General features: G+C 42.7%; 2 pseudogenes; both read right to left on the reverse strand.

Annotated features, from left to right (window-relative positions):
- Positions 1-22216: 22216 nt before the first annotated feature.
- On the reverse strand, positions 22217-44614 carry LOC136388318 (tubulin alpha-1B chain pseudogene; annotated as a pseudogene).
- Positions 39792-39861, reverse strand: LOC136390308 (U6 spliceosomal RNA; annotated as a pseudogene).
- Positions 44615-72089: the final 27475 nt, after the last annotated feature.

Genomic DNA, 72089 nt, shown 5'->3' on the forward strand with positions numbered 1-72089 from the left:
CGCTCTGTTCTAGCCCCCCCCCCCCCTTCAAGGCACATGTAAGAAAGCAATCAGTGAACAACTAAGGTGCCGCAACGAAGAATTGATGCTTCTCATCTCTTTCCCTTCCTGTCTCTGTCCCTATCTATCCCTCACTCTGCCTCTCTCTGTCTCTGTCACAAAAAAATATATGTATATATATAAGGTCTACTGGAAAGTTCTGTCTGTTTCTATCACAACAAGTTTCGACACGTAAGTACATGTTTATTTGGCGCATGTGTGCCTCTCTATTTTTATCACTTAATGTATACATACTGATGTAGCAAATTAACTAAAACAAAGTTGATTCACATTAGTCTTATGTGTGAAGCGATAGTGTACCCCTGGCTACTGATAAAGTTCATTTACGCCACTGTAATTTTTACGAATTTCAACAAGGAAGAAATGCTACAGAAGCATGTCTGTCGCATCCACCATATTCCCCGGACTTAGCACCCTCCGACTATCACTTCTTTTTGTCCTTACAAAATTTTTTGAAGGGCAAAAAATTCAAAAATGAAGAAGATATCAAACAAGCACTGGTTCAATTTTTCGCATCAAAAGATAAAACATTTTTCAAAAATGAGATATACAAATTGCCCTCACGCTGGCAAGAAATTATTAATTAAAATGGCAATTATATTATTTAATGAAGTTTATTGACAGTAAGAAAAATTTGTATAAATATATATATATATTAAAGAGGATAATATGTACATTTGATGCTTTAGTTTTTTTGTGGTCATCTTTTTCTACTCTTACTGGCCATTTGCATTTCTCTTTTTGTGAAGTGTCTGTTCAAATCTTCTGCCCATTTCTTGGAGTCTTGTTTGTCATTCTACTTTTGAAGGATTAGAGTTCTATTTTATATTATAGACACAATTTTGTTGTCAGATATGTGTATTATGAACATTATCTTCCAGCCTGTGGCTTGTTTTTTTAATTTCTTAATGGAATTTTTAGTTTTACAATTTTTGAAAATGCCAGTGGTGTTATACTTTGTTAGTATTTTGATTTAACAAATTCTACTGTTTGTGGAGTTTTGTTGACAAAATAAAGGTAGAGGAGGAAGAGAGAAAGGAACAAATAGCCTGAGCACAGGGAATTTTAAGGTTGGTTAAGTTATTCTGTATAATATGGTATGGTGGATACATGTCGTTATGCATTTGTCAAAACTCATAGGATGTACACAAGTATGGACAATGGGTTCATGAATTGTAACAAATGCACTACTCTGGTGAAAGATACTGATAGTAGGCTGTGAGGAGGGCAAGGGGGGTGTTCAGGAGCTCTCTGTACTTTCAAATTCTTTTTATTGATTGATTTAGAGAGAGAAGAAGAGAGACAGACAGACAGACAGAAACATTCATCTGTTCCTGTGTGCAACCCTTGCGAATCAGGACAATGCTTTAACCAACTGAGTTATGTGGCCAGGGCTCTCTGTACTTTCAGCTCAGCTTTGCTGTGCACCTAAGAGTGCCCTAGAAATAAAGTCTACACAGAAAAAATAAATAAAGGAAGCTATTACCTTTTGTAACCACCTATTTATGTAAATCTAGATTTTTATAGCTATTCTCATTTACTGACTTTATAAGTGTTAAACATTTTCCCAATAAAGTAACACTTCCATTTGTTTTACCTATAACTCCCTATTACACTTTATTTCTATGAAAGCTTATGCTATTAAAACAAAAAAAAATTTAAGAAATTCAAAAAATATAGGTAAGCATAGGCTACAGCACCATTTGGTATGCTCTGATTTATGATAACACATGTATTCATTCTCTTAACACTTGCAATCTCTGATCTACCATTAACAAAACAAAAATACTGTTATGTTTACACACAAGACCCCCTCATCATGTAACTCAATTACACAGCACGAAGGGTAAGGGCTCTGAGAAGGTCTGGAGTCCCGAACAGTTGGATGGTTCTTGAACCTTACAGTAAGACACTCAATACCAGTCATTTCCAGCCTCAGGGTCCCTTCATGCCTCCATGTGGGTCAGCACTGGGTCCCAAGGGTCCAGAACTTCTCACAGGACAGGCTGACTCTCCCAACTGGGAAGCCCCTGTCAGCATGAACTTGGTGTATTGGGGGGTGCACTGATCAAGGATCAAAGGGGGCTAGGAGCATGCCTCAACGATCCTGGGGTCTCCTGTCTCAGAAATTTTTCTGTGTCCCACCATCAGATGAATTTCCCAAATAGAAGAGCTGCTGTTTTATGTAAGAAGCATATTCTAAAATCAAAGGCAAAAAAGGAAATTGAATATGGACAATATTACTCTTGCAAATTCCTTAAATTTTTCATATACAAACTATACTTAGATAATTTTTTTTAATTTTTCATAAAGTGTATTGTGGAATGTTTGAAGAATACAGCTCTGTTTATTATTATATAAGTACAAATGGATAATATAAACACATTGTTTTACATACATATACTATATATACACATTATATGCATGCATATAGGTTATATATAATATACACACATAAAAATTATTTATGGATACATAAACAACAAAATACATGTATAAATTTCAAAAACACACAAGACCAAGCAAAATAATATTGTATTTAGGAATATGTAAATATATGGGAAAACTACACAGAAAAGCAAGAGAGTTGTATGGCAAAAGTCAAGATAGGGTTTGCTCCTGGGGGTGAGAAGGGAACATTGTGGGAGGGAATGTAGGAGGCTTGAAAGTGTAGGCACTCTTCTGATTCTTAACCTGGGTGGAGGCTTCCAGAGTCAATTTTCTTCTTCTTTTAAGTGTGTGCGTGCGTGCATGCATGCATGCATGCGTGTGTGTATCTTTGACATAGTTTACAAGGTAACACATATTGCAGTACACAGTGATGTGCAGTATGTGATGAGATGCTTCCAGGGAAACCACAGCTTGCCAGGACTGTGTATGCCAGCAACATCCACCGCCAAAGGAATGCTCATCCTCCAGGGTGTATCGGGAAGGGAACCGAGAAACAACAGTTCAAGTCTCCCATCTCAGCTTTGCTCTGGAAATACACTCCTGGTGTAGGATGGCTGCTGTAATCAGTGATATTAAAATGGTTTTCCCATGAAAGCATGTTGGCCAAATCCCTGTAAGTTTAATGTGCACATGAGAAAACCTCACAGGGACAGGGATCTGGTCCTCATAGCTACTTACACAGCTGCTTATTTGCCATAGTCCCCAAGGTCTACATGTGTCTCCAGTCGGGCACAGATGCAGGGCCTCTCAGCGACCTTATCCTTCCAGTGACGGGTTCAGCTGGCTTAAGCCAGTCGTACCTATATGCATAATAAATCAATTTTCTGTTCTGCTCTTTCTTGTGTTTCTACGTATTCTCTTAGCAATAAGATACTCATAGCCAGCCAGAACACTGTCCTGGGGGTATAGGTTCTTGAGGGCAGGTGCTCCCTTCTTTATGTTCATTCCCACAGAAGGCAAGCGCTTCGTCTCCCGGCTCTCTGCACTCCTCTCCATGCACAGCAATCCCTTCGGCCCTATTTCTGCTACCATCACATGTTCTCCATTCCCTCAGATGCCTTTCTCTCATCCCCGCCTGTTTCTCCCTCCCTTGCTGCCCCCAGTTCCATTTCCCACTTCCAGTGAGCTCACTGCAATCTTCTGACTGCGCATTGGCCTGTGCCAGTTGACTCTGGGCCAGTCTGCATTAAGTTCTGCCCATGCCTTAAAATTAAATCTTCATCAACCTACAGAGCGAGTGTTATCGTCACATCTTACATGGGAGGATATTGATGTGCAAAGGAATTGTGTACTTTACCAACCCAGGTGTACTGCAATCCAGGGCAGACTGATCATTTGTATAGAAAGCTCTGCTGTGCCCCCGGGACCTCTGCCCTCTGCCCCTGGCCAGCCCTCCACCACTATCCTCTCTGCCAGCAAGAGCTACCTGGCTCACCCTCAGAAGCACCAGGTGAGTGGCCAGTAACTGCCTCTCCTGCCACAGCCCCGTCTCACAATGACACACACCAGTCCAAACCAAACCTCAAGTTGACCTGCATCTTTTCTCAGGACTGTCAACACTGTGCAGTGTCTTTCTAAGGCAGACACAGAGTCTCCTACAACCAGTGTTTTGTTTCTCACAGAGAATGAACACAGCCTTTAGCCTTGGACGGATCTAGTCAATCACCTCAATTTCTCCCAGTGAGTCTGGTCCTTTCCCTTCTGATACAATGTCCAAAATAAATCCAATTTCTCTGCTGACCCTGAAGCTCACAGCGAACTCTTTTCTCCCAGGCATGTGAATTACTGCCAATACGTCCCTTGGGCTCATCCCATTGAGCTGCCGGACTGACTCACACACAGTGCTGACAATTTTGTCTCTCCAAAGGAGAAGGATGCAAGAATGAAGCTGCTACTGTGGACTTAATTCTGACCAACAAGGAAGAACAAATAGGCAAAGTAGGAGTGACGGGAACCTTGGGAGAAAAGGACTGTGTCATATCGGAGGCTGTTACTGTGAATGAAAGAGACATTGGATACAGTCAGACACGTCGCTTTTGAAAAGCCAGTTTGGAAACATTCAGATCAATCTGTGCCATGGACGGACTTCAAATGAACAGGGACCATATATGCAAACCCCAATCAGAAGATGTCATAGGCCATCAGATTTTATCTGGTAGCTGGTGCAGGTGCAGGGGGCACGCAGAGGACAGGATGGCCAAAACGACTCTAGAACGCATGTCAACAGTCTGTGAGAATAACAGGACAGGTGATCTAAAATTTGGAAGTCTCAGATTTCATAACACCAGAATACTGAAAAATACATATGTTGGGAAGCCCTAAAACAAATTCTCAGGATGTAACTTTAATTGATACCAATTAAAAATTCTTAGAGACAGCTAAAGAAACCATGATGCCTGCACAGGGAGCTCTTTATGAACGTTGATTTCAAAAGGATGTAAGGAAAAAAGTAGATGGAAGGTGTAAGAGAAAAGATTACTTTGGAAAACAGAGACCGCACCAACTCACATTAACTTGCAGGAAGGAAACCTAGTATAACATCGGAATTCACTAGGTGGGTGGGCTCCACGCCTGGTGGGAGAAGGCCACTCCTTGTGACTTCCTCAGTCCTCCCCTCACCTGTGTGCTGCCTTCACCTTGAGGCTGGATGAAATTGGATAATACGATCACTCCTAACCCCATCACTGACAAGAACAGTTTCATAGAATCAGAGTAGAATAATCATCCAGGATGTAATACTCGTTGAGGCATCAGCCAGAATTATCATCCAAACTGGGCACATTGCAAAACAAAAATGCCAGTGTGGTATATACTGATAAGAGAAGCATCTAGAGGTCACCGCTAATAACGAGTGGGGTAACACTGGAAAAGACAGCACATGTGTTCTCTCGTATACATTTGTATTAATGAGACAAAGAAACACCGTGCTTGGGGCAGACAGTGCAATGTCGGCCAAAGACACAGGACAGGCTCTGCCACTTGCTTCTCTGCTGTCTGCCTTGGAAACAGCATAGCCATCAGGCAGAGCGCGTTGGTCGGAAGGGATCCTGTGACAATGAAAAGCTCCCCAGACAGGCTCGGTGAGTTCTGGGTTTAAACTCAGACTGGTTTTACCACAGAGCCCTGAAAGAACCTGTGATTGGGAATAGAGTACCTCTAATTATATAATACTTAAATATTCAAAGAATAGAGAGACAGATAACCTAACTTTCTAAAAGACTTTGGGAAAAGATATGACTTATTAACATGGACCACCAACTTCACTCTTCCTCCCCATCAAACGCTCCCTCTCCCCTGGGTCTCCTCCAGCGCTTACAATGCCCAGGGCCTCCCATTCTACAGAAACCTCATCCAGCTCGTCTCTCTCCAGCTAATGCTCTGCTTGTTTCTGTGCTCTTCTTAGACTCCTCACAGGACTTTTCCATACATCCTGCTCCTGTTCTTTTTCCCTCTGTTGACAGCTTACCAACCCACCTCAAGTGGTCCTTCCTCCCTGCACTGAAACTGCTACTGTCAAAGTCTCTATCATCTACATTTCCTGTTCCTCTGTCTCATCTTCCCCGAGTCTCGCTGGTATTGCATGTGGCTGTCCAGAACTTTCTTCCCAAACACTCTTTGCTCTTGATGGCCACAAAGCTCCAGCTTCTGGGAACTTCCTCTTACTTGACAGTGTCTGTCTTCTCTCTTCTCTGCTGTCCTCTCCTCTCTCCCTCCCTTCTTCTTTCCTCTGTCCCTCTCCTCTATCTGACATCTTATATGACATGCTCAAAAATTCTGTAGGTGTCTCTTCTTTTTTCTCTCGCTCTATTCTCCTTAATCCCGTGGCTCAATCTAATGTGTACAATATATATGCCAACATTTATAGCTCCAGCCTAAATCCATCTTTTTGACTCCAGATGAATACATTCAACAACCCAGGTGACATCTGGCATCTCCATGTAAAAGTCCCACAGATATCTCAAATTTCTCATTTCTTCCCAATTCTATCTTGAGTTTCATTGACTTCTCTCTACTCCCAATGCAAATACTCATTCCTGGGTCAGTTTCCTTCACCTGGGTTAATCCAGTAGCCTTCCAACTGGCTCTCCTGATTTGACTCATGTCCTCATACAATCCATTCCCCACCTGGCAAACAGAGCAAAAATTTTAAAACATGAATCATATTGTATTACTTCTTTGTTCAAAACCATTCAATGTTTCCTTTTGCACCTTGAATAAAATCCAAGCCCCTGACTGTGGCTTAGCAAGCCCCATCTTCTCTAACCTCAGCCAACTTCTTGGTACCAGGCAGGGCTCAGGCAAACCACATGGCGCAAGCCTGGCTCATGGACAGATGTTCTGCAGCTGGGCCACAGGGGACTCTGGTCCAGCAGTGTCCTAGGCTGCACACCATCCCCTGCTCTATCCCTTTCCTTTGGGCTTCTGTAAAAGTGGCTTTGAAGAGGCAAGATGCTCAGGGGAGATGCATGCTACTTTCGGGAAGGCCAGCAGCCTGACACCGACCTCACCCTGAGGTCCTGCGGTATGCTGAGGTCACGCACAGCCTTTCACTGAGGGGAACAGTCATCCTAAATGGTTGCAGGCGATACGACCTGTGTCCTGGCATCACTCAGAGCTAACCCCGATGTCTCCCACACTCTGCAGCCTTTAGCCCAGGGTGCCCCTCCTCGCTCACTGGGCTCCAGTTCCACTGGTCCCTCTCAGGCCACAAACATACCAAGTCTCCAATCAGGAATTCCCACATGCTCTCCTCTCTCAGTCCTTCCTGGTGACCAGGCCTTTCGTGGTCCATCACGAGTAAGCTAAAGTGTCCCTTCCTAGAAAGGCCTTTCCTGGCTACTTCTACTAGTCTCTGCTCTGGGCTCAGTTCATTTCCTTCGTGACAAGTATCACAATGTGCCCCTTGATATTCCTCCCTTTGTTTACAGGTTCAGATCCGGCTCTCACTAGACTCTAAACTCCATGAGGGCAGGGATCGTGCCTTTAATATTATAAAATAATAGTGTTATTAGAGAAGACTTTTAAAGATAATATCCTTATTTTGTAAAATTACCAGTTGAAAAAAAAGCCCTATTTGTAACCCCCCTTATTTTTATTATTTGTATTAAGATTTTTACTGAGCCATTAAATTAAAATTTCTGAAAACCACTGGCTAGATAATTGTATATTTTGGTGTCTTTATAGCCTAGCTGAATATCCAAGCACGAAAAGAATAAATAAATTGATGTCTGTGAGCCTGTATGAAGAGTCGCAGGAGCTCCTGGTTAGTCACAGACACTGCTTATTCACTGTTATATTCCCAAGGCCCAGGGGAGGGTAGGTATTCAATACATATTACTTGCTAAATTAGTGAGACTAACGAGGCATGCGTGCTAATGGCATGTCTCAAGGACCTATCTCTACCCTTGTTCTCGTCAACATTTTTATCAACATTGACCCAGTCCTGTTCAACATTTTTGTCAATAAACTGAATCAAAATGATAAAATACTGAGAGGCTAATACAGTGAATGAGAAATCAAGATTCAATATGTTGTCAGGTTGGAATAATGGGCCAAAATCAGCATAATAAGATTTACAGCCTTTTCTTAAGATCAGAAGATAAGTTATACAGAACAATATGTCAGGGACGTGGTTAAATGGGCTACATGAGAAAATGACAGTGGTGGATGAACACGTGGGCATGAGTGGACAGCTATTGTGAGTCCCGTCGAGTGCAGAAGAGCAAGGATTGGCTCAGTATGATCCACACCCAGTTCAAGACAAAATGCAAAAGCCAGACAGGTTTCCTTGGCAGCCCTTATCTACTGCAGCCACTAGGCACAGAGTGGACAACTAGGTTCAGCTGCTCAGAAGAAATTGGGAGAAAAGTTGAATCCCTGGCCCCAGTAGGTCTTCTGTGCAAAAGTCAGGACCATAGGAAAGGAGTGGGACCCTGAGACTTGGGATAGGGTACTTAAACATTGACATTAGAGAATCTTGAACCCTCAGATTCCCCAGAACTTGCTAGACATGCAGAAGTGGCCCCCTCTGTTAGAAGACAGTGAATCTCCCTTGCTTGAAGATCATGCAGGAGCCTCAAATGAGACCAAGATAATGCTCATCACTCTGAGAATCTCCCCCACCTCTGCTCCTACCAACCAGACCAATTACAAAGATCAGCTCACAGAACTAGACCAACAAGACATCCATTCTGTTGACTTCAGTGGATGGGCAGTAAGTGTCAACTACATTGGCAGCCTTAGTAAGGTACATGCATTCTACAGAGAGATAAACCATTTTAAGATTCAGTGAAGATTTTAACGTCCAGAGATTTGGGACATCCTTGACCTCTTGAAAGTAAAGGACAAATTGTTGCATTCCATGACATCCCTGAGAAAGAAGCACCACACTTAACACAGACATCTTTGAGTTCAGGAGACCACATGTTCGACCCACTTATGGGGTAACACAGAAGGCTGCCAGCTCTGGGTGATGCCCAGGGCAGGGAGGAACTCAGCAGCAGGTCAAGGCTGCAGTGCCCACAGCCTTGGTTGCTTGGGGCATGTGACTCAAGAGAAGCAAGACCTGCAGGAGCAAAAACAATGAGAATCCTGAAGAAATGATTCCCAGAGTGGGAAAACGTACTAAGAGAAGCAAGTGGATCTGACAGGTGCAAGAGGTGAACTCTGTGGCTATGAGGGTGCTCACTCCACCAGCTTCCTTCTTCGGCCAAGTAACCTAGCCCTCAGCTGCTAGACAGATCAGTGGCTGAGGGCTCACACCTGGGTGTCTTTCTGGGACTAGCCCTCTGCCAGCGGAAACTGACTCCCATAGAGACCAGTCCATGGACAATAGTGGACTGGAATAAAGAGGAGAAGGAAACAAATCTTAGCCCTCTGTCCCCCATTCAGAACAACTTTGAAGGGCCATCTTTCTTCAGAGCTCCATCTGGCATCTGCTTACATCTCAGTTGCAACCTTATCACAGGTCAACTTTCCCTCCACCCAGGTCTGCCTTTCTCACTTCCTTAGAGGCATTGCCCTGATGACACTCTTCAATAAAAACCTTTGCTTGCAACTCTTCACTCAGAGCCTGTCATTAGGAAATCCATCAAAGAAATAGTATCCATCACCTTCTCTATCATCACGATTACAACATCGCACTATTCTACTTCGTATGAGTTCTGCAAGCCACATGCCATTGTTTCCCATTAGTTTCATTATTTTTATTGCTTTTAATGTAGCTTTCATCTCTGTTAGCTTTTTGTTTTATCTTCCATTTTTCTTCAGGAATACTAACTTCTATGCTATTCCTTTCTCCTTTTTTCTTCAAACCATCCCTTTCTTTTTTTAGCTTTTAGAGGGATTAAATTTTCGGTAACTTCTGTAAGAATTTGGAAAACTGCTCAAACTGGACCAGATGGAATTGCCTTTTTGTGAGTCAAAAGTGGTCAAACTTTGACAATTTCACTTGCTTCAATCTAATATTTATCTGACGTTTTCCTGTGGTTTTTGAGCTCATTCCTTTTGACATGTATGGTCCTCATCTGCTTTGGGCTCCTAGTGTTTTTATATTTCTCTGCCCTACCCCATGTTTATTCAACATTCCTGTACAAAGAGCTTATGCTGTTTCCTTTTATAAAATAATAAAGTATATGTGAGTGAGGTTAATTGCCTGCTGACGAATAAGTCTGAGGAGGTGGGGAAAAGAGTGGGGACCATCCTGATATGCCTTTGGGTATATTGTGAATGATTTCTTTTCACAAACCTGGCCCCTCTTCCCTTCGAGTAGGTTCACCCTGCCTCTCAGGCATTGAGCAGATCACTGTAGCTCACACACATCAGGTTCCCCAAAAGCACAGACTAAGAGGCAAATTCTTACAAGGAAACTGCAGGGGGATGAGAAAGTTGGACCGAGAAGAGGAAGCTCAGCAAAAACATGGTTTCTGTTGAAATCGAATCTCAGCCGCATGGTTGGGGAGCTCTGGCGCATGAACTCTGTCACAGAATGTCCAGTGTGAGTTACCCTTTGGGTCCTAACCCCAGCACAGGGAGTGGGTGGAGCCTGTCAGGCATCTCAGAATGGGACAACTCTGTTCAGGATGTGGACCACAGCACCCCACTCCCCACTGCTGCAGAATGAAAGCCCTGGCTGTGACAGCTGTCTGGACGTCCTGTGTGCCTCCTTTCCGTCCCTCTTGCGACTCACTGTATTTTAAGTAGTCATCCTGGGATAGTTGGTCAGGACATCAGTAACTTGGTCATACAAATGACCTTCCATTCTCATCTCCTCTGCTCCCCTAGCCTTCCCTTTCTGCAGAATCAGTACATTATACAGGCTGCCCCACAGGGACATTTCTATCCCTCCTGGAACTGGGCCATCCCCTGGATCTCAGAGATTCCACAAAGTGTCGCTGTGTTTTCAGGATGAAAACACTTGACTTCAGGGAAGTCTGCACTGGCTCCCAGCCCAAGGTGGCGAGGTCAGCTTCGACATGCCTCCTCTGCTTCATCCAGTGTCCCTTGCGACACTTCATATTTGGCTGTGAGCAGTCAGGCAGTTTCCTTGCTGTATGAAAATGTGGTGGGGGATTTTTCTATTTTCTTTTTTGTGCTGTTCTCAGGAATCGGTGGAAGGTGATTGCAACACTCCACAATCTGAAATGGAAACTCTCTTCAAAGACTCTTTTTCTCTTTCTCATTGGAAAGATACCATCCACACAAAGCAGTATACATAAATTATATATAACGTCTGAAGTATAAAAATAATCAGATAACAAAATATAACAGCCTGCGCCCATTACTCAGATTAGGAAATCGAACATAAGCAATTTTATTGAAAGCCCATGTGTACGCCTCCTGCATCACGTTCTCCTACCTCTGCTCCGGAGGGAGCCACTGCTCTGATTTACTGGCATGTTTACCATTACCTTGCTTTGCTTTATAACTTTACTACATATCTGTAATTTCTCAACAAAATAATGCTTAGTTTTTTTCTGATTTTACTCCATATAAATAGAATTATATCCTATTTTTTCTTCTGCAAGTGCTTCCTAAGCTCAATATTGCACTTCTGAGATTTCTGCATAGGGGAGCATGGAGCCATAATTCACTCATTTCCTTCACTGTATCGTATTCCTATGTAAGAATAAATCAAAAATCTGTTTATTCATCTGCCATTGATGCACATTTGGGTTGTTTCCAGTTTTCTAATATTAAGAAAGTGCTGCTGTTAGAGTTCTTGTACCATTGTCCTGGCGCACATCTGCAGAAATCTTTTGAGACATAGATGGATAAGCAGGGTTCTCGTATCACAGAGTATTCACATTTTCAACATTTGACAATAGCAATGACTGTTACTTCCCAAAGTGAGGCGTCAGTTTATACTCCTACCAATAGTGTTGACAATTTCCATGGCCCTATAGCTTCACTAACTTCACTTGGCATTATCAGGCTTTCTGATTATTGTTTATCTAGACGTGAAGAAATTATATCACAATATGATTTTAACGTGCACCATGTGATTCCTATAGGAGCTAAGCAGCTTTTCATATGTTCACTGGCCATTAATGTTCTCTACTGTGAGAATTCTGCTTAGATCTCTCGTTTTACTTTCTTCTGAGCTGTTAGTCCTATTCTCATTTAGGCACAGAAGTTCTTTATTATATTCTAGACTATGAGCCAGTGTCAGTTATGTGTGTTGTAAATCTCTTCCTTCGGTTTGTGACTGGTCTTTCTAGTGCCTGTTGTTTTCTAATAAATTAGAGTTATAAGTTTTAATGTATCCTGCTTTTGTAATCTTTTTATTCATCCTTAGGGATGTTGTGCTGTGTTTAAGAAATAACTACCCTAAGATCATAAAGATATTCTTTCTTATTTTCTTCTAAAAGTCTTCAATTTGTGCCCTTCACCTTTAAGCCCTTAACCCACCTGGAATTAATTTCTGTGCATGGTGTAAAGCAGGCATCCATTTTCACTGCGCCCCATCTGGATAAATAGTGCCACACACTGAAAAGCTCACCTATCAGTTTCCACACATGCTCAGATCAAGTTATAAGCTCTTTGTTATGTTCCATTGGTCTATTTGTGTATCCCTGTGCCAAACCACAGCCTCTATTTTTATAGTTGTAACATTTAATGTTGTGCTCTGACAGGGTAAGTATTCTTCCCTCCCTTGTTCTTAGTTTTCAGGAATGCATAGACTTTTCTTGACCTTTTGTCATCCATTTAAATTTTATTATTAAGTGGCCAAGATCCAAAAAAATCCTATTGGGATTTTGATTGGAGTTACATTGAATACATAGACCAATTTGAGGAGAATTGATGTCTTTATGATATTTAATCATCCTATTCATAGGCATGGTATCTCTTTCTATTTGTTTGAAACTTCTAAGATGTGTTTCAATAAAGTTTTATAATTTTCTCCAAAAAGGAAATTGTACAATAGTGGTTAAGAGTGCATATTCTGGAAACAGATGGTGCATTTGAATTCCTACCCTATAATTTACTAACTGTACGATATGCACAACTTACACAATCGCTTTGGCACACTTTTTTTTAAATATTTATTCATTATAGAGAGGGGAGAGAGAGAGAGAGAGGGAGAGAAGGTGGGGAGGAGCAACTCTCATATGTGCCTTGACCAGGCAAGCCCAGGGTTTTGAACTGGCAACCTCAGCGTTTCCAGGTTGACACTTTATCCACTGCGCCACCACAGGTCAGGCGCTTTGGCACACTTTTTAAAGCTGTAAAATAGGACTAGAATTGTCATGAGAATTACATGGGTTAACATCCAAACAGTACTTACAACAGTGCCTGGCCCATGATAAGCACCATATAAGTCTTTGCTTTGATTATCCCTGGGCACATTATATTTTACTTTCCTACCATAAATAGCATTTTCATTGCATTTTCTGATTCTCTCCAATGTCTATAGATATAATTGACATTTGTATTAATCAAAACTTGAAAACTTGCCAAAATCTCTTGTTAATCTTAATCATGTTTTGCAGATTATTTTTAGCTTCTTAAATTATCTTCTAATAATACTGCTTCTTCCTGTCTAGTCCTTGGGCATTTTCTTCTTGATTTATTGCACTGGCAAGGACTTCCAGTACACTGTAGAAGTAGTGGTGGCAAGAATTCTTCCTTGTTCCTAACTTTAAAGGAAATACTTTTAACTCAGTAAAATGTAGACTAGAGATTTCAGATAAACGTAGTTCACCGGCTAAGAAAATGTTCCTTCTATTCTGAGTGTGCTAAGGCTTCTTACAATAAGAAATCGATGATTTTACCAGAGGTTTTAATTTGCTAATACGGTAAATCACATCTATGTATATTTTTAATGTTGAATTAATCTTCTATTTCTGAAATAATACAAATTTGGTCCTAATGTGTTATCTTTGGCTTTAAATTCCATTTTCTAATATTTTGTTAAGGATGTTCACAGCAATAGGCAGGAGTGAAACTGGCCTTTAATTTCCATTCTTGTACTCGGTTCATCAATATTTCACATGGAGGATAAGCTGGGCTCTTTCTGACTCTCTTAAATGTGATGTAAATATGGAATTATCTGTTCTTTGAAAGTCCTGTAGAGCTTATATAACTCATAGAACTGTCTGTGAATGGTAACTTCTTTGAGGAGATGTTTTTTGGGTTTTTTTTAATTTATTTTAATGGGGTGACATTGATAAATCAGGGTACATATGTTCAGAGAAAACATCTCTAGGTTGTTTTGACATTTGATTATGCTGCATTCCCATCATCCAAAGTCCAATTGTCTTCCGTCACCTTTTAACTAGTTTTCTTTGTGCCCCGCCCCTCCCTCTACTCCCTCCCTCTCCTCCACCCCTCCCATAACCCCTACACTCTTGTCCATGTCTCTGAGTCTCATTTTTATGTCCCACCTATGTATGGAATCACATAGTTCTTAGTTTTTTCTGATTTACTTATTTTATTCAGTATAATGTTATCAAGGTCCATTCATGTTGTTGTAAATGATCCAATGTCATCATTTCTTATGGCTGAGTACTATTCCATAGTATATATGTACCAAAGCTTTTTAATCCACTCATCCACTTGCGGACACTTGGGCTGTTTCCAGATCTTCGTTATTGTGAACAATGCTGCCATAAACATGGGGGTGCATTTCTTCTTTTCAAACACTGCTATGGTGTTCTTGGGGTATATTACTAAAAGTGGTAGAGCTGGGTCAAAAGGCAGTTCAATTTTTAATTTCTTGAGGAATCTCCATACTGGTTTCCACAGTGGCTGCACCAGTCTACATTCCCACCAGCAGTGCAGGAGGGTTCCCTTTTCTCCACATCCTCACTAGCACTTATTCTGTATTGTTTTGTTGATGAGCGTCATTCTGACTGGTGTGAGGTGATATCTCATTGTGGTTTTAATTTGCATTTCTCTAATGATTAGTGATGTTGAGCATTTTTTCATATGCCTATTGGCCATCTGTATGTTCTCTTTGGAGAAGTGTCTATTCATTTCTTTCGCCCATTTTTTGATTGGATTGTTTGTCTTTCTGGTGTTGAGATTTACAAGTTCTTTATAAATTTTGGTTATTAACCCCTTATCAGACATACTGTCAAATATGTTCTCCCATTGTGTAGTTTGCTTTTTAATTCTGTTCTTATTGTCTTTAGCTGTGCAAAAGCCTTTTAGTTTGATATAGTTCCATTTGTTTATCCTGTCTTTTATTTCACTTGCCCGTGGAGATAAATCGGCAAATATATTGCTGCGAGAGATGTCAGAGAGCTTACTGCCTATGTTTTCTTCTAAGATGCTTATGGTTTTACGACTTACATTTAAGTCTTTTATCCATTTTGAGTTTATTTTGGTGAATGGTGTAAGTTGGTGGACTAGCTTCATTTTTTTGCAGGTAGCTGTCCAATTTTCCCAACACCATTTGTTGAAGAGGCTGTCTTTACTCCAATGTATGCTCTTACCTCCTTTGTCAAATATCAGTTGTCCATAAAAGTGTGGGTTTATTTCTGTTATTCTCAGTTCTGTTCCATTGATCTGTGTGCCTGTTCTTATGCCAGTACCAGGCTAACTTGATATCAGAAAGTGTGATACCTCCCACTTTATTCTTCCTTTTCAAAATTGCTGAGGCTATTCGTGTTCTCTTTTGGTTCCATATAAATTTTTTGAATATGTGTTCTATATCTTTGAAGTAAGTCATTGGTATTTTAATCGGTATTGCATTGAATTTATAAATTGCTTGAGTAATATAGACATTTTAATGATGTTTATTCTTCCTAACCATGAACATGGTATATGCTTCCACTTGTTTGTATCTTCCCTAATTTATTTTATCAATGTTTTATAATTTTCTGAGTACAAGTCTTTAATCTCCCCGGTAAAATTTATTCCTAGGTACTTTATTTTTTTGGTTACATTAGTAAAGGGGATTGCTTCCTTAATTTCTCTTTCTGACAGTTCATTGTTAGTGTATAAAAATGCCTCTGACTTCTGAGTATTAATTTTATATCCTGCCACCTTGCTGAATTCATTTATCAGCTCTAGTAGTTTTTTGACTGAGACTTTAGGGTTTTCTATATACAATATCGTATCATTTGCAAATAATGATAGTTTTACTTCTTTTCTAATATGGATGCCTTTTATTTCTTTTTGTGACTGATTGCTGTGGCTAGAACTTCCACGACTATGAATAAGAGTGGTGAAAGGAGGCCTTGTTCCTGATCTTAAGGAAATTGCTTTTAATTTTTGCCCATTGAGTATGATGTTGGCTGTGGGTTTGTCATAGATGGCTGTTATCATGTTGAAGTATGTTCTCTGTATTCCCACTTTGCTGAGAGTTTTGATCATGAATGGGTGCTGGATTTTATCAAATGCTTTTTCTGCATCTATTGAAATTATCATGTGGATTTTCTCCTTCCTTTAGTTTATGTGATGAATCACATTGATTGATTTGTGAATATTGTACTAGCCTTGTCTCACCAGAATAAATCCCACTTGATCATGGTGTATGATTTTTTTCATATATTGCTGGATCCGGTTTGCTAATATTTTGTTGAGGATTTTATTATCTAAATTCATCAGAGATATTGGCCTATAATTTTGTTTCTTTGTGTTGTCTGCCTGGTTTTGGAATCAGAATTATGCTCCCCTCATAAAAGGAGCTTGGAAGTCTTCCTTCCTTTTGAATTTTTTGAAATAGCTTGAGAAGGATAGGAGTTAGTTCTTCTTTGAATATTTGGTAGAATTCACTTGTGAAGCCATCAGGCCCAGGACTTTTCTTTGTTGGGAGTTTTTTGATAACTGTTTCAATCTCATTTGTTGTAATCAGTCTGTTTAGGTTTTCTGATTCTTTCAGATTAATTTTTGAAAGATTATATGTTTCAAAAAATTAGTCCATTTCATCTAGTTGTCTAGTTTTTTGGCATACAGTTCTTTGTAATATTTTCTTACAATATTTTGTATTTCTGTTGTGTCAGTTGTTATTTCTCCACTCTCATTTCTGATTTTATTTATCTGAGTCATCTCTCTTTTTTCTTGGTGAGTCTGGTTAAAGGTTCATCGATCATGTTTACCTTTTCAAAGAACCAGCTCCTGGTTTCATTGATCCTGTGTATTGTTTCTTTTGCCTCTTTGTCATTTATTTCTGCTCTGATATTTATTATTTCCTTCCTACTACTAGCTCTGGGCTTTACTTGCTGTTTTTTTTCTAGTTCTTTTAGATGCAGGGCCAAGTTGTTAATTTGAGCTTTTTCTAGCTTCTTGAGGTATGCCTGTAATCCTATGAACTTCCCTCTCAGGACTGCTTTTGCTGTGTCCCATAAATTTTGAGTTGATGTATGCTTGTTATCCTTCATTTCTAGGAATTTTTTAATTTCTTCTTTGATCTCATTGTTAACCCATTCATTATTTAGTAACATGCTATTTAGTTTCCAAGTGTTTGAGTATTTTTCACTTTTTCTGTTGTAGTTGATTTCTAGTTTCATGCCATTGTGATAAGAGAAAGTGCTTGATATTATTTCAATCTTCTTAAATTTGTTGAGACCACTTTTGTGCCATAACATGTGGTCTATTCTAGAGAATGTACCATGAGCACTCGAAAAGAATGTATAGTCTGCTGCTTTAGGGTGAAAGGTTCTGAAGATATCTATTAAATCAAGTTGAGCTAGTATGTCCTTTAAGTCTGCTATTTCTTTGTTAATTTTCTTTCTTGAGGATCTATCTAGTGTTGTTAGTTGGGTATTGAAATCCCCTACTATTATAGTATTGCTGTTGATCTCGCCCTTTAAATCCATCAAAGTCTGCTTTGTATATTTAGGTGCTCCTATATTAGGTGTGTAGATATTTATAACGGTTATATCTTCCTGTTGGATTACTCCCTTTATCATTATGTAGTGGCCTTCTTAATCTCTTACTATAGTCTTTGTTTTAAAGTCCATTTTGTCTGATATAAGTATTGCTACCCCAGCTTTTTCTTCATTTCCATTTGCATGAAATATTTTTTTCCAACATTTTATCTTCAGTCTACGTGCATCTTTTGTTTTAAGGTATATCTCTTGTAGACAGCATATGTATGGGTCCTGTTTTCTTATACACGTAGCTACCCTATGTCTTTTGATTGGATCATTTAACCGATTTACATTTAAAGTTATTATTGATAGTAATTGTTTACTGCCATTTTATTCTTTAAAACTGTATTCCTCTTTTGCTATATTCTTTTTCTCCTTTGATATGTTTACAACAGGCCCCTTAGCATTTCTTGCAGCCTTGGTTTGGTTGTAATGAATTTCTTGAGGGGTTTGTTTTTTGTTTTTTGTTGTTTTTTGTTTTTTTTTGTCTGGAAAGCTTTTTATTTCTCCTTCAATTTTAAATGATAGCCTTGCTGGATAAAGTAGTCTTGGTTGTAGGCTCTTGTTCTGCAGTACTTTGAATATTTCTTGCCATTCCCTTCTGGTCTCAAGTGTTTCTGTTGAGAAGTTGGAAGTCATCCTTATGGGGGTTCCTTTGTAGGTGATAGTCTTTTTTTCTCTAGCAGCTTTTAATATTTTCTCTTTATCACTTAGCTTTGGTGTTTTAATTATGATGTGACTTGGTGCAGATTTCTTTGGATTTCTCATTAATGGTGTTCTCTGCTTCTTGAACTTGTGAGATGTTTTCCTTCCTTAATTGAGTGAAGTTTTCAGGTATGATATGTTTGAACAAAGTCTCTATCCCTTGTTCTTTCTCTTCTTCAGGAACCCCTATGATGTGGATGTTATTTCTATTCATGTTGTCACAGAGCTCTCTTACAGTTTCCTCAGACTTTTTGAGTCTCTTTTCTTTTTTCTGCTCTGCTTCCGTGTCTTCATTTATCTTGTCCTCTAACTCGCTGATTCGATTCTCAGCTTCATCCATCCTGCTTTTAATTCCTTCCAATAACATTTCTGATATTGTATTTGTCATTTCTGACTGATTCTCTTTTATTATTTCAATGTCTTTTTTTATATTTGCTATCTCTTTGTTTAGGTGTTCGTAATGACCATCTATTGTTCTAATATTTTTGAGCATTCTAACAATCACTATTTTAAACTCTGCATCTGGTAATTTGGTTATATCTGACTCATTCAGGTCCTATTCTGGAGATTTCTCTTGATTCATTTGTGTTGCATTTCTCTGCCTTCTCATTCTGTCTGTGTAAAAAAGGTTTTGGCCACTGGAGTCCACTGGGTGTGGCCTCTGTGTTCCCTAGGTGTGGTCTGTCTGCAGGCCAGCCACTCCCTTTGCTGCTGCTGCCTAGGGCATTTGGGTATGGGTGTTGCTGGTGCCTGCCCACCTGGGCTGTTGTTGTGGTCTCCACCTCTCCTTCATGGGAGTGGCTGTGATCACGTGCTCGGGTGTACAAGCCTCTGTAGCCTTGTCCTTCGCCCCACCTCCATGGGTGGCATTATGCTCGGCCCTGAGGGCAAGGGTGAGGACTTTGCTCAGCTGCGGGTATCCACTTCATTCTGGGCTTTTGCCCCGCCCTTGCAGGAAGAGCCCACTTGTGAAACGGCTGCAAGCCTTGGCTCCACAGGCTAGGTGGGACTGCATACCCTCACTCAGTAGCAGGACTCCACCTGTTCTGGGATTTTGGCTCCACCCCCGCTGGAGGAGCTGGCTCCCAAGTCAGGCCATAAGCCTCAATTCCGTGGGCAGGGCAAGGCTGTGCTCCTGCGCCCTTGCTCATGGGTGGGTCTCCACTCCTTCTGGGGCTTCTGCCCTTCCCCTGCAGGCTGGATTGCAGACGGCCCACAGCTGGGTTTGACCACTTTTGCACATTCCCTCCTCCCCAGCCAGGCAAGACTGAGGTCACACCTGGGCCTCAGTGGTGGTCAGCTGCCTTCCACCCTTGCCAACAGGACTGCTCTTCCATGTCCCACTGCTGCCCGCCCTCCGGCGAGCCCTCAGCAGTGTGGGTGGGGGCACTGCAGCTCAGACCCTAACACTCACGACTGTAGTCCCGAAAGCTCCCTCCTTCTAAGCGACTCTGCTCTGAGTGCCACGGGAGAGCTTGTTTGGCTGGTGTTCTGCTTCCCTTTGCTGGTATTGCTGTTTCCAGGGAAAATATTCGCTTCAGATTTGAGGAGTGACTCATCCCAGAGGTTACGGTGGCTGTCTCTCAAAATGTTTTTCCCTGTGCCTCCTGGATTACACTCGCTTCCTGCTACTCCAGTCCTCTCCTCTCTCCCCATCCCCTGGAGCCCCGGGTGAGTAGTTGTGAGAGAGATGTTCTGCGCAGTCCCTTTAAGAAGAATCCTGGGTCTGTGAAATCAGTCTCTTTCTCACAAACAGTATTCTGACTTGTTTCCAGCTAAATATTGTCCATATGCCTCTTCTAGGCTCTGGGGTTTCAGGCTAGGGCTTTGTTCCTGGGACTCAGAACCCTCCCCTGTCTGCTAAACTCACTTCCCGCCACGCAAGTCTCTCCCGGCTGCCATTCCTCCAGGGAGCTAGGCAGCCCTCTCCATGTTTCCACTTTTCCTACCAGTCTCAGTGTGGCTTCTTCAGTGTTCCTTGGTTTAAGAGTCCTCTTAGTTTAGTCCAAAGTTGGTTTTTCTTGTGGTTTTGTGTTTTTTTTTGTTGTTCTTTGTATCTGATTGGAGAACCCCCTTTAGTAATTCCTGGAGTGGGGGTTTTCTGATGATAAATTCCCTCATCTTTTCTGTATCTGTGAATGTTTTTATTTCTCCTTCATATTTGAAGGATAGCTTTGATGGGTATAGTATTCATGGCTGAAAGTTCCTCTCTTTCAGGACTTTAAATATTGGGGTCCACTCTCTTCTAGCTTGTAGAGTTTCTTCTGAGAAATCTGATGATAATCTAATGGGCCTTCCTTTATATGTTGTATTCTTCTTTTCCCTGGCTGCCTTGAGAATTTTTTCTTTGCCATTGGTTTGTGCCAATTTCATTATGATGTGCCTTGGAGTAGGTTTGTTGGGGAAGTAAAAGTTCCAAGAAGAACATAATAAAACCAAATTTAAACTGTGACAACAACAAAAAGAAAGGGAGGGAGAGGATGGAGATTAACAGTAGCAAAGGATGATGGAGTGCAAAAGTACTCACAAAATAGTGCACTACAATGAACAGGGTAGGAACCCTTTTCATTACTTAAAGGTAACCACCATTGAAAAAAACACCACAGAAGCATATGAGATAAAAAGGATAGCAACAGACGAAAGATGTATGGAATACAACCAATTAAAAACAAAAGATAGAAAAACGAAAGAGAAGGATCAAACAAGACACAAAACTAACAGAAAGCAATACATAAAATGGCAACAGGGAACTCACAAGTGTCAATAATTACACTAAATGTAAACGGATTAAACTCACCAATAAAAAGGCACAGAGTAACAGAATGGATTAAAAAAGAAAATCCAACTGTATGCTGCCTACAGGAAACTCATCTAAGTAACAAGGATAAAAACAAATTCAAAGTGAAAGGCTGGAAAACAATACTCCAACAAATAACATCCAAAAGTAGCAATACTCATATTTGATAATGCTGACTACAAGACAGCAAAAGTACTCAGAGACAAAGTTGGTTTTTCCAGATGATGGTTCTTAAGATTAGTTTGTAATCCAATCCACTTTGGTTCTGGGAGGTGGAAGTTGGTACGTCCGCCTACTCCATCGCCATCTTGTCTCTGAAGAGATGTTCTTAAACATTGTAGCAATGTCATTCATGGCTATAGAACCCTTTCTTCTTGTGTCAGTTTTAATGATTTTTATTTTCCTAGGAATTAATGCATGTTGTATAAGTTTTAAAATTATTGGTATGATTTTTTATGATCTTCTTTTCTGACTTTTTAATCTCTGATGTTTTGGTGCATAGTTCTGGACCCTTTTCATTTTTAATGTTGTTTACTTGTTTCTTTTTACTTTTATACTTGATCAGTCTTGCAGATGGGTGTCAATTTAATTAGGAGTTTCAGAGGAGTGATGTATATACCCTGTTGCTCTTTTTTGTTAAACATTTGCTTTCTATTGCCTTCATTATTTTCTTCACTTAAGACAAGGAATGCTTTATTCAAACCCATCAGAGAAATGGACAGGTTGGGTCTGTAACAAAGCATCATGTTTGAAAGCATAGGCCAGTACTTGTATATGTGAGTACATACTACTACATACAAATTAACTGTCAGACCACAACTTCTCAAAGTTCAAAACAAAATAAGATTCCCTATAATAGCAGCACTGTTGTGACATTTTAACTTTAGTATTCCTTTCCTTTTTCCTCACCCTCTCCTTCAACAGAATCCTCACCAAGCTCCTCGTAATTCTTCTCAAGGGCAGCCATGTCCTCCTGAGTCTCAGAGAGCTCTCCTTTCTCCATGCCCTCAGTCACATACCAGTGGACAAATGCATGCTTGGCATACATCAGAGTCAAACCTGTGGTTCAGGCGAGCCCAGGCCTTAGCAATGGCTGTGGTGTTGTTCAGTATGCACTCAGTTCACTGTACTTTAGCCAGGTCTTCATCAGGTACCATAGAGGGAAGCTGGTAATTAATACCAACTTTGAAGCCAGTAGAGCACCAGTCCAGAAGCTGGATGGTACACTTGGTCTTGATGGTAGCAATGGCTGCATTGACATCTTTAGGAATCACATCACCTGGTATATCAGGCAGCAAGCCATGTATTTACCATGGTGACAGTCACAGTTCACCATCTGGTTGGGTGGCTCAAAGCATGCACTGATGATCTCTGCTACAGAAAGCTGTTCGTGGTAGGCTTTCTCAGCAAGGATGACAAGGGCATATGTGGCCAGAGGGAAGTGGACATGAAGATGAGGCACCTGGTTGGTCTGGAATTCAGTCAGATCAACATTCAGTGCTCCACCAAACCTGAGGAAAGCAGTGCTGGTGGACACAACCCAGCTAATAAGGTGGTTAAGGTAAGCATGGGTTAGGCATTCAGTATTCAAGTTTCTATGACAGATCTTGTAGATGGCCTCACTGTCAACCACGAAGACACAATCAGAGTGGTCCTGAGTTGTGTGAGTGGTGAGGATGGATTTGTAGGGCTCTACTACAGCTGTGGAAACCAGTGTGCTAGGTAATTGGAGAAATTCAGCTTGGACTTTTTGCCATAATTGACAGAGACATTTTATCAGTGGGGAGGTGAACCCAGAACCAATCCCCCCACCAAAGCTGTGGAAAACCAGGAAGCCCTGAACATCTGTGCACTGGTCAGCCAGTTTTTGAATTCAGTCCAAGACGAGATCAATGATCTTCTTGCCAATGGTGTAGTGCCCAGAGGCATAGTTATTGGACGCATTTTCCTTGCTTGTGGTGAGCTGCTCAGGATGGAAGAGCTGGCGGTAGATACCAATGGGAACTTCACCAATGACTGGGTCCCAGTCTACCAATGCTGCCCTAGGCACATGCTTGCCAGTTCTTGTCTTACTGAAGAAGGTGTTGAAGGAGTCATCTCTTCCTGCCTCACTATGGTCTTTTTCCTTGGCATCTGGTCATAGGAATGCATGCTGTGTTCCAGGCAGTAGAGTTCCCAGCAGGCATTATCGATCTGGACACCAGCCTGGCCAGCATGAGTGGAGATACATGCACACGTGGTTGCTGTTTTGGAGCTGCTAAATGGATGTGGAAAGGAAGAAGAAAGGCTGTTTCTCCTTAAGTGCCACTCTTGGGTGATTTATGTAAGAGGACTTCCCACTTCCTTCATTTTTGGCTTCTCCTTTACTATTTCCTTCCCTCTTTCTTTGCATGTTTCTCTAGAATTATTTTCAACCTTTTAAACTTGGGTGTTTAGCTGCTCATTTCTTTTCAGCCTCTCTTCCTTTAAAAAAAAAAGCATTCGAGCCCTTGTTTTATCTGTAGGCACCAATTTAGCTGAATCCTACAAGGTGTGTGTTATAGTATTCTCACTGTTGTTTTTTCACTACATATTCATTACAGAGTTTCTTTCATTTCTGTTATAATTCCTTCCCTTTGATTCATTCTTAATGTGATTTCATTGTTGCCTAAAATAAAGTCTGTTAGATATAGATCTTTGGAAATGCGTACAGCCTAGTGCCTGATCAATTTTTATAAATGTTCTATGTGTGCTTGAAAAACATGTGTATTTTCTAATTATTGGTACAGTGTTAAATATATATCCCTAAATCATGCTTGTTAAATGTGCTGTTCAGCGTCTCTCTCCCTTATTGATTTTGATCTGTTTGACCTATCCGTCTCCGAGAGCAGGATGTTAGCATCTCCCACTTAGAGAGTGAATCTGTCAATTTGTCCTCATGGCTGGATCAATTTGTGTCTTATATATTTTGAAGCTACACTACTAGATACATGAAATTTAAAATTGTTACATATTTATAGTAAATTGAACCTTTTATCAATGTGCAGTGAGTTTTTTGTCATCTCCCAAAAAACGGTTTTGGCTTTAAAGGCTGCCCTAGCTCAGGTATATATACTATATCAGCTTTCTTGTAACATTCTCCTGGTGTATGATTTTTCCCCATATTTTTTTTTCTTTATTTTATTGACTTTAGAGAAAGGAAGAGAGAGAGAGAGAGAGAGAGAGAGAGAGAGAGATTGATCTGCTCCTGTCTGTGCCCTGACCAGGGGTTCAGCCAATGACCTCTGGGTTTCGGGACAGTGCTCTAACCAACTGAGCTATCTGGCCAGGTATTTCCCCATATTTTAATTTCAGACTTTCTGTATTCTTGCATTTTGACACATATCTTGTAACTGGCATATATCTAGACTTTGTTTTGCTCTGCTTGTTAATCCGATTTGGCAACCTTTGTATTTTTAACTGGAGCATATAAACCATTTACATTGATTGTGATTCCTCATATATTTGAGTTTATCTTTAGCATTTTAGTTTAAACTTTTTAAAAAAAATTATTTCTTCCTTCTTTAAGATTGAGTTTTCCTTCCATTCCATTTTTCTTATACTGGTTTTAAAAGTTAGCCCCTCTATTTTTATCTTTCTTACAGCTGTTAAGTTTAATAGATATTAAAGTGAAAAGTTTACCATTTCAGTTTCAGCTCCCCAATCAACAGAATCTAAGACAAGGGCTCAGAGGCAAATAGCATATTTGGCATGCAACCCAAAGAAGCACGACTGAGGGAATGGGGAGAGAGGGAAGAGAGAAAGCCCTTCTAAGGGTCATTGCCATGAGCAATGGGGAAAGGATTCTTCCAGGTTTTTTGAGAAACATGATGAATGACTTCTAGCAATGACATCTGAATACAGGCAGTTACCCAAACTCTCATTCCTCATTGGTTAAGTCACCACAGGGGCAATACTCACCCAAAGCTCTGTGCTGAACTTGTACATGAGCCTGCTGGTCCCCCGTGGCTTTGCAGAAGGCAAGGAGCATGGCGATCAAACATGGGGTGCTGGCAGCTTGAGCATGATGTCACCGGTTACTGCACTGCAGTGTCTGTTACAGATTGACTATCTTTACTCTTCCTTCAGAAAATAAAGATCTTAGAAGGACTTAAATCCTATCCTCCTCATACTGGCACATGTAATTGTTCAGGATTTTGGGTTTTATATTGACTTTTTAACACTACAAATTAGGCATAATTAATATTGTTTTATGCTGTCAATGCTTGTTTAAATGTATTCATCTATTCTTTCCTTTGCTCACCAATCCTTCTAATATTTTAGACCTTCTTTTTGAAATCGTTTTTCATCTAAGTTAAAAACCTTAAGAAATTCTTTTTGCGTGATACATTATCAGTACACTCTCTCCATTTTGGTTGTCTGGAAATTTCTTTTTAATGTCCTCAATTTTAAAAGAAGTCTCATTAGACATATTGTAGAATCCTAAGATGAGAATCATATTTTCTTCCATATTTGAAGGTCTTGTTCCTCTAGTTTCTGAGTATAATTGTCAGTGCTGAGAAGTTATCTGTCAGTCTAATTTTTATTCCTTTGGGATAATTTGTCTTTTGTGCCTTGTTATTGCTAAGGTCTCTTTCTCTGGTGTCCTGCAATTTCACCATGGTGTGAATTTAATGAACTTAAGTTGTGGTGTCTTGTCAAATTTGCAAAATTCTCAGTCTTTAGATAGCCCGTTGTAACCTCTCCTCTCTTCTCTCTGTTTTAAATTCCAATAATGGAAATGCTAGATCTTCTCACTATGCCATCTATGACTCTCAGACTATCTTTCAGGTCTATCTTAAAGTTCACTAATCCTCTCTCCAACTGTCCACTAAATATTAATTTCATCTAGAAAGGTTTATCATTTCTAGACTATTTGGCTTTTTTAATAAGTCTTCTTAATCAATTTTTATAATCTCAATTAATTTTTAACATAATTTTATTTGAATCCAAGGATGTATTAAACACCCTTGCTTTGAGTCCCCTACCTGCCGATTCTAATCCCTGCAGCTTTTGCAGTTCTGATTGTGTGGTTGGTTCTTTCTGCTGACTCTCGCTAATGGAGGTTTGCCGAGGACCAGCACAGCTAGTAATTCTGGGTCCTGAGGGAGAACGGTATGGAATTAAGAAAATAGACTCACTGAGAAAAAAGGATGGGATTAGGAGGCCTCTTCAATGCTGATGGCAATATCAGAGAGAGGGAGCCCCCAGTCTTTGCTTTATTATAGACTATTAAAGCCTTTAATCCAATGTACAAATAGGGAAGTCTCTGATACAAAGCCACTCATCTGAGGCATAAATTGAATTCCTCATAAGAGTGCACCACCCCACATCATGCAACAGTCAAGGGTGTGGGGAAAAGCTTAGTGTTGAGAAGATCTTAGTATTAAACAATCTTAGTATTAAGAGAGTGGGGAAAGCTCAGTCCCAAACCAAGCCTTAGGCTACAATGACCCCACCAGCCCACAGCCCGTCTCCCATAGAGGTTTGAGAACAAAATCTGTTTACTGATTTCCCACTGTGGGCTTGTGTTCCAGGGGTGTTTCTCTGAGCAAAGTCTGCAGGCAGGCAGGCAGAGTTTTTCTCCAGAGAGTGTCTGTGTTTGTTTCTCCCAAATGTCTAGGGGCATTACCAACCTGGGATTTCTTAAACTAAATTTTCCAGATACAGTTTTTCAGGTCACGTGTAATACAAATTCAGACCAAACCTGCATGAGGAAAGGTTTGCAAAGCAGAGGTCTCAGAGGAGAGATTCTTCTTTTCTGTTCTACTCAGAACCACAGGGCCTGCTTCTTATCTCTCTGTGTGTGATGGGTCACTCTTTGGCCACCCACTAAGAGACCCAGCTTTCTGTATGGGTATTCCCACTTTGTTTAGACCCTCAACCCTTTCTCTGATTTCTTCCATGCATAACCTAAAAGGACAAATGCCAGTTCCAGGGCTTGCTAACTCAGATTGTTTCAGACTTTCTTGTACTTGGTTCTGAGGAATTCCATTATTCACCACCAGCTCAGCCATGCATTTGAAAGACTTATATTTTTACATCCAGTTTAAGCTATATTGAGGGGAGTTCTTATGAACATCCTTTCTCTATTCTTGCCCTTCTTAGACTTCATTGGCCTGGTTTCTTCACACACTACCGAAACTCCTACACATAAACCCAGGATGTTACATTCTTTCCAGCCTGCTATGGAGGACTACAGGACCCCACTGATGTGAGTTACCCCACGGTCTTGAAATTTTTACCATCAGAAACATAATTCTTTGGATCCAAGCACTACTATCCAGAAAAGCTTACTAAACTGAAGTTTCCTGGGAGAGAGGAACAATGCCCATGATACCTGCTCACCCAGCAGGCATCAGCTAGCCTTCACCTCGCCAGGCATCCATAGAACACTTAGGATTGGGGGGCGGGGGGCAAGGAGAAGGCAGAAGAGCTCGGAAGCCCAGTGCATTTCTTAGAGAAAGCAAGTAGGGGTGGAGACTAAAGACAGAGACACACATCGGTGCGGAGGGTGGGAGGTTAGATGCTAGGGGACAACATGGATTTTCCTAGGGAAACTGAGAGGAGATTGGAAGCAGGAAGAGAGAAATCAGATATTAAATGCAATCCATGGCGTCTTTACTAACTTTCTAAAATCCAGCCCTACCTAAGGGAGAAACATAAATGAAAGAAATAAATAAAACTTGCATGTTGCACATTCAAGCAATTCAAGCAATTCAAGCTAGTCTGACTCTGAAATGAGGAGACAAAATCCAGATGGGTAATGGTATTAGTCTAAGACCCACTCTGGGAGTTCAAATCTAGGTCTGCAGATTTCTAAATTTCACCATTATTTCTATCTCCTAACATATTCCACAGTGTGTTCCATACAACACCAGTTCCAGAAGGGACTGTAATGTTATATAAAGAGAGACATCAGTAATCAGATGTGATTGGAACCCATGAAGGTGGACAAGATTAGACGTGTTTTAAAGGATTTTTAAAAATCCCTTTTAAAATGCAACTGTGCATTGTGATGCTTAAAGAGAGGGTCATAGAATGCAGAGCTTCCCAAACTTATCCAAATGTGAAATCTGCTTTTAATTGAACATCTCAAGGGATTAATGTTCAGCAGAAAACAACTTGGAAGATGCCAGGCTATGTCATACTCTTCTCCTAATTCTCTAACTCCTCCAGAATGTGTATTGCATCGACAACAATGAGCATTTATTAAGCCCAGGCCATCTGTCCAGCACTGCGCCGAGGCATGGGAGAGACCAGAATGAGTAAGGTTCCCGCCCCATGATGTGTGAATGCCCTAACAACATGCAGATGCCTGCATAAATATGATCCTGTAACTTTGAAAAGTACAACAGTGGGCCCTCAGCGGTAGAGCGTCGGCCTGGTGTGCAGGGGACCCGGGTTCGATTCCCAGCCAGGGCACATAGGAGAAGCGCCCATTTGCTTCTCAACACCCCCCCCCTCCTTCCTCTCTTCCCCTCCCACAGCCAAGGCTCCCTTGGAGCAAAGATGGCCCGGACGCTGGGGATGGCTCCTTGGCCTCTGCCCCAGGCGCTAGAGTGGCTCTGGTCGCGGCAGAGCGACGCCCCAGAGGGGCAGAGCATCGCCCCCTGGTGGGCAGAGCGTCGCCCCTGGTGGGCATACCGGGTGGATCCCGGTCGGGCGCATGCGGGAGTCTGTCTGACTGTCTCTCCCAGTTTCCAGCTTCAGAAAAAAAAAAGAAAGAAAGAAAAAAGAAAAGTACAACAGTGTTCTGCGGATTGAAAGACTTCACAACTGGACAGGCTCTTCAAATCACCTCATCACCAGGGCATGTGACAGATAATTCAAGGCAAACTTTTCCAACACTGAGCCTCTAATACCCTGCCCCAACACGATCCTTCCACCTTCTTCCCCGTCTCAGTTAACAACGTCTTTCTGTTTATTCAGGTTCAAAACTGCACAGTCACCCTTGACTAATCTTTTACTCTCTCAACCCCTTAACTAAGCCTCCAGCAAATTCTGTTGGCTCACACCCAGAATGCAAATACTCACCACTACCTTGGCTGGCACACAAGTTACCATCGCTATTGACATGAAGTCTCCCTGCCCCACCTATGCACCTCAACCTGTTTCCCCACCCCTGAGGCAAGTGTCATTCTCTCGGAACCCAGTCAGCTCATAGGGCCCCTTGGCTCAGCCCACACAGTGGCTTCCTGTTCACCAGGTGCAAGCACGACCTTTCCAGTGACATGAAATATCCTCAATGATTTGGCCCCCTTACCTGTTAAGCTTCTGATTACCCGTCTTCCCCTGAATCCCTCATTCTAGCTACACTGGCCTCATCACTCTTCCTCCATTCTCTAGCTGCATTCTGACCTTTGCACATTCACATTTCCTATTTCATCTTCCTGAATGTTCTCCACCCAGACACTCATAAGTTTTCTCCTGGTACCTTCAAGTCAGTACTTCAGTGTCCTCCTCTTGTAAGGGGACAACTATTTCAAATTGCAACTTTGCCCCATCCCTGGCATTCCTTTCTCTCTTTTATTTTTCTCCAAACAGCTATCAAAGTAATCATTTGCTTGTTTCTCTCTCCATAGACCATAAACTCTAAGAGAGCAAAGATCTTCACATGTTCAGTCTCCTGCCGTTTCCCCAGAACATAAAGCAGCACCTTGCACACAGGAGGAGTTCAACAAATATTTCTGGAGTAAAAAATGAATAAAACAGGTCCTGGCCAGTTGGCCCAGTGGTAGAGCATCGACCCAGCATGTGGATATTCCAGGTTCAATTTCCTGTCAGGGCACACAGGAAAAGTGCCTATCTGCTTCTCCATACCTCCTTCTCTCGCTTCTCTCTCTCTCTCTCTCTCTCTCTCTCTTTGTCTCTCTCTTCCCCTCCTGCAGCCATGGCTCCTTTGAAGAGAGTTGGCCCCAGGTGCTGAGGGTGGCTTCATGGCCTCTGCCTCAAGTGCTAAGAACTTGGTTCCTGAGCAACGGAGCAATGTCCCAGAAGAGCAGAGCATCACACCTAGTGGGCTTGCTGTATAGACCCCAGTTGGGGCGCATGTGGGAGTCTGTCCTTCTGCCTCCTCTCTTCTCACTGAATAAAAAATAAATAAGTAAAATAAAATAAAGATAAACAAAACATAGTATAAGTATGGAGAGAACCTCAGTGAAGAAGATAGTGTTTGGGAAGGGACTCAGGAGGCCCGGCCAAGAGAATGGAAGACTGACAGGAGCCCTCAGAACAACTGAAGCCCTGTCCAGCTCTGTGAGTGATGGCACCTGAGCCTCGTCAAGCCCCAGCCTCTCACAGCAGTGCTTTGACTGATCCCGTATTGATTGCAGCTGGCACTGGCAGAGCCCTGCAGTTCTGGAAAGGGGTTCCAGGGGCTGGGCAATAGAAGAGAGAATAGTCACCTTGTCTGTCTCTCTTGGACATTTAGCGTTCCACAGATTTTCTTGGAAAAGTGTTACACTGCTAAAAGTAAAAAGCTCGATAACCATTGTCCTTGGTGGTCTCTAAGGCAACTGTCCCTCCTTGGACATCAGGACATCCAGTGGACAACCCAGGTCATAGCATGAGAAGGAGGAAGCCACCTGCCTCAGGGGTGAAACCACACTACAGTAGAAAGACTTTGGAGAACAGGAGTCCCGGATTCTGGGCCAGTCAACTGGTCTCCCCAAAGGCCTGTGTGGGAGGGTCACACAGCCAACATCCCACTGTTGAATTTAGCAAGTGAAGAATGGAGCAGACAGCTGGCTGGGGGAATTCAGCAGGTGTCACAATTCAGTTCATTCAACTTCCTGGGTAAATTAAGAGCCCAGGACTCCAGCCTCACACTAATTAAATCATAGGAGAAAACGGTGGAGGGAAGAAGAAGACACTGGACTAGTTGAGCTGCTGAGTGTGCGCTGACGATGGCTGGGTCTGCGTTAACGTGAATGCCTGCGGTTAACAGGGGAAATGTGCTGAAGCAGAGCTTTGTCTGCCCAAACACATCTGTGAATAACTGAACAATATTCATGTCAAAGGTGTCAGCAATTTATCGGCCACTCAGCCTCTACTTTAATAAGGAGTGAAGAACTTTTTGAGTGAGGAAAATGAAAATGTATACACACACTCTGGCCGGTTGGCTCGGTGGTAGAGTGTTAGCCTGGCGTGTGGCTGTCCCAGGTCCAATTCCCAGTCAGGGAACACAAGAGAAGCACCCATCTGTTTCTCCACCCCTCCCCCTCTTGCCTCTCTCTCTCTCTCTCTCTCTCTCTCTCGCTCTCTCCCTTGCTCTCACTCTCACTCTCTCTCTCCCTCTCATGCAACTATAGCTCGATTGGAGTGAGCTGTCCCTGGGTACTGAGGATGGCTCCATGGCCTCTGCCTCAGGCACTAAGAAGAGTTCTGTTCCTGAGAAACAGATAATGCCCCAGGCGGGCAGAGCATCACCCCTTAGTGGGCTTGCCGGGTGGATCCCGATCAGGGCACATGCAGGAGTCTGTCTTTGCCTCCCTTCCTCTCACTGAATTTAAAAAAAAATGTGTACACACACAAGCACACACACATACAGACACTACTTGGGTTGTAGAATAAAGTTTAGAATGCAACAATTCTTGCATGTGGCAATTTGAAGTCATCTTTTCAGGATTTGGAATCAGATATAACTACTATGAACACTGCCTGCCTCTTCCAACTCAGCTTTGGCCACTTGTCCCAGGGCCTCTCCACTCACAGGCCCCTGCTCAGGCCCTGAAGGCTCTTTCTGTGGTGAGTGCACTGGCTGTCAGCTTTAGCCACCAGCACCCATGCACCCTGACCTCAGGGGAGACTCTCCGACCAGCACTGAGGCAGATAGGCCAGGTGAACTATGAGGAGCCAGGTATAAAAATCAAACTTAGTGACGAGAGAAGAGACTAGGCGTCAAAGCCAAGAACCTTAAAGATAGACGTGAACACAAAGAGACGGTTTTTGAGAACCCCAGGCCCAGGAAAGGCAAAGACAAGCCCTGGGTACTGCGGTCACAGCTACACCGCCCCTTGCTCAGCATGTCTTCCAGGCAAGTGGACTCTCACACCCTCTGCAAGCCAGAGGCAGTCTGCAAAGCAGAGGGTGCTTTGCCAAACATCCAAACAGGAGAGGTTTGGAAGCTTTGAGAGGAATGGAACTGCTGACTGCCTGAACACATCGAGGAACCCTGGAGACTGGCAGCAGCTGCTTCCTGTGGGGGGCATGGACCTAGAGCCGGGCTACAGGGGAAGACTTGAAAGAAGAGGCAGTCCTTGAGCCACATTCTCCCACCTCTGTGTGCTCGGATGAATGCATGTATGTATGTATGTATGTATACACATGGGCATATGTGTTTGCATGTGTGTAAGTATGTGTACATGTCTGCATATATAGGTGTGTTTTTCTGTATGTGTGTACACATTGTATATGCATGTGTGTATGTGTGGCTGTGTATGCACGCATGTATGTGGTTGGTGCATTGTGTGTGCATGTATGTGTATGCATGTATGTGAGTATGTGTGTGTGTTTGTGTGTGTGTGCATGTGTGTGAGTGCATGTTCCTATTGTGTATTTCTATGTGTTGCTTGTGTGTGTGTATATTTGTATCTTTGGTCATTTCTTCCAGAAGGTCAGAGACAACTAACTTATGCCTGGAGTAGAAGAAACTGCCTTCCCCCAGAGTGTGATCTGACAGAAGAACCTGGTATTGATCTTCGTGAATGCTTGGTATTACCATTTGGAGATCAGAAGCTACTCCAAGCAGAATCCTCTCTGATGATGCTCTCCCTCCTGTCCCTGCCCTCCCCAGCTCACAGCCAGTTTCCTCTCCAGTCCTCAGCCTGGGTCAGCCTCATACCCAACTACTAATGAAGCCCCACTCCACTCAGACGGAAGGATGAGAGGCCAGGGGGAGGGTCCAAGCTCTGGGAGCCAGGTAGTAATGTGATGGGGAAAACAGAGCCAGCAGAGGCTCACTTTAAAAATGGGTTCGGGGTGGGTTCAGGTTCGATTGGACAGGACCCTGAAGACCCTGAGTCCTTCCTTTCAATATTGCCCCTCCAGTCCAGCCCCAGTGCTGCCCCCTCCAGTCCCCTTCTGTAAGAAATGCACCCACGTTGATGGGTTTCCCAGTCCACGGTCAACTCAGGGGCATGAAAATGGGCACATAACTATTTCTGTCTGCTCTCCCTTGACCCCCAACAACTTTGTACTCCAGCAAAATCAAGTTAAAAGAAAGAATCCATCACTAATCCAGTGTGTGGTCTTGGACAAGGCATGGCTTTTCCCTGGGTCTCCAGTTTCACAGCCATAAAATGAGGAGTTGGGAAGTCTCCAAGGCCCTGACAGTGTTTGCCCTCTCTCCTCCGCCCATCATAACCGGTATGATGATGGATGCGAGTGGAGGGCCCAAGACTCACATCTCGTCCCCACCGTCTGCTCCCTCTTTGCAGGTGGGCACTTCTCTGAATAATGACTCCTGAGCAGCCTTGGGTGAGCAAGTTGGGATCTTACTTCTAGGCTTTTCTATGACACTTCCCCCTCCCCCACACAGACACACTCAGCTGTTCTGTCTACCAAACAGTGGTCAGCACTATGTCATTTAGGACTGTGTCACAGATTCAAGTGACTTAATCTGTGGTGGAAAGGAAATAAATAGAACCCATTATCTTACCCAGCTGAGAAATCCTAGGACTGACTAGCTTCATGGATTTATATTCAGGGCTTCAAACATCACCAAGGCCCTCTTTGTCATCCATCAACTTAACCTTCACTTGTTCGGGGGTCACTCTCGGACAAGGTCCTCCTCTGGGGTGGTCAGGTGGCTGCTGCAATCCCTCCATTCTTTCTGGTTCAATTCCAGGAGAACACAATAGTTTTCTCACCCAGTGAATCCCATAAAAGTCCTAGATGGGCCCCGAGTTGATCAGCTCAGGTCAAGAGGCAGCCCTGTGGGAGGGGAGGGCTGGGGGTGGAGCACCGTTTGGGTAGAGGCACAGGTCATGGCCATGGGACCACAGGAGAGCTTGGAGCCCAGCAGAAATAGGCAACCATTAAAGGGAGAACTGCCTACCATTACTCTGGGGTTCTAGTAAAACAGTTTTGTATTTCCTGATGAGAAATGCCCCACCTGTTCCACTTGACTCCTCCTCAGGGAGAGAGTCACAGCTGTCCAATGAGACCCCGGGAAATGAGCATTACACTTGATTCGTGCTGAAGAAGGAAGATCAGAATGAATCAAGAAGAAAGGTAGAGGTAGGACCACACAGCATCACCCAAGAACACACACACACACACACACACACACACACACACACACACGCACGCGCGCACTACGGTATGCATGCAGCACGCCACCCAGGCCCACCAGCAGGAGCATGGCCACAGCTCATCATCGCAACCAGGTGGCGTGCTTCTGCCCAGGTGGCTGGATCCTAGGCACACCACACTAGGGGTTTCACTGCCTACCCTCTGCCTTCCAGTCCTGTCCTCTGCTCCTGTCCCTCACAGCTTTCCTGCCTGCCACCAGGCAGGGCCGCTTCCATATCCGCCAAGGGCATCTGCCACCCCGTCTGAACAAATCTCACTCCAGCGTCAGATGCTGCCTCTCTGCTCAGATCTCTCAATTTGTTTTCCCACTGAACATTACCGTTTGTAAATAACCCTAAATAAATATAAGTGGTTGATTTTTTACACTTATACCATGACAGCCGAGAAAAGCTGGGAAAGCCGGTCTGCTGCAGGCCGGTGGCTCACAGGAGACAAGCAGGGGAAGCAGAGCATGCGCAACAAGGCTGCAGAGGGTTAGAGAGGGGCCGGTCACCTGCCTGCCTGCCAGGCTCCCACTTCAGCTCTGACCCCCCCCCCCATAAGAGTCTAAACGCCCAGCCTCCTCCCAACAAAATGACAGGGGACATATTGGATGAACTGAATCCTTGTTCCTCCTTCATAGCCCCTGCAGGCCAGCACACATACACACACACGCACAGACATGCACAAACATACACACACATACATATACATGTGCACACATGAACACACACATATAGACATATGCATGCGTGTGTACACATATATGTGTGTGCACATATAGACGTGTGCACATGTGTGTACACACATACACATGCACACACATACTCCCACACTCTATCTCCTCTAAAACCATGTCTCTGATATTTTCATTGTTACTGCCTAAAACACCTCTTTTTCACCTCTTTGAATCCCACCCCTCCATGAAAACCTCATTCCAGTGTCCCTTCCCCCAGAAGACTCCACTGATCTCCCTAAGCCCAGGAGAGCTCTTCTCTCCGGAACAGTGCACCCCTGTGAGTAGTACTCACACATGCCTCACCCAGGCTTGGTTCCTCCAGGACAGACCGGACAGGGAGCATGCAGTCAGCCTCACACTGCTGGGTTTGAGTTGTGGCTCTGCTTAGGAATAGCTTTGCCCTCTTTTTCTTTTTAATCTTATTTTTATTCATTTTAATGCAGTGACATTAATAAATCAGGGTACATATGTTCCGAGAAAACATCTTCAGATTATTTTGACCTTTGATTTTGCTGCATACCCCTCACCCAAAGTCAAATTGCCTTCTGTCACCTTCTATCTGGTTTTCTTTGTGCCCCTCCCCTCCCTCTCCCCCCTCCCTCTCCTTCTTTGCCCCCTCCCCCCCTCCCCCTGTTACCATCACATTCTTGTCCATGTCTCTGAGTCTCATTTTTATGTCCCATCTATGTATGGGTTCATATAGTTCTTAGTTTTTTCTGATTTACTTATTTCACTCAGTATAATGTTATCAAGGGCCATCCATGTTATTATAAATGATCCGATGTCATCATTTCTTATGGCTGAGTAGTATTCCATAGTATATATGTACCAAAGCTTTTTAATTCACTCGTCCTCTGATGGACACTTAGGATATTTCCAGATCTTCGCTATTGTGAACAATGCTGCTATAAACATGGGGGTGCATTTCTCCTTCTGGAACCATTCTATGGTGTTCTTGGGGTATATTCCTAAAAGTGGGATGGCTGGGTCAAAAGGCAGTTTGATTTCCAATTTTTTGAGGAATCTCCATACTGTTTTCCACAGTGGCTGCACCAGTCTGCATTCCCACCAGCAGTGTAGGAGGGTTCCCTTTTCTCCACATCCTCACCAGCACTTATTCTGTGTTGTTTTGTTGATGAGCGCCTTCTGACCGGTGTGAGATGATATCTCATTGTGGTTTTAATTTGCATTTCTCTAATGAATAGTGATGTTGAGCATTTTTTCATCTGCCTATTGGCGATCTGTATGTCCTCTTTGGAGAATGTCTATTCATTTCTTTTGCCCATTTTTTGATTGGACTGTTTGTCTTTCTGATACTGAGATTTACAAGTTCTTTATAAATTTTGGTTATTAACCCCTTATCAGACGTACTGTCAAATATGTTCTCCCATTGTGTATTTTGTCTTTTTATTCTGTTCTTATTGTCTTTGGCTGTGCAAAAGCTTTTTAATTTGATATAGTCCCATTTGTTTATCCTGTCTTTTATTTCCCTTGCCTGTGGAGATAAATCAGCAAATATATCGCTGCGAGAGATGTCAGAGAGCTTACTGCCTATGTTTTCTTCTAAGATGCTTATGGTTTCACGCCTTACATTAAAGTCTTTTATCCATTTTGAGTATATTTTTGTGAATGGTGTAAGTTGGTGGTCTGGTTTCATTTTTTTGCAGGTTACTGTCCAATTTTCCCAACACCATTTGTTGAAGAGGCTGTCCTTACTCCATTGTATTGCCTTACGTCCTTTATCAAATATTAGTTGTACATAGAGCTGTGGGTTTATTTCTGGGTCTCTGTTCTATTCCATTGATCTGTGTGCCTATTCTTATGCCAGTACCAGGCTGTTTTGAGTACAATGGCCTTGTAGTATATCTTGATATCAGGAAGTGTAATACTTCCCACTTTATTCTTCTTTTTTAAGATTGCTGAAGCTATTCGTGTTCTCTTTTGGTTCCATATAAATTTTTTGAATATGTGATCTATATCTTTAAAGTATGTCATTGGTATTTAATTGGTATTGCATTGAATTTATAAATTGCTTTGGGTAATATAGACATTTTAATGATGTTTATTCTTCCTAATCATGAGCACGGTATGTGCTTCCACTTGTTTGCCTCTTCCTAGATTTCTTTTATCAATGTTTTATAATTTTCCAAGTACAAGTCTTTAGTCTCTTTGGTTAAATGTACTCCTAGGTACTTTATTTTTTTGGTTGTAATAGTGAAGGGGATTGTTTCCTTAATTTCACTTTCTGACTGTTCATTGTTGGTATATAAAAATGCCTCTGATTTCTGAGTATTAATTTTATATCCTACCACTTTGCTTAATTCATTTATCAGGTCTAGTAGTTTTTTTGACTGAGACTTTAAGGTTTTCTATATACAATATCATATCATCTGCAAATAATGATAGCTTTGCTTCTTCTTTTCCAACGTGAATGCCTTTTATTTCTTCTTCTTGTCTGATTGCTGTGGCTAGGACTTCCAGGACTATGTTGAATAAGAGTGGTGAAAGGGGCACCCCTGCCTTGTTCCTGATCTTAAGGGGATTTCTTTTAATTTTTGCCCATTGAGTATGATGTTGGCTGTGGCCTTTATCATGTTGAGGTATGTTCCCTGTATTCCCACTTTGCTGAGAGTTTTGATCAAGAATGGGTGCTGAATTTATCAAATGCTTTTTCTGCATCTATTGAAATTATCATGTGGTTTTTCTCCTTCCTTTTGTTTATGTGCTGAATAACATTGATTAATTTGAGAATATTGTACCAGCCTTGTCTCACCAGAATAAATCCCACTTGATCATGGTGTATGATTTTTTCCATATATTGTTGGATCCAGTTTACTAATACTTTGTTGAGGATTTTAGCATCTATATTCATCAGGGATATTGGCCTATAATTTTGTTTCTTTGTGTTGTCTTTGCCTGGTTTTGGAATCAGAATTATGCTCACCTCATAAAAGGAGCTTGGAAGTCTTCCTTCCTCTTGAATTATTTGAAATAGCTTGAGAAGAATAGCAGTTAGTTCTTCTTTGAATATTTGGTAGAATTCACTTGTGAAGCCATCAGGCCCAGGACTTTTCTTTGTTGGGAGTTTTTTGATAACTGTTTCAATCTCATTTGGTGTAATCGGTCTGTTTAGGTTTTCTGATTCTTCCAGACTGATTTTTGGAAGATGTTTCGAGGAATTTGTCCATTTCATCTAGGTTGTCTAGTTTTTTGGCATACAGTTCTTCATAGTATTTTCTTACAATATTTTGTATTTCTCTTGTATCAGTTGTTATTTCTTCATTCTCATTTTTAATTTTATTTATTTGAGTCCTCTCTCTCTTTTTCTTGGTGAATCTAGTTAAAGGTTCATCAATCTTGTTTACCTTTTCAAAAAACCAGCTCCTGGTTTCATTGATCCTCTGTATTGTTTCTTTAGTCTCTATGTCATTTATTTCTGCTCTGATCTTTATTATTTTCTTCCTTCTACTATATTTGGACTTTACTTGCTGTTCTTTTTCTATTTCTTTTAGATGCAGGATTAAGTTGTTTATTTGAGCTTCTTCTAGCTTCTTAAAGTATGCCTGTAGTGCTATGAACTTCCCTCTCAATACTGCTTTCGCTGTGTCCCATAAATTTTGAGTTCTTGTATGCTCATTATCATTCGTTTCTAGGAATTTTTTTTATTTCTTCTTTGATCTCATTCTTAATCCATTCGTTATTTATCAACCTGTTCTTTAGTTTCCATGTGTTTGTGAATTTTTGAGCTTTTCTGTTGTGGTTGATTTCTAGTTTCATGCCATTGTGATCAGAGAAAGTGCTTGATATGATTTCAGTCTTCTTAAATTTGTTGAGACCACTTTTGTGCCCTAACATGTGGTCTATCCTAGAGAATGTACCATGAACACTTGAAAAGAATGTATATTCTGCTGTTTTAGGGTGAAAGGTTCTGAAGATATCTATTAAATCGAGTTGATCTAGTGTGTCCTTTAAGTCCGCTGTTTCTTTGTTAATTTTCTTTCTTGAGGATCTATCTAGTGATGTTAGTGGGGTATTGAAATCCCCTACTATTATAGTATTGCTGTTGATCTCGCCCTTTAAATTTATCAAAGTCTGCTTTATATATTTAGGTGCTCCTATATTAGGTGCATAGATATTTATAATAGTTATATCTTCCTGTTGGATTGCTCCCTTTATCATTATATAGTGGCCTTCTTTATCTCTTACTATATTCTTTGTTTTAAAGTCCATTTTGTCTGATATAAGTATTGCTACCCCAGCTTTTTTTTCATTTCCATTTGCATGAAATATTTTTTTCCATCCTTTCACCTTCAGCCTATGTGCATCTTTTGTTTTAAGGTGTGCCTCTCGTAGACAACATATGTACAGGTCCTGTTTTCTTATCCATGCAGTCACCCTATGTCTTTTGCGCAGGGGCCATGCGAATCTTCTCTGTATCATTCCAATTTTAGTATATGTGCTGCCGAAGTGAGCACCACCCTATGTCTTTTGACTGGATCATTTAATCCATTTACATTCAAGGTTATTATTGATATGTAGTTATTTATTGCCATTTTATTCTTCAAAACTTTATTCCTCTTTTGCTATATTCTTTTACCACTTTAATCTGTTTACATCATGCCCCTTAACATTTCCTGCAGCATTGGTTTGGTTGTAATGAATTCATATTTTTTTTTTTTGTCTGGAAAGCTTTTTATGTCTCCTTCAATTTTAAATGATAGCCTTGCTGGATAAAGTAGTCTTAGTTGTAGGTTCTTGTTCTGCATTACCTTGAATATTTCTTGCCATTCCCTTCTGGCCTCAAGTGTTTCTGTTGAGAAGTCTGATGTCATCCTTATGGGGGCTCCTTTGTAGGTGATAGCCTTTTTTTCTCTTGCAGCTTTTAGTATTTTCTCTTTATCACTTAGCTTTGTTACTTTAATTATGATATGTCCTGGTTTAGGTTTCTTTGGGTTTCTCTTTAATGAAGTTCTCTGTGCTTCATGAACTTGTGAGAGTTTCTCTTGTATTAATTTAGGGAAGTTTTCAGCTATGATATGATTGAGCAAAATCTCTATCCCTTGTTCTTTCCTTCTTCAGGAACCCCTATAATGCAGATGTTATTTCTCTTTATGTTGTCACAGAGCTCTCTAAGAGTTTCCTCAGACTTTTTGAGTCTCTTTTCTTTTTTCTTCTCTGCTTTCATGCCTTCATTCCAGTTGTCCTCCAACTCGCTGATTCGATCCTCAGCTCCATCCATCCTGTTTTTAATTCCTTCCATTGTAGTCTTCATTTCTGATATTGTATTTGTCATCTCCGACTGATTCTTTTTTAATATTTCAATCTTCTTTTTTATACTTGCTATTTCTTTATTTAGGTGTTCGTAATGACCATTCATTGTTGTTCTAAGATCCCTAAGCATCCTTACAATCATTATTTTGAACTCTGCATTCGGAAGTTTGGTTATTTCCATATCACTCAGTTCATTTCCTGGATGTTTCTCTTGTGGTTTCATTTGGATTGCACTTCTCTGTCTTCTCATATCTATGTATTTGGGTGTTTTGTTTGTAGATCTGGTTGAGTCTAGGCTTGGTGTTGTCTACCTCCAGTTTTCTTTTTTTTCTTTTTTTTTTTTTCCTTTCATTTTTCTGAAGCTGGAAACAGGGAGAGACAGTCAAACAGACTCCCGCATGCGCCCGACCGGGATCCACCCGGCACGCCCACCAGGGGCGACACTCTGCCCACCAGGGGGCGATGCTCTGCCCATCCTGGGTGTCGCCATGTTGCGACCAGAGCCACTCTAGCACCTGAGGCAGAGGCCACAGAGCCATCCCCAGCGCCCGGGCCATCTTTGCTCCAATGGAGCCTTGGGTGCGGGAGGGGAAGAGAGAGACAGAGAGGAAAGCGCGGCGGAGGGGTGGAGAAGCAAATGGGCACTTCTCCTGTGTGCCCTGGCCGGGAATCGAACCCGTACCTCCAGTTTTCAATTGTGTTATTTCTAGGTCTTCTTGGGTTGGCATCAGCTATTATTTGTAATCCACTTTTAGATTTAGGCCACTTTGAAGTCTTGGTTTTTTGTTTTCTTAACAGGTGATTGTCCTGTTTGCTGATCTCAGCAAGGGGCTTATTTGAAACTGTATCCAGAATTGTGGTGGGTGTGACCTGAGGCTCTGAAGTCCTCTTCTGCCAGTGAATCTCTCTGGGGGTGGGTTGCTTTCACAGCTTCAGTAGGGGGAGGTGTATCTCAGATCTCCATGAAGACCTGAGTTACTGCCCCTCCTCCCCACTTCTTGTTTTCAACTGTGTCTTGTTGCACTGATTGGAGCTGGAGAGATGTCTGTATCTCTGTGACCTGAAAGCACTTTGTATTCTTTTTTGTGGAAGGATCAGCCCCTCCCCCAGTTATGGCCGCCTCCAGCACTGAATGAGTCAGCTTTTCAAGTCATCACCTGCATTCCTCTCCCCCTCACCATCTGTCTCTCTCTCCCTCCTTTCTTTTTGGAAGACAAGCAGGCCCTTTCAACACACCTCATTCCCTGATGGCCAGGCAAGTGGCTGTGAGCAGTATTTACTGCTCTTTTCCTTGGAGTGAGAGCCCAGCCTCAACCCCCCCCCCTCTGTTCCTGTAAGCAGGGGAGATTCAGGCACTCTCTACCAGGTTTGTTGTGGCTTCTTCTTTGCTTCTTGCTTTTTGAGAGCTGCTCTTGTAGTCCATATTTGGGTTTTTGTGCTGATTGTTCATAAATTAGTTTATAATCCAGTTCAGTGGTGTGAGCTGGGAGTCTGTGCATCTGCCTACTTTGCTGCTATCTTCCACTCCTCCAGCCTTGCCCTCTTGAGCAATTTATTTAACCTCACTCTTTCTCAGTTTTCTTGTCTGTAAAATGCTGAGGATGATACTATCATTACCCAGCTGTTCAGGCTGTCAAAAAAAAATTCAATGAGTGACTGCCTGCCAGGCACTCAGAACAGCATCTGACTCATAAAGCTGTTAGCACAGCCGTCATCGCAGCCAGACCCCAGGTTGGGGTGGGTCTCTCACCTCTGTTTTCTCATGGAGCCTTGCTCATGAAAAATATCCCGTGCATGTGTGTTCAGTGAGCATCTGTTGTATGCCCAGGAAGAGAGCTTTACGACACTATGGATGTTGGAGCTACTGGGGAGTGGAGGCTCCTGTGGACCAGGCCCCAGCAAATAGGCCTGACCCCCTGCCCCATAGGTATGTGTGCATCTTCATTTCTGCTGCTGATCCCACTGCCTTTGGGAGGAAGGCAGGGCCTCATGATGTGCAGGTTACACACTGCTTTCTTCATGTGCACGTGGGCCCACAGAAGAGCAAATGTGCTTTTAGAAATGAGCAGGCCATCAACAGAAACACTATCTATGACATTCAATCAGGAAGGCAAGAAGTAAATGATGAAATTAAAGATATTCATGGCAGGAACCAAAGAACAGAGGACGAATGGGCTCCTGAGCAAGTACAAGATAGGGATGCAGCTGAGGCCACCCAGGGCAGCAGGCAGATGCACTAGAGACATGAGGTGGGAGCGGAGACATGAGGTGGGGGAGGAGGCATGAGATGGGGGATGAGACATGAGGTGGGGGAGGAGACATGAGGTGGGGGAGGAGACATGAGGTGGGGGAGGAGACATGAGGTGGGGGAGGAGACATGAGGTGGGGGAGGAGGCATGAGATGGGGGATGAGACATGAGGTGGGGGAGGAGACATGAGGTGGGGGAGGAGACATGAGGTGGGGGAGGAGACATGAGGTGGGAGCAGAGACATGAGGTGGGGGTGGAGACATGAGGTGGAGGAGGAGACATGAGGTGGGAGTGGAGAGATGAAGTTGGGGAGGAGACATGAAGTGGGGGAGGAGATCTGAAGTGGGGGAAGTGACATGAGGTAGGGGAAGAAGGAGAGGAAGAGAGATGGAACATAGCAAGAAAGGAGAGATGGAAGAGGAAGGAAAATCAGCAGTGAATGTTACATAGAGATTTTTGTTTCAGATTAAGGATCAGAAGGAGAAAAAAGACCTTCTCTCGCCTTTATTTTCTCTGCAATTAGATCTTAATAAAATAGCGTGGAGTATGGGGAAGGAGAATTGGAAAGATGATCAACTGGGGATACAATAAACATGGGATCCTCTGAGACTGGTGGTGAGGACTAAGTGGCGACATATGAGACACCCAGAGGAAAAACAAACAAATAAATAAAAATAAATAAATTACTTAGAGTGCATTGTCACTCTCATTGTCATTGTTATTATTGCGCTGATAACGCTGACATCTGCTCATCAAACGAGCATCGAACCCGCATGTACGTCACCCTCCTCTCCCGGAGGACGACAGAGAAAAGGAGAAAGCTCCCCTGTGAGGAAGGGAGACAGCTGTGCAGCGGGTCCATTACCAAACAGACCAAACAGGAAGCAGGAGCAGAGCAGTCAGAACATGTGGGCTGGTCTGGGGGGCGGGCTCAGCCTGTCTTCCCTGTGCCTTTTGCAGGCTGAGCTGGAAGAGTCCTGAGGCCCCCTGACTGCCCTGTGCCCCTCGGACCTCTCTGGTTCCTGACACAAAGCAGCCTGAGCTGCCCTAGACCTTGGGGGAAGCCTCCTCTTATCAAGGTCGCTTCGGACACTGCCTTCCCGTTGTTTCCCTGGCGCAATCCACTTTCACATTCATAATACAACAGAGACTTGCCGGGCTGCTGAGCCGAAAAGTGTCTGTGGCTTTTCATTTCCTGACATGATTAGGGGCATAATCACGGTGCTTGGAAAAATAATAAAGCCTGAGTCTGATGTGGGATCAAAGCGGAGGGGTCCAGCCACACACAGGCTCAGCCTTCCCCAAGGGGCAGTAGAGAACAGAGGCCCTCTCATCCGACCTGTGGAGAGGGCCACAAATCAAGCCAGAGTTGCCCACTCATACCAGCACCAATTGTACCAACAGAAAAACATCTTCCGTGCTGGGCTCAGGCCCTCCCACTGGGAAGCGGGGAGTGAGCACACTGGCAGGGGGTCGGGGGAGACCTGCAGGTCATCCCCAGAGAAGGGAATAAAAGAAAGTGGAGATGGGAGTCTGCTTCTCACTGCTGCTCCTGGCCACCAGGGAGCTTGGACACACAGCACTGATGGGTGCTGGGATGAGAGCACAGAGTGGCCACACCAAGGGGGTCTTCGACCTGGGGGTACTGAGAGGAGAGCTCAGGAATGGAGCCAAAATAAAGGGTGGATGCGACAGGCCATGAGTCCATGTGGAGTCTCTGTCTCCCCACCTGCCTGACAGAGTGAGGAGTTCCCTCCCTCCTTTCCTACCTGAGAAGTGAGGAGGCAGGACAAGAGGACTGCTTGGCCTGAAAGGATGCAGGATCTGAAGAGGGTTCCACAAGAGCATGGTGATCAGGGAAGAAGGGAAGGACACGGGAGGTGGAGCTCGTGATAGCATGGGAATGCCTGGTCCATCCCTGAGCCCTGCACTGAAACTTGGAGGTCAGCGGGCTGCTCCCACCAGTCATTGCACACATAGGAGACAGCACAGGGCCAGCCACACTAGCTCCTCGGGTGTGTTTCCTTCTCTCTTCTCCACTCTGGGCTGAGATCCTGCATTTGTATAATGTGCACAGTGAAGGGGTTGTACTGTCTCCAAGGTTCACTAAGGAAGGTGGTTCTCCTGGAGGGCAAAAGTATGAGAGGGACTTACAGGGAGTTATGACTTTTTATTGCATTTATTTTTTTTCTTAAGTGAGAAGCGGGGAGACAGAGAGAAAGATTTGCATGCACCCCAATTAGGATCCACCCAGCAAGCTCCTTATGGGGCCAGTGCTCTGCCCATCTGGGGCCATTGCTTGGCAACCGAGCTATTTTAGTGCCTGAGGTGAGGCCATAGAGCTTTTTTCAATGTCCAGGGCCAATTTGCTTGAACTATTCCAGCCATGGATACAGAAAGGGAATAGACAGATATAGAGAGAAAAGGGAGAAGGGGAGGGGTGAAGAAGAAGATGGTCCTTTCTCCTGTGTGCCCTGACCGAGAATCAAATTATTACATATTTCTCATCCCTGATGTAATTTCCCTGAAATCAGGGACTTTTTATCTCGATTCAATATGCCAATACATTGAGCATCACCTGGTATCTATAATACAAAAGTGCTACAACCCAAGCTTGTGGACAAATGACTCACTTGTGCCAGGATATGAAAAGCTCTCACCAAGTCAGAATTCACCTGTGCTCACCCAGCATGGCTGAACAGCCCTCAAAACACACTGGCAAGAAAGGATGTAGGATTGAACCTAAATGCCTGGCTTCAAGCCCTAGAGTAGCAACAGTTTTAGAAAAGGCATAGATGGGGGTGGGGTGCACTTAAATCTCCTCTGTTCTCAGGAGAGAAGTCTGGGGCTGAAGAGAAACTCTGCACATGGTGCCCTTCACCCCAGATAGCTCAGAGTTAATACAAGATCATTTTGTAATGAAAACCAGGCCAAGATATAAGGAGAGTAAGCCTTTAGCACAAGGTCAGGGTTATTATTTTTCAAGGAGTAGGGACACATTAGCTGGTTTTCCCCAGACTAGAGGAAAAATTCTTCTTGTAACCTAGACTTAGGAATCTATCAAGAAAATGTATCTTCAAGAAGGTGACTTCCATTTGCATTTGGGATCGCAGGCAGAAATTGCAGTAGCTCAGCTGCAGGGACATGGGCCTGGGGGGACGCTGGTGAGGCTTCCCTGTCTTCTGCTGTCCTCATCCCTCCGAGGTAGTGAAGGCTCAGCCGTGCAAGCCCCGTGGGCCTTTGCCTGGAGCCTGGAGAGCAGCACACAGGAGACACAGGGCTCGGGGATGGGGCCAGTTTAGTGGTGGTCAGCGAAGGCAGAATGTCCAGGGCAGAAGGCCAAGACCCAGACAGGGAGTGCATAGAAAGAGGGGGTTTAAGGAACACCGAACTTAACAGGATGTAGCAGGAGTAAGAGGAGCCTGCTGAAACAAGGAAGTTTTTGTAAGAAAATCCCACCCTTGTGAAAATAAGGGAGCAAGTAAACCCAAAGTCCTACTGTGATAAAATAATTGCTTAAGTGTGAGCTAAAAGCCAGAGCACACCCCGTGTGGGGAGGCCAAGTGGGGTGGAATCAGCACGGGGTAGCCTGTGTCATCCAGTGGACCCAGGCCCGTCCCTTTGCTGATCACCAGGCAGAAGGTGTTCCTACAAGAAGTCCACCGGCTAAGAGGACATGGGCCTTCAATGGGCCTCCTCTGAACTGACGTGTCTTCATTCATAAAGCAAGGGTGATGGAGGACACATCTCCATGCACACCAAGAGTAGCGTGCATGAGATGAGTATGGGGAAGACTCTGTAAACATAAAGCCACTAACAGATCATTGGAAAGACCACAACACATTGTAACGGCCTGTTTTCTTGCTCTGCCCACCAGAAGAGTGTGCTCCATGCTCTCAGTGCCCACTTAGCCCAGGCCTGCTTGATAATGACTTCTCCATGTGTCTTTGACTTCATGTTGCATCCTTCGCTAGGTTTTGCGGAGAAAGGGACATCTGAGAAGCTCTGTTCGCAAGAAGTGTTGGTGTCCCTCATGCTTTTATGTTAATAGCCTCTCCTTGTGAAGTTTTGCCCACCCCTCTGGTTCCAGATGCCCTCCACGTGTTCTGACTCCCAGATCATCCTGGACAGGCACCGCCTACCAAAGACCTCTACTGGCATCAGTCTTAAGGTCTGTGTTAGTTAGTTCAGGCTGCCAGGACAGAGTACAACTGGTGAGCAGCTTCAGCATCAGAGATTTAATTACTCACAGTCTTAGAGGCTGAAAGTCCAAGACCAAGGTGTCAAGAAGGTTGGTTTCTCCCGAGGCTCTGTCCTTGGCGCGTAGACGGCCATCTTCTCCCTGTGACCTCACGTGGTTGTCCCCCGTGTGTGTCTTCATCTCCTCTTCTTATCAGTATACCAGTCATTTGGATTAGAGCTCAACCTAGTGACCTCACTTGATCTTAATCACCTCCTTAAAGACTCCAAGTACAGTTACATTCTGAGGTCCTGGGGTTTGATTTGAATTTGAAGGGAAAACAAGTCAGCCCACAACAAGGCTGGTCTCTGCTGTCAGCAACTCCAGAAAGTCTCTCCTGAGCACAGCCCCCTGCATCCAACCAAGAGATGCCCCTTCCCTGTGCATGTCTCACCACTGAGTCCCTCTCAGCCTTGACCGTGAGAAGGGCAGAACCCTGACTCTTCATTCCTGGGGCCCAAGTGCTTTTTTAGGGAAACAGCAGTGCTTCCTAAATTTCCAGGGGATGAATGAGTGATTACAGATCTATCATGCTCCGTCTTGGTCAAAAACAAAAGCTACCCCCCAGCTTAGCCGTAGAGAAGTTTCCATTCCAGCACACGCCACATTACAGAGGAGTAAAGGCCAGGTTTGATTTCTTGTTCCCTTTTATAGTGTGATTGATAATTTAAAATGCTTAAAAATAAGCCACAGGGCAAGTCTAGGGATCCTAAGAATGGAGGAGAAGACAGAATCTGAGGAGCTTGCATGAGGTCCTGTTCATGTGATGCTGGCATTACAAGGGATATCAATATTAATAGCAACGTTAGTGCCAAGAAGCATCAGTCTCAATAGTTTAGTGTTCCTTACACCTTTAATGAGCGATCTTGGGCAGGATGGAGATGGGCTGTTGTGAGGGCCAAGCAGTGAGTAGCAGCACATGCTTCCCAGTGAGAGAACCCGTCTCCGTCCCTCTACACCGTGTCTTCAGCAGACTCCGATTGTGTCAGCAGCTCAGGCTGTGCCCTGGATGCCCTACCACACCACCACCAGGGTAGTAGGCCCAGGCATTGTCTTCACGGGCGGAAGGGCAGAAGGAAAAATCTACCAATCTCTGAACTCATGAAAGCTCTTTCTACACATGAGGAAGGTATTGATTGCAGGCTCAAGATGTGAACGTTGGCCCATCCCATTTTAAGCAGGGAAAACACTCCTGCAAAAAAATGATGGGGGGTGCGTGGCTTATTTGAAATCGCTTCCTGTTGCAGATACACCAGGGGGCTTACTTAGCTTTTAAAGAGATCCCATGGTGAAATAATTTATAGACCAAGCAAGACTCCATTGGTGAAATGAAAACAAGTATGTCTTCCTTAAGTAAATCTAATTTACAAATTCAATTTAACTCAACAAATGTTTATTGATTACTTTTTCTGTATGCAGTCCACCATGCCAGTGCAGGTGATAAGAAAGATATTTAAGACACGATCCCTGCCCTTAGGAAACTCATATTCTAACAGAGGGAGACTGACAGGTAAATGAATACCTCTATCAATGTGATACGTGCTACAGTGAAGATGTATTGAAAATTCTTGGGGATCAAGAGAAAACTAATAATTCATTAATAATGAAATAGTCAAGGAAAGCTGCAGAAAAAGGGGGACAATTGGAGTAGGCTTTGGTGTTTGAGTAGGAGTTCACCAAGCTGGAAAGTGGCCGTGCCTGGTATGATGAGGAACCAGTGTGCCTACATGTAAATCACATAGAGATCGGGAGGGAAGGATCATGAAAAAGAAATGGATGAAAATATTTGGGACAGATAGCACACTGGACACTGAATGATCTGACTTGGTTAGACTCAAACCTTTATTCCTTACCTGCTGTGCTGAGACATCTAAGGGGTTTCCTCGAGATTCCTGTAGCTAGCAAGCTTTCCTACCACACTGACAGGATGGCTCAATTTACAGAACTCTGATTGATATATTTAGAGAAAGTCATTGATTTTGTGGAAAGAGGCACGTTTGTAAGAAAAGGATTGGCGTGCCCAAGTGTTCACCCAGAATCAGGAAAAGAAAGAGGCTCTGCCGGCATCCAGGGCGTGTTCAGCACACTGGTGGGTCCAGGAAGGGGAGGTCTGGCCAGAGCGCCTGCCATCATTTGGACTGTGAGGGTTAGGACCAAAGGTCCACTTGACTGAAACTCTTCTGAATGGGTTAGAGCAAAGAATAAGAAAGAGGCACTGGGTCCATCCTGAGGAGGCTCACAGTGTTGCGTTAGGAAGGTCCACAGACATTTCTCTGAGGGCTTTTCTCAGCGGCATTGAGATCTACCCTTTCGTAGGCTTCATACTGCAGGGTTCACAGATCTTCCACCTGTTCTGTGACCTTCTGCCACCCTCTTCAATTTTTATTTTTATAATTCTCTGAGGGTCATATGGAGCAAACATATCCTTGTCATCATCATCATCATCACCACCACCACCATCATGACCATAGAGCAGGGGTCGGGAATCTATGGCTCGCGAGCCAGATGTGGCTTTTTTGATGGCTGCATCTGGCTCGCAGATTAATCTTTAATAAAAATAATAATAACGTTAAAAATATAAAACATTCTCATGTATTACAATCCATTCATTTCCTACCGCTCATGTTCATGGTTGTGGGTGGCTGGACCCAATCACAGCTGTCCTCCGGGACAACACCAAATTTTTATTGGATAATGCGTAACATACACGGGTTGTTGTGAGGTCAGGAAGTAAATATCCCTCCTTTTAATCAAGTAGTAAGCTAGCTAACTGCAGAAACACTTCTGATGAAGAAGATGGCTAAAAGAAAAAAGATGAGGAGTATTGTACTTTTCAGCAGGAATGCACAGAGGAATTCGCCTTTGTGGAGACAGCAGGTTCTGCAGTGTGTCTAATATGCAATGATAAAATTGCAACGATGAAATGGTCAAATATAAAGCAGCACTTTGACACACACCATACTACATTTGCATCAAAATACCCAGCGGGGACAGCAGGAAGAAAGCATGTCAAGAGCTACTGTGCAGAGTGCAAGCTAGTCAGCAGCAACTCTGTGTTTGAACCCAACAAGGTGACTGGAATTCAAATAGCTTTGCTGGTGCTTTAGCAATTGTGAGAAATGGAAAGCCATTCACAGATGAGGAGTATGACAAAACATTCATGCTTGATGTTGCCAATGAACTTTTTGATGACTTTTCAGATAAAGACAAGATAATCAAACAAATAAAAGACATGCCTCTGTTGGCAAAAACTGTTCACGATCATACCATCATGATGGCAAATCAAATTGAGGCAACACAAGTGAAGGACATAAATGTAGTACCATTCTTTTCTCTCGCTTTGGATGAGTCAACAGACGTAAGCCATTTATCCCAGTTCAACGTGATTGCAAGGTATGCTGTGGGTGACACACTACATGAGAAAAGTATTGCTATTTTGCCCATGAAAGAGAAAACAAGAGGGGAGGATTTATTCAGGTCTTTCACTGAATTCGCTAAAGAAAAAAATCTACCAATGGATAAACTTATTTAGGTGTGTACTGATGGTGCTCCGTTCATGGTGGGGAAAAACAAGATTCGTAGGGCTTCTTCATGAACATGAAAAGAAACCCATCCTAAGTTTTCACTGCATCCTATATCAGGAGGCACTTTGTGCTCAGATGTGTGGCGAGCAGCTTGGTGAGGTGACATCGCTGGCCATTCGGGTGGTCAACTTTATTGTTGCCTGAGCTTTAAATGATCACCAGTTTAAAACACTGCTGAATGAAGTTGGGAATAATTATCCTGGTCTGCTTCTGCACAGCAATGTGCGTTGGTTGTCAAGAGGGAAGGTGCTTGGCTGTTTCGTGGCTTGTCTGAGCAAAATTCGGACTTTTCTTGAGATGAAAAATGTCGAACATCCTGAGTTAGCTAACACTGAGTGGCTCCTAAAGTTCTACTATCTGTGGACATGATTGAACATATGAACTAGCTCAATGTGAAAATTTAAGGTGTTGGAAATACAGTCTTATCCCTTCAACAAGCAGTGTTTGCATTTGAAAACAAGCTAGAACTCTTCATCGCCAACATTGAAACAAATATTGTAGTTTACTATACTTTGAAAAACTGGGAGAGTTTAAAGATACATGCACAGCAAATGACACTGCTCAACATCTTGATCTCCAGCAGCAAGTGGGCTTCACATCTAATCTTCTGCAGTCATTCAATGCGCACTTTGGAGAATTTTGTGAGCACACTTGTCTTTTTAAGTTCATCACCCATCCACACGTGTGTGCAGTGGACAATGCCAACCTGAGTTACATCCCCGGTGTCTCCATCAGAGATTTTGAGCTACAAGCTGCTGATCTGAAGGCCTCAGACATGTGGGTGAATAAGTTCAAGTCACTGAATGAAGATTTGGAAAGACTTGCACAACAGCAAGCAGAGTTGGCGAGCAAACACAAGTGGGGAGAAATGAAAAAATTTCAACCCACAGACCAGCTGATTGTCAAAACTTGGAAGCACTTCCCATCACATACCACACACTGCAGTGTGTGAGTATTGCTATACTGACAATGTTTGGCTCTACGTATGCATGTGAGCAGTCTTTCTCACATCTAAAGAATGTTAAGAACAACCTACGATCATATTTAACGGATAGAAGTCTTAACGCCTGCATGAAGCTTAACCTCACCATGTATCAACCAGACTATAAAGCCATCAGCAAAACCATACAGTGCCAGAAGTCGCATTAATGGTACTTTATTCATCATTGGTTAGCAATAGCATAACAACGTTATTAAAAGGAATTCAGAGACTTACTGTACTTTAAAAGTGTTGGTTTTATATAAAATGCACACATTTACTTGTATTTAGTGTTAAACATATTGTATGGCTCTCACGGAATTACATTTTAAAATATGTGGCTTTTATGGCTCTCTTAGCCAAAAAGGTTCCCAACCCCTGCTATAGAGCCTATTGGAGCTGCTGCAACAGAAGTACTATAGACATTGATTTCTCACAGTGCTAGGGTAAGGGAATTCCAAGATCACAGTGCCTGCAGGTTCCGTGTCTGGTGAGAACCTGCTTCCTTGTTCATAGATGGCCATCTATTTGCTCTATCCTCACATGGACAAAGAGGTGTGGGAGCTCTCTGGGGGGTCTCTTTCATGAAAGCACTAGTCACCTCTCAATGTCCCCTCCTTCTATACCACCCCATTGAGGGGTAGGGCTTCAATATATGAATTCAGGAGGCACAAGCATTCAGTGTCTAGCACTCACTGTCACCTTCCTGTTATAAAGGTTGAAAACCATATGCTTTCTCACTGGATGCTGGCCAGCAGCCCAAAAGCAATGCAGGCTATTACCCCCATGTTCCTGGAGGGTCACATGGCTAATTATCTACAGAGGTAAACCTCAAAACGGGCATTTTGGCAACCAATGTGTGGTTCCTCCCCTTATGGCACACTGCTTCCGGGTAAGGTGGAGCATGCCTCACACACAAGCCACGCTGCCAGCATGAAGAGGATGTGAACAGAGAGACCTTCATAAGGCCTCCACCTCCCAATGTTCCCCTGGTAACCAGTCACAAAGCATGAAATTGTATCAGCTGATACTGTGTGCATGTGCTGAAAATAAATGGCTTCAATTTAGAGAGTTTCTAACTTTTCAAAGTCCTTTTACATGTTTTGCTGAAAAACTCAATTATGAGCAAACAAGAGGTGTCAGCATCTGAGCTGCCTTTCCCACCACACGCAGGCAACATGGGGAGAAGGACTCAACACTTGTACAAAGAGGTCTCAAAAGAGAGAAAGAGCAGCTCCAGAGCTGTCATAAAGTCACACAGAGGTCACCAGGGCCCATGTCCTCCCCATCTTTCTGCTCTGCATCCTCGGCAAACTGGCAACTCCTTCTTGGTCACAAAAATGGCTGCAGCCGGGAGCTCCAAGGGTCTTCTCCCACAGCTGTGACCAGATGTGGGGGAGGGGGTGTCTCTCCGTTTGACAGCTGAAGAAAATGGTTTCAGATACCTCCCAATAAACATCGCCTTTCATCTCATTAGCCACAGTCAGGTCATAAGCCTGTGCCTAACCAGTCCTGGCTGGAAAAAAAAAAAAAGGAATGTCCCTGATTGGCCTTATCTGCTCAGAATTCTCCCCTGGAAGAAGAAGGTCCATGAAACCCCCCCCACCCCTGTCCTTGAATAAAATCTGGGTTCTGTTAGCAAGAAGACGGAGAAATGACTCTTGAAAAGGCAACTAGCTGTCTGTCACATAGCCCCAGTTTTCAGAAGGAAAAAGAAAGATCTAGAACCTTCCAGAGGGCCCCTTGAAGAGCTGACACCTCTGTAAGTAGCACCCCCCCTCATTAAACTATTATCAGATGATAAACATAAGTAAGCTCTATCATACTATCAGCTGTTAGCTCCTATGCTCCGGAATCAGCTGTTACTGATGCTATTGGGTACCTAGCTATGCAAAGTCTTGTTGTGATTCATCCCAACAGTTCTGGCTTGTGTTTTCAAATAACCACAAAATGAACAAAGCACACAGCTAGGCTGGGCCTCCATGAATGGGAGCTCACTGAGACCAAAAGGCCAGGAAAGTCCCAAGCAATGAGTGACACAGCAGTTCAGGGAGGAAGGGGCCACAGACAGCATCCCTTCACTCATCTTCCAGCGATGATCCCGAAGGCCCCGGGTGGGGCCATGAGGTTGAACAGGCATGCAGTGACTACAGAAAGCAAGCAACTCACAGACCAGATAGAATCAGACACCAGGGGCTCAGCCAATCCTAAATTCCCATCAGAGCAATTCTTTTTAATGATAAATATCTCCACAATTAGACCAAATTTCAAGTCTTCCTTTCTCCACTCCTTCACCTGTCTGCTGTGCTATTGTTATGTTGGTGATGGTTGGTTTGAATCAGGGCCAGCAGCCAAAGGCAGAAATTTCCAGGTGTGGACTGTCCTCATTGAGTAGTTTTCCTAATTCCCAGTAGATATTAATCTTCAGGATTTTAGAACAAGAAATCACAATTCCTGGTAATTCTTGGGAACCTCCCAAATTGTAAATCATTCTGCATTTGTCATAACACTTTGTGTGTTTGAAATAATAATAATGAATAACTATACTGTGCAGTAAATCAGTTTAGGGTCACAGGAGCAACACAGAAGTTTTCTGTTAAGAGTATATAATAAGTGCATGATTAATTTTTATTATGAGCCAATATATTCTTTTGTTTTGTTGTTTGTTTTTATTTTTGTTTTTTTTTAAGTGAGAGAATTGGAGATAGGGAGATAGACTCCCCCATACACACCAGGATCCACCACAACCCCATCTGGGACCAATGCTTGAATCAATTGAATTATCCTCAGTGCCTGAGGCCAATGCTTGGACCAATTGAGCCACTGGCTGCAAGAGGGAAAGAGAGAGAAAAGGAGGAGAAGGAGGGGATGAGAAGCAAATGTGTGCCCTGACTGGGGATTGAACCCGGAACATCCACACACCAGGCTAACACTCTATCCACTGAGCCAGCCAGCCAGGGCAATGAGGACAATATATTGATATATATTATAACAAGATTATATACTCCAGTAATATGTAAAAGTTATCTCTCCATAATATAAATATTTGATCATCAAAAGCATTAAAAGAAGAGAATAGTAACAGAAATAAATGTTGAATAAAAAACATTTAAAAATTAAAAGACAATACCACAATATTTAATTTTTAAGACTATCAGTCATAAAAGGAAATTTTAAGGCACACTCAGCATTAATTGCCCTGTCCATAAGCCTTGTTCTTTTGTGTGTGTGTGTGTGTGTGTGTGAAAAATATTTCAGACATAGAGAATTTCTTGCATCTTGCTTTGACCTTGCTTAAATTGGTAAGAATGTGTCCAGAAGCAAGTTCAAGTGGGACTGTTAGGTAACTGTTGCTTCATAAAAGCTTATTTTCTTTTTCAACAGCAAAAACAATTTGCTCAGTCTGGTTTTGGTTTAGTCTTTAAATTCATTATTGCTTTTGCTAATTTGGATTTTTAAATCCGTTTCTGATTTAATGTTGCAGCATTCCCACAACAACATTCGCATCCTCCTTTGCATGTCTCTGTTGAAGGATTTGCAAAGAACTGTAACCTACAGTGAATTTTCGAGCCATAAACATTTGGGGCAGTTACAGAATAAAATAACAGTCACATCTCCTAGCAAGTGCTCCTAACAGAATTGTGTGTCAAAGTCGCCAACCTAAGGATCTATTTCACTTTCAAAACTTATTATTTCTTGGAACACTACCCATACAATATTGCATGCGTATAAAGCTTACTGATATGTTTGTTTATTTATTTACAACAATGCTTCACCATTAGCAGCAGACCGGGTAACAAATATAGTCTTCTTACAGGCCAGACCGACTGGTGGGAGTTGGATGCTTCTGGCCGACAGGCTCCTGTCCTGGTTATTGGGAACTTTGACCTTCACCTTTAACTCCCTGGGTCAGCGTTTCTTGCTCTTATTTCAACTTTGTGTCAGTGGGTTCTCTCAAAGCAGTAACATGTCTGTGTTGATTGGTAAGCTTCAATTCTCACGGGAGAGAAATAAATACCTTTTACTGTGCTCCCATTTTCTCAGCTGATCTCTCTCAGCTATTGGAAACACACAGACTTCTACTGGATAAGCTAAAAATGAATTCTCCCACCAGGCATAGACTGGTCATATCCTGAACAGGGATGCCTTGAGAACCTCCCCCACAGGCCCAGGGCAGAAGACCCCAGCATACCCACTTCCCACTCAATACGTCTCCTCCCTGCTGCCATGATTCCTGACCTGTCTGCCTAGTGTGTGCACCCCAAACTCAGCCTGACCTGCCTGCCTTCTTCCCTCATTCTTCTGCTCACATTTACCACCTTGCATCTCTGTACAGTTCCAGCCACACACAAGCACCTCCACTTCTCACATTTCAATTTCTGAGCAAAATTGATCGGTCTGATGGCCGCTATGACCATTTAAAAACAAGCAAGACTAAGCATGACTTGTACAGAAACGTCACCTACTTTTAGGAGGATGCTGGCAAGACTTCCTCACACTGAGTCTCAATTTTTTCATCTGTGAAATGGAGATAAAAATCCCCAGCTCATTATAGTTTTGAGAAGATGAAATAGCATAGGTAAGCATAGAGCTAAAATGCTAAGAAATTGTGAGTTTTGGTCCTCCTTCTCCAAAGAGTATAATATGAAATTTTAAAGGAAGAGCCTTCGGGTACCCAAGAGCCTTGTATGCGCCACTGAAATGGCAAGCATAACCCCCGGAGTGGAATCAGCTGTATTTGGAAGTCCAAATGTGATGAGTTGTCTATAAATGCCTCTCCTCTCTTTCTCTAGAAGGGCCATATTCACTGACCCTGTGTTCATTCCAGTGACTTCTCACTCTGCATGTTTTCAAAGGGACTTGCACAGAGAGTGGCCAGCCCACCAACCCAGTGCCTAGCCCACTGCTGCTGCCCTCAGCCTGGCCTGGAGTAAATGCCCAATAAATATTTGCCAAATTGAATTTCCTTCTTTCTGAATTAATAGGTAGCAGAAGCCAGGAGCTGGCCCCCCTGGGGGGGAGGGGGGCTTCGCCGCCCACAAGCTTCATGAGTCATGTCTTCAAAGGCTCTGCGGCAGCAGCCACCCTCCCCTCGCGTCTGACCTCCACTGCTTCTTCAGCATGTTTATGGACATAATTACAGAGTGCCATTGATTTCCTGACAGCTGCCTTGATGCAACTATTTTATAGAATCAAGCTAATTTCATTCATTGAGGTTTTAATGGTCTCTGGCTGACTCAACCCAAGAAGACATTCCGTCCCCTCCTAGGGTGCCTCCTCCCCCACCACAGGACACTGCTTTTCTCGGCCCCTCCTCCCTGAAGCCCAGCAGGGCTGCACTGCCATCCAGAGCCCACATTCTTTTAGTCTCACTCTGACAGTCACATGAGTTGGCTGTGTCATGGGGAAGCAGAGATCTTGAAGGTCCCAAGAAGTGAGGACAGTGCATCTGGGGAGGAAATGGGTACCCAACCACTCTTCTAACTTTGAAAGCCCTGGTTTGCCCTTCTGTCTGCTATTATACTCTAAATACATTACTGGGCCCTCTGAACCTCTTCCTATATGCAGCTACTAATTTAGGTTTGGCAGAGTCTTTGAAGAGATAAGATCTTATCTAATCTGCATATCAACCCTATGATTGTGCTATTACATCCATATTACAGGTGTGGAAAATGAGGCTAAAAGAGCAGCTTGGTAATAAAAAAAATATTAACAGTGAGCCTATAAACACCCTTCATAGAAAGGCTTCTCCTGGGATTGCTTCTGCATTGGGAGATATGGATGTGCAGAGCCGAGACTGAACAGTCAGACTTCTCATGCTAAGCCCTTTGCATGGCAGCTCCCTGCTGCTCTTCCTCGTTCTTATGCATGCAGTTCCTACAAATCATCTGGCCCTGGCCACACTGTTCCTGCCCACCCAATTCACACTGATCCTCCAAGGACGTCTTCTAGACCTACCCTACCAAGAAATCTGCCTTTATAAATCCATCTTTCAATGGCTCTCCTTACTCTGCACAGAGTGGACATAATATGTAAAATTGTATATAACAAATGTAGACATTTAATAAAGTTGTCTCATTCTTGGAAGCCCCTTAACGTAGTGTATCTGGGTGGGGTGAAGCTCCACCATCCACTTCCCAATGAATGAAAATGTTCCAGCTTCCCAAGGGCCACCACCCTTGATTTGGGGAACTATAGGACATCAGGGAAGTTGAGGTCACTCTAGTTCTAGAAATGGGACCCAAGACCAAGTCCAGGCCAATTATATCCATGTAACCTAAGAGGGTCCAATCAGAGGGAATTAGACTCCTGCTGGGACCACTGAATGAAAGAACTGCTCCTGCCTGCTGGATGTGAGAGAAGAGAGCCTGTAGGCAGTACCATCAATGTTGAGGAAGCAGAGTCAGGAAAGGGAGGGGGAAAGTGAGTCTCGGTTAAGCACGTTGAGCTGCAAGATCAAGACCTGCCTGAAGCTAGCAAAACTCATTCACCAGACCTTTCAGTTACATGAGCTAGCTCACTTCTCTTGATTTAAACCAGTTCCAGGCAGGACTTCTGGCCCCAAAGGGATTCACTTGAATTGTATTGTTTGTCCTAAATTAGTACAAATCAACCTAGAGACAGTATAACTATCTATTTAGACTTAGTTTTTTTTTAAAAAAAAATTGAAACTACATTTAGCTCCATTAAATCCATTTATAATATGTCCATTAAAGACACTTTGGAAATCCCACCATTACTGAAAACTAAGATGTATTTACTTTTATTTACATCCATACAATGTTTTATAACATGGGAATGGATCATAGAGTGTGTGTGTAATTTTGAATCCTACTTCCTCACTTAATGACAACAAGTTACCTCACTGAGATTAACATTAAAAAAAATTGCATTGTCTGGGTTCAAATTCTGCCTCTTAATATCTGTGTGACCTGAACAACTTACACAATATCAGCCATGTCTCAGGAACCTCATATATGAAAATGTTGTAATGATAGCACTTCATTCATAAAGGTTTCATGAGAATTAAATAAGATTAAACAAAGTCTTTCATGTGCTGCCTGCCATATAGGGAGAGCTCAGTCTTGGACAAGTCTGGTTTGAGATGCTTATGTCTATTTGAGAAAGTCATGGCCATTCTTTGATGAGGAGTTCGTCCTGTGCGTTTTAGTATGTTTAGCAGCATCCCTGGTCTCTACATACTAGATGCCAGTAGCCCCCTCACCCTACTAGTCTTTACAACAAAAATGTCTCCATACATTTCCAACAGTCCCCAGGGACAGAACTGCCCCCAGTTGAGAATCATGGCTACATGGTATTTCATCATGTAGTTATAGTGTTTGTTATTGCTGTATAGCTATAATGTATGGACATTGTTGATGACCATAGAATTGCAGTATCTTTATACTGTTACAACTTTAATAAGAATTCCTTTTGTATTTTACAGTCACATATAATTTTGAACTATTAGTTTGAGGAAATGATCTTACATTAATTTTTATTAAATTTTACTACAAGATTATTTTCTTAATGGTTGTTATTTTGTCAAATGTCTTTAGGGCACCAGCTGAAATTTTCTCTGCTTCACTAATCCCTGGATTATATTAATAGAATTCATATCATTAGGTTATTCTTGCATTATTGAGATAATGCCTAACTGGACATGTTTTAGTATTCATTTCTTAATATAGCAATGGGTGTGATTGATGACATTTTATTTAAAGATAGTTATTTCCATTCTATAATGGAAATTAAACTGTTCTTTACTTATGTTTCATTATTAGTGCCATGTTGGTTTCATAAAATAATTTTGAAATTTTTCTCTCTTTTCATGTGATTGGAAATGATTAATCTCCCCCCCCAAAAAAAAATGTATATCTTGAAATATGATCAGCTGAACTGATCAACAACATTAACAAAGTTAAGAAATTTAGGAGAAGGTAAATACTACAGCAATTTTTTTTTACAATTTTTTTATGTTCCCTATTATCTAGACCAAGGTCCCCAAACTTTTTACATAGGGGGCCAGTTCACTGTCCCTCAGACCGTTAGAGGGCCACCACATACAGTGCTCCTCTCACTGACCACCAATGAAAGAGATGCTCCTTCCAAAAGTGCAGCGGGGGGGGGGGGGGGCAGATAAATGGCCTCAGGGGGCCACATGCAGGCCATAGTTTGGGGACGCCTGATCTAGACAATCTTAGTGATTAATATCTTGCTATAAAATTATGTCTGATATTCAAAAATTTTAAAATACTGTAGAATGCAATATATCTACCTCATGTAATGTGTTATAATTTCAATAGCTGTAGTTCTACCCACTTTTGAATATCTAAGTTTGCACATTGCTTTTCTGCTTTTTCTATTAAACTTTCCAGATCTACACACCACTATTCTAATTCAAGAAAGCTCCTCTAATTTTTTATCTTCTTTTTAAATTTCTTTGTATTGCTTATTTAAATATTTAATTAAATATCTTATTTTTATTCCCAGTTTGTTAATAAAAGCATTTGGTCTATGAATTTGCCCTTTGTACAGCTTTGGCTTTATTCTGCAAGTTTTTACATAAAGTGTTCTAATTTCTGTTACTTCATAGTCTATATTTTTCTTTGACCCAACAATCATGAAGCCAAGCAGCTTTTAGTTTCCAATATCTCAAATACGTCTTTTTAAAAAACTTTTTAATTTTATCTATTGATTATTATGTGGTAGTCAGTGTATATGTTCTACATAAATATTGATTTTCAATTATTCAATGATCTTTTAAGTTTTGTCACTGTTCTAAGAATGGTGGAAAGAAAGACATATTCTCTTTTATGTATTTGTTATCCACTTTTATTAAAAGTTATCAACTTCATTTACCATGAACACTGTCCCCTCACTTATTTTCCACTTGCCCATCTGTCATGTTCTCAGAAAAATATGTTGTCATCAGTCACAAAAACATTTTGCTTTTTTTCCCTTGTATTTTCTAATGCTTTTGCTTTCAATATATTAGTATTAAATTGTTTGTCAAAATATACCAGTTGGTTTATGATTGCTACATTATTTTCTGGACTTTATGTTCCATCCATGTTACATAATTCTCTTTGTACTTCTAGTTCTATTGTTGTTATATAAATATAGTTAATCTTGTATTTTGTATGTTTTCCTGATATTTTTTTACCAAGCCTTTCATTTTTAATCTTTCCTTGTCAATCAGTTTGCATTACATTTATATCTTATAAATAGCATAGAGTTGACATCTATTATTTGCCTAATCTGAAAGTCTCTGTATTTTAACAGGAGGATTGACCCTTTTATTTACTGCCATAAATTATATATTTTGATGTCTTATTGTGACTTCACTTTATTATTTCTGACTATGGACTTCCTTGCTTTTTCTTAGTTTATTTGCTTTTATTTCCTTTGTAATGTATCACTTTAAATTTTCTATTTATTAAAAACACCATTGTTTTTTTAGTTTTTTCTAATAGTTTGTAATGTAGAAAGCATACCCTAAACTGTTTTAGTGCCTCTTTTAGGTTTTAGAAAATAATTGTTTAACATCATTGATAATATTAAAAGTGAAATACTATCTAGCCACTTCTCCCTCTAAGATGAGGAAAGGGGGATATTTTTCACTACTCTATTCTTTCTTCACCCAATTTCTTTGTTTTTCTTAAGATAAAATGAGGTACCAGAACCAGTTCTGGTTTATTCATATGTCTGTTTGATTGTTTTTGTTTTCTCCCTTTGGATAATGACTTTTTACTTTCCATCCTACTTTATACCCATGTTAACAAAAACAATTTAGACTTTACTCCATGGCTAACCAATTCAGTGCCTACCACACTGCTCTTTATTTAATAACCTCCTTGTGCTTGAGTCTTTATTTGATGCATCTCTCCATCAGTTGGGATGTATTCTTAAGTATTTTCCTCAGGAAGGAGGAAACAAGCCTGTTATGCATTCTAACCTTCTATATTTCTGAAGTAGTGTTTCTCTTGTGCTCACACCCAAATGATAGCTTACCTAAACCAAAAAATACTTGAATCAAGATTCTGTTGTCTCAAGATTCTGGGGCCTTTTGTATTTGAACAGGTTAGAACAAACAATCTTGATATTGCAGTGGCTTCACTTACAGAGCCCTTTTTAGGGATCAAGGGCAGCAGTCCATAGGATGATTCAGGAACCCAGGCTCTTTCTGCTATCACCATCCCCTGGGTCCTCTGCTATGCCCCCTGAATCCGGCCGACCAAGGGGCAAAGAAAGGAAGAAAGAGGAGACAAGAGTAGCAGGTGTCATAACAGATTTTAGGAGACACACCAGTATGGCGTATGTCACTTCTACCCACAATCCATCAGCCAAGACAGGTCTATGGCCCACTTATATTAGAAGGAACTGGGAAGCTTTGTCTTCCTGTGTTTGCAGGAGGAAAGCGAAATGATTTGATGAACACAGAGCCTGCTCTGTGACCCATTGTTGCCATATTGTTCTTATATTTACAGAGACTTTGGGATTATTTTAATTGTTTTTTGTTTGTTTTTTTCTTCTAGAGTACTCAAGACAAATACTTTGTCTTTTTGCTTCAAAATTTTAGACAGGGTATATGTAGATGTAGTTACCTTTAAATTGATTTTGCCTAAATATTCAGGCCATTTTGCAAGGCACATTTTTAAATTATGACTTTAATTATTGTTCTGAATAAATTGTTCTGGTTTAATTCTCAGCAATACCTATAATTCCTAGATTGAATCTCCTCTTTCCCCATACCTATTATCTTCTCATCACTTTCATCTTCTCATTTATTCCCTCTGAAGACCAGCCGAATTTGTTCTTCTCATCAGTGACTTGAGTTTTAGCAGTGTTAGCACTTGCCTTTATAATATTCATATGAATTTTACTTATTCCACTGGATTTAAGGATGCTTCGATTTCTTTCATATTTTAGCTATCTATTTTGCAATCTGCTTTCAGCTTCATCTGTTGTTCTTCTTATTGTTTCTATTTCTATTGTCTTTTTTATTGAATCCTTTCTGGGTTCAATAATCCCTTTTTGTTTATTCACTTCCAAGCATTGACATAAGACCACTCAAACCAGTGGTTACTACCGGGCAGGACACATGGTTTGTCCTTGCACCCTCTTCAGTTGAACAGGGTTGCAGACAGTTTCAACACAAACACCAAATGGTAAGGCTTACTCTCCGTGTTTTCACAGCAGTGCTCAGCAGAGTAGCACAAAGCCTGAACTTAGATCAAGACCAAAAACCTCTGAAACAAGTCACATCATGGCAGGCACTGGTATCCTGAACTGACACACAGACTGTGCTGATTAAAGGCTACCCACCAGCAGTCAACCCTGGGCACTTATGGAAGCCTCTTTTTTGATACAGAGCTTCAAGACATGTGCACAGCATCTAGTCCCCTTTCTAGCACCGAGACCACTGACCCAGGGGCTGACTTCCCTGAGGTTCAGCAGAAAACCAAGGTGGTTTCTTGGGGCTCAAGGGAGACTTTTCCAACAACCACCTGTCACAAATTCAGGAGACAGGAGTAGAGTAGTTTCTCTGGCTACAATGTGCACCTGTTAGCCCAAGTCAAGCTTAGCTGGGTCCTTTACGTACTGCTTCTGAGACACCACACATGGTTTCGTGCATCTTGTTAATTATGTATTAAAATATTTTTAATATCACAGAAAGAAATTAACATTTTTTAATTCTGGGTTACTACCCTCCACGTTAAGTAAGGATTTCTAATCTCCATTTTAACTCTCCAAATGAAGCCAAAATCAGTGTTTGTTTGTTTGTGCTGATTTCTGGATGCAAAACAGGTACTTTAATCATGACTCAGGTGTTGTTGAATGAATAAATAAATGAATAAATGAGTGAGCCCAGGAAGTAAACCAACAACAAAACCAGTCCTGCCCGAGTGTAATGACCAGAATTGACTCCCCTCATCTTTCCTCTCTTTGGAGAAGTCAAGTATGCTGAAATTTCATTCACTCTCTCTCTCTCTTTTTTCTTTTTTTAAATTTCTCTTGTTGCAAATGTTAGGGCAGCTGCTCATGGGAGACACCCCCTGAGTCCCACCAAACTAGAACATTCAGGAAGCTGGGTCAGCCACTGCCTGCCTTGCTGCCCCAGCCCCTCTCTTAGCTGTTGTCAGCTGTGGCTGCTGCCTCCTCTCTGTCTCCTTGTCATCCAGCATCTGCTGCTCCCATAGCTCTTCCCCAGGCAGCTTCCTGGAGGCAGGGGCAGGAGCTCCCGGCCCCTCTCCACCCTGGTTATAGCTAAAAACCTTTCTCCTGGGTTCCCTCTCTTTCTCTCTCTCTTTCTCTCTCTCTCTCTCTCTCTCTCTCTCTCTCTCTCTCTCTCTCACACACACACACACACACACACACACACACACACACACACACACAATAGAAAGGTGAGACTTTCTGCAGATATAGACACCCCCCCAGCTGCAGAGACATGGAGACCAGAGAAAAGATTGGGGTCAGGATCAGAGAGAGACTCGCAGTGAAGAATGGTGCGTTCTATAAAAATGGCAGACTGTCAGCCCCTGAGTTTCTGCCTCTGAAAGCTAAATATGTGATCCAGGTGACAAGGTGACATGATGACAGGGGACTCTAACTTAAATACAAGCCAGAATATAGTGAGGATGTTGCCTAACTAGCACCAGAGTCACAGGCAGGATGCCCTACATGATACAAACTGAAGATCACACAGGCAGCCTAGTTCCTAATAAAGGTCGCCCCAGCAGCCAAGTAATGACTCCAGAGGGCTGCGGGAGGGGGCATGTTTTCAGCCACTTTGAGCAGCACTGACAAGGGAGGAAGGGGGACTGACATGAAGCTCAGGTCTCCCACTACCTAGTTGCACTATCTCAGACAAGTAGTGGCCTCCCTAGGCCTTGATATGTCATTCTGTGAAATGGGATAAAGACACAGTATCTGTTCTGTTTATTTTATTAAGACGACCAGCCTAATGCCTGTTTTTCTTCCCTTTCACCCATCCTTAGAGTGACTTAACCACAACCCACAGGTGAAACCCTGCCCAGCACCAGCAGCCACTGTGTCTTCAGTGAGTAAAGTTTAAGAGCTCTAATTTAATAAGACTTGTGATAGTCACAATTTGATGTCTAACTGCCCTACATATAGCAAATAATTCAATCTCAAAGGTAAGTATTATCACTGTTCCCCCCGTCCTTTTTTTTTTTTTTTTAGATAAGGAAACTGAAGAACAGAGGAGGGTAGTAAACAGTCCAAAGCTAGTAAGTAGGAGAGCCAGGCTAGACCACGCTGACTCAGGGCCCAGGATTCAGCCGAAGACAGATTTCCTGATAGCACAGCCCTCACCTCGTGCTTCATTAAAATCCCTGAGTTTCTGCTTCATAAACTACATTCTGACCTTATGTTTCACATGTGGCAGGTAAAATCCATCCTGATTCCCTGCTCCTGGAACTCTGTCTTTGTAACACGCTCAGAATCCCTGTTTCTGCAAAGCAGGACAAGAGTATTGCCCAGCTGGGGCTGTCACCTGTGGTCACCATTCTGGTACTGATGCCTCCTGGGCTGGAAACTGCTCCAGGCAGGGTTGGTCCACCTTCACTGACAGCGGCTAGTTGGACATGGCATAAGAGCCCAGTTAAGGCAGCTGTATTGGCTTCCTCCTCGGTGGCTCATCCTCTTATGAGCAGCACCCTAACGCTGGTGGCTTACCTGGGCTACCACCTGTGCCTGACGGTAGAGGAAAGTGCTTTATGGTCAAGCGGCCATCAGAGCATGGCTTTGGCATCAGACACCCCAATGGTGAATCCTATCTCTTCTATTGCCTCTGTTCTTTGATGCTTTTTCTCTTTTTTCTTTTTTTTGGGGTGGGCGGGGGAGATAAAATTTACAGATGAGATATGCATAAGTCTTAAGAGAACAATTCAACAAAGGTCGCCACACAGGCACAGCCATGTGATCAACACCCCAATTAAAATACAGAACACCTCCATCACCCCAGAAATTCCCCTCATGCCCTCTTCCAGTCTATCCCAACCTCCTGTTGGCAACTACAACTCTCTGCAGTCTGTCATTGTCGATCTGTTATCTCCACTATTGGACTTCACGTGAATGGATTCCTACAAAAGAGAAGGTGCTCTTGTGTGTCGGGCTCATTTCTCCCAACCTATTGTTCTATGACTTTCACTTTTGTTGTTTCCTTTGTCACTGCTGACTAGAGGTTCCCTGTATATGGGGAGATCAGGCATCATTTGCTTTGTAATCATGGGAAAGTCACAGGACTCTCCCATCAATTCATTTATTCATTCATGCATTTGTTTACTGATTCAACCACATTTACCCTCTGCCTCAGTTTACTTTCTATAAGGTCACACTGATAATACCTGCTGTTGTCTGTGCATTTAACCAAAGCTCGAGAGGCAGGAGAGGGGGTGGACTGAGGATCCAGACAGCGTAGGGTCCCGTGCAGGTGTCAGCCCTCACTCACTGCGTGATCTTGTTCAAGGTACTTACCTTCTTGCACTTCAGTCCTCTGCTCTGGAAAAGGATGGACTGGGGATTAGCACACATGCAGCTAATGTCCTAAACTTTTGAGGATAGTGCCTGACCCACGGTAAGGGCTGCGCTGGAGTCTTCTGTTATTACCAAACACAGAACAGGAAAAAGTGCACAGTCAAGCTCTCACTAAATCACAGCTCTTGTTTTCATTATTAGTCTTCACAGAGAAGCAGAAGAGTGAGGACGCTAGCAGTTCCCTGGAGACCGTGGTGATGTGGGAAAGGACACCAGTCCCTCAGCCACTGTCGTAAATCAACAGATCTCTACCAGAACTAAGGGTATCGGCTTGTCCTAGGACTGCTGGTTAGCACTGAGAGCACCCCCTTAGTCTAGGGCAAGCTGGGACAGCTTGCCACCCTAAGCTGAACCTCACTCTTCTCATCTGTTAAGTAGGCATAACACCCCGTGCTGCGTTTCTCACAGAACTGCTGGACAAGCCAAATGAAGTGTCTTTGGGGTGCTATATACAAAGGCCATGGGCTCTCTGCTGCTTTGACTGATTGATTATTTCTGGATATACTAGAAATCTCTCTAAGTCTTGAATTCAAATCTTAAAGTGAATCTAGAAGTTGGTTCCTGGCTTCTCTGCTACCAAGCTAAGTGGTGCTGAGCCCTGTCTCTTCTCTGGGATCAGCCTTCTCATCTGTAAAATGGGGTTGGTCAAAATCAGCCACAGATTGGCATGGGGTTGTGCACAGGAAGGCATGGTCTCTACAATACAAATTAAACATCAACTAATGTCACCCAGGGGCCCTTGGGGCGGGGTCCTCTCTCCTAGAAAGTCACTCCAAATGGCTGGCCTCTCAGCTCTGGTCCTGCTGACCCTGCAGCCTGACCCCTGGCCATCCCTGGAGCCACCTCCTGTCAGTCCTAGAAACTGTTATACTTGTCCGATTTCCCAGTGTCTGACCTGAACCCTGAACCCTGAACCCTGAGGGGCCCTACACCTGCCCACAGTGCCCAAGATGGGCACCCTGGGGTCAACTTGGCAACCCTTCTATACATTCTCCACCAATCTCCAAACCCCGGAGAAATGGCTGCTGGGACCAGGAGGCTCAGCAGTAATCAGCACAGGATGCCTGAGGTAATGGAATATCCCTGATGCAGTTATATATCGATTGCAAGTATTATGGCAGCTCCTGATTGCTTCTTATTGATACAAATCCACTGGGCTGCCCATTTGAATAAAGCCAAGTGAGAACAAGGAGAGATGGGAGGGAAAAGAGGAAAGAGGGGGAGGGAGAGGGCGGGAAGTAGGAGGAGCGAGAGGAAGGCGTCAGGGGTCTGTTTGCTGCAGAACTGAAGGTGGCTCTGGGCCTCATCCCCATCCCCATCACACAGAGACACCACCCTTCCCTCTCAGCTGGGTCCTTGGAGCTCCTGGATATCTTGTTTATCCAGAAAACATCCTCAAGCTTCCCAGAAAATTGCTACCTCCAACGTTTTGACAAGCAGTACATGCATTGGACCCTCCTAGTACAATCGTCACCGGAGTAAGTTGGGAAGAACAGATGGCAGTATGTTAAACAAGGATGGAAAGTTCCAGAAGAGCTGAAGTCTTGCTTTCACTGGTTCCAAAGGGAAGTGTGGGTGGCAAGGGCATCTCTGTTACATTCCTGCTGTTATCTTTGAAAAAATGATGCATCCTGTTCTACAAAGCTGTTTTCAGAACAAAAGTGCTTAATTGCCCGCACTTTTTTTTCTTTTGATTCTAATGTGTAGTTTGCAGTCTCATAGTAAACAGAGTGTGTCTCCAATGAAGCCAGTAAATAATTTTTTTTTAAAAAAAAAAGGAGAAGTGGTCTGACTTACTGAGAACAAACAGCGCTCTACAAATTCAAGATGTGGCTTTGCCGTCCCCACCCACTGTAGTCCGCACTCCCCTGGTGGAGGATTGTGTCTGACATCAAACGTCAGTGCCTTGCGGGAGGACGTAGGCGACTCCTAGCTTTTACAGTTCAGGCTCAGCAGGTTTTATTGAGTACTCACCACATAGACAGTCCCAAGATCATAATTTCTTATGTGTAAGAAAGTATTCAGCACACAGTAGGCACTCAAGAAAGACTGTCTTCTTCCTTCTTGCTGTGTGTAATTTGTTGGACCAAGACTCCCATCTACACAAAGGAGCAGGCATAGTGGCAGTGTGTGAATAAATCCTCTCCGTAGGCTAAATACTGAACAAATCAGCATGGGTTGTTTTTTTTTTAATATCGCCTCCATTTATTTTGCAAAAGACTTGCTGACAAGACACCCAGCAGCATCTGAAATTTCATCTAGACAAAGAGGGCAGGGACGAGGGGAGCCAGGAGCTCTATTTTCTTACTCTGGGCCTCCCACTGCCTCCCTCCTACACTCGCCCAGGCACACGCATCCAAGCACATGTGCACCGCTGTGATAAGGAGACTTCCAAACTCTGCCATTCATCACCCTGGTCCCAGATGTGTGAGCGTGCGTGTGCACATGTGTCACACTCCCACCTGCACATGGACCTGCGGGGCCTTTGTCACTCTCCTGACAATAAAGGGCAGGCAGAAAGCTTCCAGCAGGAAGGCAGAGACAGGAGGGGGGGGGGGGTAAGGAAGGCGTCCACTTTGGCTGCCTCCCGCCGGTTTTGGCTGAGCGATCTGAGCTGGTTAACCAGTTCTATGTGATAAAGGATGACAGAAAAGGAGAGAAGCTCCCAGCCCGCGCGCAGCCCTGATGCAGAAGACACATTAGTCACTGTGGTCCCTGTGGGGCTGGGGCCCTTCCCCACTTGTGTTTTGCTGGGGAGTCCAAGACATCGGCAGATGTTGCTGGGGATGGTCATCCCCTTTGCAGAGTCCTCCGAAACCCTCCTGCTGCCCACCTCGGGGTGTCGGTTTTCCCCACGGGGCACTCATGTGTATTCACACACAAGACACACACTCCACAGACCCCACCTTGCCTTCACTCCAAGAGCTAACCACTCCTCTTTGTGAGGGGGGGGGAGGGGTCCTTGGGAAAATAGTGATTAAATAATCCCACATTTATGGAGTACTACCTTGTGCCAGGCACTTACTTCCACTTGGTGATTTAGTTTAAACCTCACAAAGGTACTAGGAAAATATTTCTCTAATGGTTACCCCATCTGTACGGATGCAGCAAGCAGAGGTGCTAAGAGATTACATGGGTTGGAGTCTGGTTTTCAGGCATGCCCACACAGCTGGTACGTGGAGGATGGAAAATTCAAATCTAGGGATTTGTTTTTTAGTGTCTAAAGTAGTATATTTTTCTTTTATAGCACTTTCTGCCACAGATTTCTGGATTCCTAACAATATAGTAGTCCTGGGTGAAGCCCAGGAATCTGCATTTTATTACTTTTTTTTTCTTTCTCTTTTTTTAATAGCTTTATTGAGGTGTATCTGAACTACAATAAACAACATGTTTAATGTGAAAATGGGGTAAATTTTGACACATGTAGACACCGTGAAATCATCATCACAATAAAGATAGTGACTATAACCATTCTCAACAGTGTCCCCAAGACCCTGTGTAATCAATCCTTCTCTCTCCGCCCCCCTTAACACATCTCTGGGCCACCACTGACTGACTTTCTGTCACTGTAGCTTAGTTCACATTTTATGGATTTTTATATTTATGGGATCATGTATTGTGTATTGTTTTTGCCTGACCTGTGTCACGCAGCGTGATTATTCTGAGGCTCATCCAAATTGTCCTGTGTACCCATGTATCCTTCCTATTGCCCAGCCGAGTCCCTCCTAAGCTATGCCACAATTTGTTTCTTCCTGACCTGTTAATGAATATTTGGGGTGTTTTCAGCTTCTAGCTCTTGCAGATAAAACATTTATGAACCTTGGCATTCAAAGTTTCAAACCTTAATAAGAAGAAAATAAACAGCTCCACTTAAAAATTGAGGGAAACATTTGAATAGACACTTTAGCAAAGAAGATATACAGACGGGAAATCATCACATGAAAAGATGCTCAACACCGTTCTCATTAGGGAAATTCACATTAAAGCCATGATGAAGTATGACTACATACCTATTAGGATAGCTAGAATTCAAAAGACCAGTCATTCTGGGTGTTGGTGAGGATGTGAAGTAACTGGAATATTACTACACCCCCTATGGGAGTATAAACTGATACAGACACTTTGGAAAAGTTTGGCATGCTCTCAAAAAGTTAAATATGTGCCTACCACAGGATCCAGCCATGTTCCTCTTAGGTACTTACCCAAGAAGAGTGAGAGCTCCCATGTATCTGTACACCACATACCTACCTGTTCATGATAATGAGTCAAGTTTGGAAACCATTGGGCTGTGGGGATTGGAGGTCTCTGATTGCTCTAGAAAATCCTCTTATTCTTTGAAGACATGGTTGAATTAAGAAGTTGGTTAGTTGGTGCAAGGATGCTACTAAATAAACCTGTGTAATGTTGCTGAAGTCACTTAACCTACTTAGCTCTCTATTTGATTTCATTGGTCATTCCAGTGACTTCCAGCCTCCAGGATTATACACTTCTATGATCTCAAAGAATCTCAATGAACTCCCCAAGGAGTTATTCATTCTTCTTGAAAGAGTGGAATTAATCACAGAGACAAGCTTGTAGGCCACAGTTAATCCTCCTTGGGGGTCAGCCACCTCTCCTGAGGCTAACACCCAGTCACACAGTAGGTGTACATGCATGCACGCACACTTATAGTTTGAAATTTGAAAAGCTAATGTCTCCGGGATTGGGGGTGACAGAATTATCATTAAAGCATTCCAGACACAAAGGCTCTCTGCTGCCTGCAGCCTACACAAGGCTGTTTTTTTACTTATCTGTATCCCTTTGTCTGGGATTATTTCCTCAGTTTAAATAACCTGCAAAATGAAAAACTGAGAACAGAGAAATTGCCGGCTTCCCTTATTTGGTAATGGATTTGTCATTTGCAGTCAGTACCCATACCTGGGGCACTTTGGATCACAACCAGTTTCCAAGGCTTCCTTTATTACCACTCTTTAAAGGAGTCATCCTTTGATCAGGAGCTTGAGGATTCCATGCTTTGCCCCCTCAAAAATGTGCTCCCGCCTCCAAGATCCCAGTGCTGTTTTGTTTCCTTTGAAAACCATGTTTATTTCGGAAATTCAGCAATTGCTCCCGAAGTTCCTTTGATGTCTATTGAATTTAATATATTTCACTGCATTATGGAAAAGCTGTTTCAGCTTTTGGTATCAGCATCTTTGTGATGTGGCAAGGGGGTTTTCTGTTGGGTTTTGTGTGTGTGGTTGTTGATTTGTGTTGTCGAATTTTTTAAAAAAATGACTTGAAGATTTTTCTTCTTTTTTCTTTTTTAAAGACTATCCAAATGGTGAGCAAGCAGTGAGATTGACAGCACCTAGAAAGGAAGATTCTCCATTGAGTCAAGGCAAAGATGAGAAGAAGAAATATTTTTTTCTCTTCCTCGTTCTCCTTAATTCCATTGCCTCAGCATTGCCTCCGTAATAACCAACAAAAGAGTTGATGACCTACTATGTGCTTGTTAGCATACCAAGTGTTGTGCTAGGTATAAAAAAATCAAGTTGCTTAAAGTGTGATTGAAAAGTAAGATATGTATATCAGCGCTGGGTTGAATAATGTTTCTGCAAAATACATGTCCACCTAGAACCTGTAAATGTGACCTTATTTGGAAATAGAGTCTTTATTATTAAAATCAAGTTAAGATGAGGTCATACTGGATTAGGTTGGACCCTAACTCAATGACTGGTATCTTTATAAGAAGAGGGAAATTTCGACACAGACATGCACAGAGGGAAACTGCCCAAGTGAAGACAGAGGCAGGTGTTCAGTGATCCTCCACAAGCCA

This window comes from Saccopteryx leptura, chromosome 1, assembly GCF_036850995.1.
Source record: "Saccopteryx leptura isolate mSacLep1 chromosome 1, mSacLep1_pri_phased_curated, whole genome shotgun sequence".
Lineage (NCBI taxonomy): Eukaryota > Metazoa > Chordata > Mammalia > Chiroptera > Emballonuridae > Saccopteryx > Saccopteryx leptura.